Here is a 72,089-nt window from a genome sequence, read left to right as displayed (position 1 = left end):
TCAAAGATCTTGAGAGCAAGTGAAGTGTGGACAAGGCTAGAAGAAACATATGAAGGCACTACAACGGTAAAAAGTGCCAAATTGTATATGCTTAAGGACAAGCTATCCAACTTCAAGATGAAGGATGATGAGTCTATACCGGAAATGTTATATAGGCTCCAAGTCATCATCAATGATCTCAAGGGCCTTGGTGAGAAAGTGAAAGATGAGGTCTTCATTCACAAGTTCTTGATGTGCTTACCCAAGAGGTTCAAGACATTGAGAACAATCATCTTTAGAGGTGGATTGACGGGTGTATCTCCCAATGAGGTACTTGGAGATGTCTGTTGACGGTGGATATACCATAGAAATCCACATACAAAACGCCGTCAACATGCCTCGGTTGCAAGGGGAAACGACATGACACGAACATATTTTATCCATAACTAGTTCCACTTGTACTCTTAGCTTGTTTATGCAGGAACAACAAATTCAAGACATTATTTGACAAAGCCAACATCAGAATCATCAAGAGGAGATCGAGGGGACAACAGGTGACACCCTGGGCCCACAGGGAGGGGGTCGCCCGACCCCTCTTTGGTGGGACCCAGGTGTGCCACCTAGTCCACCGACATAAGGGACCCCTATGGACACTGCTGGTGGGCCCAGAGGCCCAGAAGTGGGGTCGCCCGACCCCACATCAAAGGCGGTTCCAGGGTCGGTGGCCTCCCACCGACCTTCCCCACATGTCCCACATGTTGATTTGCCCCTGCCGTTTATCAAATGGCGGTTGTGAGGTCGGTTTGATCCAAGGGTGGAGAGAAGATGTCACGCGGATCGATGACGTGGCGATGGAGTAACCCCTACTCCATCTCCCTCTATAAAAGGCAGCCTCCATCCTTCATTTCAAGTGTGCAATTCCAAGGCCAAGTGCATTACAAGTTCCAAGCATACAAGTAGAGTAGTAGTTAGTCTAGAGTGGGAGTTAGAGTCGAGTCGAGCGAAGCTCGGGGTCTCCGGAGTCGTCTTCTGGAGAGTCTGGTATAGCTCTTGTACGTTTCTACTTTTGTAAGACTTTCCTTTTATTAATATATTATTCTTACTTTACTTTACTGAGTTCTTACTTAGTGCAAGTCTTTTAGTCTTGTTGTGCATTTACTTTAGTAATATAGTTGTCTTAGTGAAGTTAGTGACCTGTAACCACTCCTGTGTGTGCATCATCGTCCTATCTTGTATAGGAGCTCTAGCTAGCTGCAACTAGTTAGCGTTGTAGGATTAAGTGTGAGCGTGGTGCTCATACTTAAGATTACCTTTGATTACCGCTGGCTTGAACGGAAAGTAGGAGCGCACTCCCTAGTAGGTGACAGATCGTGGGCGGCATTAGGTTCTCCTCACGTACAGGCTAGTTCTTAAAAGGTAAGGCGTCCATAAGCCCAATAGTCGCTTTCGGTAAGGGGTTAGGTGAAAAACCTTCTAAGCGTCTTACCAGCTCGGCTATCCCTCGCACACAGTTAGTAAGGCTCTATCGTAGTTAAGACAATTATCTATTAAAGTAAGTCACAGAAGTCAAGTTAGATACATAGGAGTCCTTTACTCACTCGTTGTCCTCCCACCTAGCTAACTCTACCATTTACCTTTAGCATAGGACCTTGGATTCACCACTACCCTTCCTATTCGTTATTTACCACCCTTATTCACTAGTTGATACTAGATAACTCAAGGAATCTCATTCCCCTTTTTGTTAAACACACTTAGCCGCTTTCCCTTGGGAAAATATAAATTACGATACCTTGGAATACTCCTTGGTGAAGTGCTACAGCGGTACATTCTGTGCGCTTGCGGAATTATCCAATAGTAAATAGAGTTACCCTACCAGGGCACTTCTGGCGCCGTCGCCGATATCCGGTGGTTGCGTTAAGAAGTGTCAACAATGTCATGACCGAAGATCAATACAATAACAATGATGATGATGAGGTCATGAAGAAGGATGATGATGATAAGAAGAAGAAGACTGTAGCATTCAAAGCTAGCTCTTCAGCCAAGAGCAAGAACAAGGGCAAGGCCAAGAAGGAAGAATCAAGTGATGAGGAGTGCTCTAATGATGATAGTTATGATGAAGCACTAGCAGTCTTCGTCCGCAAGTTTGTCAAGATGATGAAGAAGAAGGGCTACCACACAAGAAAGAGAAGGGACAACTCCAAAAATAAGGAATATGTGAGGCTATGCTACAAGTGCAAGAGCCCCAATCATATTGTGGCGGATTGTCTATACAATAGTGATCATGATGAGCATGAGAAGAAGAACAAGAAGGAGAAGAAAGAAAAGAAAGAGAAGAAGATGGTCTTCAAGAAGAATAAGAAGGGTGGATTCTATGTTGTGACATGGGATAGTGATGCTTCTTCGGATGATGATTCTAGTGATGATGACAAGGCATCCAAGAAGAAGGCGCTTGCAAGCATTGCTATCAACAAGCCATCGCTCTTCAACACTCCTTCATGCTTCATGGCCAAGGGACACAAGGTACAATATGATGAGAGTGAAAGTGAAAGTGAACGTGAACATGATAGTGATAGTGATGATGAAAATGAATTCACTAATGAACAACTCATGGATATGCTAGAACAAGCCGATTCTCTCATTCAATCTAAAAACAAGAAGTGCAAAGAATTGGCCAAGAAGTTAAAAGCTCTTGGGCAATCCTTTGATGAGCTCAATGCTAATCATGAGAGGCTAGTGGAAGCCCATGAGAAGCTTGGCAAGGCTCACACCAAGCTTGAGAAAGCTCACTCCTTGTTGTTAGAAGAGAACAAGGAAAAGGTTGTTGTATCATGTGATGTGGGCACAACATGTGACTTAATTAAAGAATCACCCAACCTACCTATTGTTGTTGCCACTAACTCTTCTTGTAGGTCTTCATCCACCACCACCAACTCTACCTCTACTTCTAGTGTTAGTGTCACTTGTGATACCTCACTAAAGGTTGAGAATGAGACTCTCAAGAGAGAGGTGGATGAGCTCACTCACGCCCTAGGCAAGGCCTATGGTGGTGAGGCCCGCTTGCTAAAGTGCTTGGGTAGCCAAAGGTTTTCTCTCAACAAAGAGGGATTAGGCTATACCCCCAAGAAAGGCAAGACAGCCTTTGCAACTCACAAGCCTAGCTTTGTGAAGAGCAATGGTCGGTTTTGCAACAAATGCAAGCAAGTTGGGCACCTAGAGCTTAATTGCAATAAAATGAACAAGAACAAGAAAAATGCTAATGTACCTTACATTCGTTTTGATTCTTGTTATGTGCTTACCAAGAGTGAGAAGGTTGTGCATGCTAAGTTTATTGGTACACCAATTGTGGGTCCAAAGAAGAAGGCCATTTGGGTACCAAAAAGCTTAGTCACTAACCTCCAAGGACCCAAACAAGTATGGGTACCTAAGAAACATTGATTTGTTTTGTAGGTAAATTATAAAGTCGGATTAAGGCATTGGGTGCTTGATAGTGGGTGCACACAACACATGACCGGTGATTCAAGAATGTTCAATTCAATCAATCCAAATGATGACAATGGTGTTGATAGTATCACATTTGGTGACAATGGCAAAGGCAAGGTCAAAGGGCTTGGTAAAATTGCTATATCCAATGACTTGAGCCTTTCCAATGTGCTACTAGTAGAGAGCTTGAACTTCAACTTGCTATCCGTGGCTCAACTTTGTGATCTTGGTTTCAAATGCATATTTGGAGTTGATGATGTAGAGATCATAAGTGTAGATGGCTCTAACTTGATATTCAAAGGCTTTAGATATGAGAATCTATACTTGGTTGATTTCAATGCTAGTGAAGCTCAATTATCAACATGCTTGCTCACTAAATCTAGCATGGGTTGGTTATGGCATAGAAGGCTTGGTCATGTTGGAATGAAACAATTAAACAAGTTAGTCAAGCATGATCTTGTTAGTGGCTTAAAAGATGTCACATTTGAGAAAGACAAGCTTTGTAGTGCATGTCAAGCCGGAAAACAAGTTGGCAACACTCATCCAAAGAAGAGCATCATGAGTACATGCAAGGCTTTTGAGTTGTTGCACATGGACTTATTTGGACCAACCACATACACAAGCATTGGTGGAAATAAATATGGATTTGTGATAGTGGATGATTTCACAAGATATACATGGTTATTCTTTCTTAGTGATAATAGTGATGCTTTTGCAACCTTCAAATCATTTTTCAAGAGAATACACAATGAGTTTGAAACAACCATCAAGAAAGTAAGAAGTGACAATGGAAGTGAATTCAAGAATACAAGAGTTGATGAGCTTTGTGATGAATTTGGCATTAGGCATCAATTCTCGGCCAAGTACACTCCACAATCAAATGGTCTTGTTGAGAGGAAGAAGAGAACCTTGATTGACATGGCAAGATCAATGTTGAGTGAGTACAACGTGAGTCATTCCTTTTGGGCCGAAGCAATCAACACGGCTTGCTACTATAGCAACCGACTCTATTGTCACCCAATGATGGAGAAGACACCATATGAGCTCTCGAATGGAAGAAAGCCCAACATTGCATACTTTTGGGTTTTTGGTTGCAAATGCTACATATTGAAGAAAGGCACTAGATTGAGTAAATTTGAAAAGAAATGTGATGAAGGATTCTTGCTTGGTTACTCCACTACTAGCAAAGCTTATAGAGTTTGGAATTTGGCTAGTGGTACTCTTGAGGAGGTGCATGATGTTGAGTTTGATGAAACCAATGGCTCTCAAGAGGAAGAAGAGAATCTAGATGATGTGAGAGGCACTAAATTGGCCGATGCAATGAAGAACATGGATATTGGTGATTTAAGGCCTAGAGAGGTGATTGACGTTGAAGATGACAAAGATCAAGTGCTTCCTACCTCTAATGTGCAAGCTAGTGGTTCTCATGATCAAAATCAAGCCAGTACAAGTGGTACTCAAGTACAAGATCAACAAGCTAGTACATCATCTCATGATCAACCAAGTGCAAGCAATCAAGTGCAAATACTCCAACCAACAAATATTGCAAGAGATCATCCATTGGACCATATCATAGGTGATATTCAAAGAGGAGTGCAAACTAGATCAAGATTAGCATCATTTTGTGAGCATTTCTCCATTGTGTCTCACATTGAGCCAAAGAAGATTGATGAAGCATTGAGAGATGTTGATTTGGTTAATGCTATGCATGAAGAGCTTAACAATTTCAAGAGAAATCAAGTATGGGAATTGGTTGAGAGGCCTAGTGATCATAATGTCATTTGTACTAGATGGGTCTTTCGCAACAAGCAAGATCAAGATGGGATAGTTGTAAGGAACAAAGCAAGATTGGTAGCACAAGGCTATACTCAAGTTGAAGGTCTTGACTTTGGGCGAAACATATGCCCCGCTTGCAAGATTGGAAGCAATTAGGATCTTGTTGTCCTATGCTTGTGCTCATAACATCAAGCTATACCAAATGGATGTCAAGAGTGCATTTCTAAATGGCTATATCAATGAAGAAGTTTATGTTGAGCAACCTCCCGGTTTTGAAGATGACAAGAAACCCAACCATGTTTACAAGCTAAGAAAGGCATTGTATGGTTTGAAGCAAGCACCAAGAGCATGGTATGAGAGATTGAGAGATTTCTTACTCTCTAAAGGTTTTAAGATGGGCAAGGTTGACACCACTCTCTTCACCAAGAAGATTGGCAAAGACTTGTTTGTATTGCAAATATATGTTGATGATATCATATTTGGGTCAACCAACCAAGAATTTTGTGAAGAGTTTGGCAACATGATGGCTAATGAGTTTGAGATGTCAATGATTGGAGAACTTAGCTACTTCCTTGGTCTTCAAATCAAGCAATTGAAGAATGGCACATTTGTAAGTCAAGGCAAGTACATAAAAGACATGCTCAAGAAGTTTGGTATGGATGATGCAAAGGCAATTAGCACTCTGATGGGAACAAATGGAATCCTAGATAATGATACAAGTGGAAATATGGTGGATCAAAAGATGTATCGGTCTATGATTGGAAGCCTACTCTATGTGACCGCATCAAGACCGGTTGTCATGTTTATTGTATGCATGTGTGCAAGATTTCAAGCCTCACCAAGAGAAAGTCATTTGAAAGCAACAAAGAGAATATTGAGGTACTTGAAGCATACACAAAATGTTGGTTTATGGTATGCCAAAGGTGCAAAGTTTGAACTTGTTGGATATTCCGATTCGGACTATGCAGGATGCAAAGTTGAAAGAAGAAGCACATCGGGCACATGTCAACTATTGGGAAGATCACTTGTCTCATGGTCATCCAAGAAGCAAAATATTGTTGCACTATCAACCGCCGAAGCAGAGTACATTGCGGCAGGTAGTTGTTGTGCACAAATCCTATGGATGAAGGCAACTTTGAAGGACTTTGGAATCAACTTCAAACAAGTGCCATTGCTATGTGACAATGAAAGTGCCGTGAAGCTCACCAACAATCTGGTTCAACACTCAAGAACAAAGCATATAGATGTCCGCCATCATTTCATTAGAGATCACCAACAAAAAGGGGACATTTGCATTGAGAGCATAGGCACCGATGATCAACTTGCTGATATATTCACCAAGCCACTTGATGAGAAGAGGTTTTACAAGCTAAGGAATGAATTGAACATACTTGACTTCTCAAATATGTGTTGATGCACCCCCACTTTATGACATGCCTCTCCTTCGAGCAAAGCAAGGTGAAATTGTTTGACATGTCATCCATCTTTGCTAAGGATTTGCTTAGTGCATCTAGTCATTCTTCCATGTCTTAGGCTCATTCATGAAAATCAAATGAATTTGATGCTTATATGGTACCACTATCGCTTCTATGCTTGACTTGATCTAGTGGTAGCATATGACATGTTTTTGGGCTTGCAATCCTAGTGTTTGATCTAGAATATTAGCTATAAGTGTTTAACTCAACATGGTACAAGATAACCCTTATTTGGAGGTGTGAAGAAGCTTGTCCTTGGATCAAACCGAGTTAAATATCTTAGGCAAGTAATCTAGATTGAACCAATTTGGTAAAATGATCTCACTTCACATGGTTTCACACTAACCTATCTAAAATTTGAGCTCACCTTTTGTGGTCTTTGATGACAAAGGGGGAGAGAATTTCCCAAGATTTAAGATAGGGGAGTAACATGATAAAAGAAGGGGATGAATTAAAATTTTGAAGCACACAAGTAGGGGGAGCAAGCTCATAAACTTGTATGTTGCATTTGAATGTGCATCACATATGTTTGCTTGCATTTGCATTAGCTTTAGAAGCTTTCTCTCCAATATCTTGCTTGTGTGGTGTATGCTAGTTATAGGTTTGATTGATGAAATGAAGAACTAGCATGCATAGGTAGTGTAACTAGACCTTTATTCGCTTCACAAGTGGTTCTAGAACATTGTTTATAATGTTGATCTCACGGGGTGTTCTAGTTTTTTTTGTGAATGTCTAGTTACTAATGGTGCTAAGGATGGTATATATTGGCAACTCCGATTGGTATCACGCTTCAAAGGTCCATTCTTTACACCTTATAATCATTTGGTAGAAATTGACTCCTATTTTTCCTATTCAAGCATATGTGCAAGCTTTCAAATCCAAACTCTTAGCACATATGTAGGGGGAGCAATTGCTACCAATTTGGGTTTATGAAACTTGTCCATAACCTTTGCACATGGTAAAATGCTTGGGCAAGCAACATTAATCCAAGAAAAAATTATTGAAAATCTTTGTAAAAAGGGTTGTCATCAATTACCAAAAAGGGGGAGATTGAAAGCCCTAGTTTGGTTTTGGATAATTGATGAAACCCTAGTACTAACCTCTATACTAAGTGTGTGTAGACTTAATGAGGTTGGTACATGCCAAGTGATGGAGCAAGTGATGATCATGGTGATGATGGTGATGACCACAAGATGATTAAGTGCTCAACTTGGAAAAGAAGAAAGAGAAAAACAAAACCCTATGGAGATCAAGGCAAAGGTATTGCTTAGGGTTTTGGTTTTGGTGATCAAGACACCATAGAGGGTGTGATCACATTTAGGATAGATAGCCGTACTATAAAGAGGGGAATTCTTTGGCTAAGCGGTTATCAAGTGTCACTAGGTGTCATTGTTCTTGTGCATGCATTTAGAACCTAGTGAGGTAACTTAACTCCTTCAAAGAAAATGTTTGTGAAAATACTAACACACGTGCACTTGTTGGTACACACCTTGTGGTGTTGGCACACTTTGAGAAGGAGGTGGAGTTTGAAGAGTAGAGAGAGGATGGGGTTCTCTCGTGCTTTTTGAGAAAATGAAGTGCATATTTTCTATTGCGCCGGGGGAAAACTGGAGAAGTCGCGGGAGCGTTTCTCGCTGAGGAACACTCACCGGACGCTGGCTCAGAGGCACCGGACGCTGTGTCTGAGCGTCCGGTATGCAGGCTGCCTGGCTCAGCTAGGGTTAGGCACTGGACGCCACGCACCGGACGCAAGCTGGAGCGTCCGGTGGTCTGAGTCTGGTGTCCGCGTGTTTTGCGACCCTCTCTGCGCATGGGTGCGGTGAGCACCGGACTCTACCGGTGCATAGCATCCGGTGACCCGCAGGTTTGCGGAACTCTCTACGCATGAGTCCGGTGGTGCTAACTTGCTCAGCGTCCGGTGCGCTGCAGGTGACCGTTAGACTCTGACACGAGCGTTTGAAAAGGCGACATGTGGCTGACGTTGGAGCACCGGACGCAGGTGCTGAGCGTCCGGTGCCCCTTTAAGAGCATCCGGTGACCCCGAGTTTTGCCCAGTGAAAGAGCCAACGGCTCTATTTGTTTGAGGGGCTATATATACGTGTTTGGCCGGCTTGGGGCTGACTCTCTTGGCATTCTTGACTACTAGACATCCTTGTGAGCCTAAGCAAACACCTCCCACTCATCTCCTTCATAGATTATACATCTTTGTGAGATTGGGAGTGATTCCAAGTGCATTTGCTTGAGTGATTGCATCTAGTGGCACTTGGGGATCGTTCTAGCTGCGGTTTTCTTGTTACTCTTGGTGGTTGCCGCCACCTAGACGGCTTGAAGCAGCGGAGGAGTATTGGCACGAGTTGGTGATTGTTCGTGGCCATCTCCCGATGATTGTGAGAGGTTTGTGCCTACCTCGGCGGAGAGCCAAAGGCAACTTTAGTGGATTGCTCGTGTCATTGAGCTACCTCACTTGTGGGTAGGTTCTTGTGGTGTCCTAGTGAGGACGAGGTTCGTGCTACACCTCTTAGCCACCGAACCACCAAGTGTTGGTCGACACAACGGGGACGTAGCGTGCCGGCAAGCATGTGAACCTCGAGAGAAAAATCGGTGTCTCAATTGTGTTTGATTGGCATTCTCCCGGTGCTTGATTGTTTATATTGGTGATTGGTTCATCCCCTACACGGCGGTATAAATATCTCATCCTATCCTTTACTTACCACAAACTAGTGTAATTAGTTTAGTTGCTTACTTTGCCTTGTGTAGCTTAGTTCTCTAGTGTAACTTGTAGAGACTTAGTTCTTGTGTGCATAGTGATCATAGCAACTATAATTGTTGGGTAGGTGGCTTGCAAACACCCCTTTAGAGCTAGAGCAAAAAGCTTCACTTTGTTATTTACTAACTCCTTGCTCTAGTGAGTTTGTAGAATTTTTAAATAGGCTATTCACCCCCCTCTAGCCATATTAGGACCTTTCACCTGCCAAAGCAGAGGTGCCTTGTTATGATTTCTCACTTAGTAGCTGTTTTTATGCAATTATTTCTCTATAGTCTAGTCTAATATTTTATATGAATAACCTTGACTGATTTCCTGACTTTCCTTACCGTTCCTATGTGTTACCCTTTTGTTCCTTATGACTTCCTTATGGGTCCCCGGCGACGGCGCCAGAAATGCTTGTTGACACTAACTAACACCACTTAGATACTAGGTTGTCATCCCCAGCATGGTGCCAGAGTGTACAAAGGTATTTATAAATGTAAAGGCTCTTTAGAAAATAATCTATTCTATCTGCAAGCACACAGATAAAACACCTCATTGTAGCATTTCACCAGGACAAGTATTCCAAGTATCGTTATTTATAATTGTGCTTAAGAGAACAAAAGGGATGAAATTAAAATAAGGGCAAAATTTATCAAGGCATAGACTAGAGATAAACTTGCAAGAACATGATTACTAATGAGAAACTCGTTACACAGTCACTTACTTTAGCAGGGGGTAAACCATAAAGATAATGATGATGAATTATAAGTTCATGGGTAAATAACACAGCGATTAGAAAATAGAGTACTCCTCATATATGTAAGGTGACGTCGGATTAGCTAGAGAATGGATTCTAAGTTATCTACTATCTACTAAGTCATAATCTACTCTAGTTATCTACAAGATCATGTATACCATAAAAGACTCTTCATTCATGTATAAGGAACATTGCTAAAGTAAATCAGAGCATCGCAAGACTTACTCCGCAATACAAGTTCTGCCTATCCTATCAACGGAGGGTGGACTATGTAAGAATCAACGAAGCTGTCACTATCGCGAACTACCACACGACCCGGCCAATAGGATACATTTGTAGATAAATAACATCTAAGCACCACGCCCACATGTGATCTACCACTTAACTCCCTCGCGTCAAGAGCTAAGCGCTTTGCAAACTTATACACAAACTCATTATCAATCATAACTATATCAAATATAGAACTGGAGCAAACTAAGAACATAATAATTAGAGACATAATGCAATTAGAACAAAGAATTAGAGAAAGATATGAATAATACCAATCTTTATTACCGAAGATCCAAATCCAGAGCGTAGTGCTCTACTTCTCTAATTGCTATCTAGTCAAACCTCTAAACTTGAAGGATTAGGGAGTAGCTAATTCTAATTCTCTGTGGGAGAGAAGCTCTAAACCCTAACTTTGATGGCTACCTCTGAATAATGATTTCTTCTCTTCTCCTCTCCTCCAGAGGCGGAGAGGCCTTGGTTTTATAGTCCTTTCAAGTGAATTTGGGCCGTTGGATCAAACCAACATTGATTGTATGCTTTAGATTCATCCTTTAGGTCGGTGTAGCGTAGTCCCGAAAGAGAGTCCTGATTGGATTCTAACCCTGTGCGGGCGCCCAAGGGGGGTGGGCGGGCGCCCTGCCCCTGAGCCCAATCGTCTTTTCGTTCGTTCCTGTGGCTTCTGGACTCTTCTAGATTGAGGAAAATTGCGCGGCACGTAATTATCTCGTTGTAAACATGAAATGTGGGCCTTCATTCCATATTCTCTGATAACCCCCTGTAGAAATAGATAAACACCAAAGCTCGTGGAATTCTGTCAGATAAAACCCTAATTCTAGATGTTTGTTTCATATTGATCCTTTTCCATGTTTATTTGATAGTTAATTTTAGTACTTAAGGACCGTCAACACCAGCAATGATTCTCTCAAGTCTCTCTATATGTGTTATTTGTGGATCCTTACCAAAATGTCACTTACCTATAACTAATGGAATATTTAAGTGGAGCTCATAGGTGTGAAAAACAGCTCATACATATGTTGTCTAATCGAGCCATGGATCCAAAGGAACTCAGCACATAATTAAATCAAGATGTGCATGTGTGGTGGAGTAAATGATAGTGATGGTAAAAAAATGTATAAGTGATAATAAAACTTACTTCTCATTGCTCCTCATATTGCTACCTCTCCTCTTCTTTGATCTTTGCTTTGGGAGAACATGGGCTATCTGTCTTTATTTTCTTTTCAGGTGGGTAGTAGATACCCCTAATTCTACTGTCGGACACTTGTCCATTTTTTCCGCTCAAGTGGGCATCTTTGTACCCCTAATTCTACTCCAAACACTTGTCCATTTCTACCACTCGTCTCACTCTTTTTTTTTCTTTCTTTTTCTTTTTCGAGGTTCTGGGCACTTGCCCCTTTTTATTTCCTCGCATATTTTTGCATAACCCATGTCTCTTCTGCATTGAATCTTTTTAGAGAGAGAGAATAACAATACTTGGGACAGTGGGTGATAATATTTTTAGTAATTTTAATGAGTGGTGGTGGAGGGTGTAGTAGATGTGTGCGAGTGAATATCTTAATTTAACCACATGAAAAGCTCCTAAGGGTCTACACAGCTCGATCAAATTCAATGTGAATATAAGTAAAAGATGTTATAGCAAGTATGGCTGTGGTAGGTAGTTTGTAGTGCTAGAAACTCATCATGTGATTTGCAAGTTTTGAAAATAAACCTCCAGAACTTAGTGTAGTAGGAACAAGATAAACAGTAGCTCAAACTTTATATCATGCCTTTCGCTTCCCTAGACTTTAGTTTTATGCTTCCCAAAGATAGTAATTTCAGTTTTAGTAATTCCTGGAAGAACCCTAATATAAAAGCTAGGTACTTGAAAGTAAGCAAACAGAGCAACTATTCATCATTTCCATCATGTATCTTTTTGGTCTTTTTATTTTTCTAGAGATTAAAACTTGGCAGATAAATAAAGCACACTTATCTACACACTCTTTTTATTTTGTTTTCATGTTTATAAAATGTAGTAAATTAAAGCAAGAACATATTTATTGGGTTTTCTAAGTTTTTCTTTTAAGATAAATAAAACACTAAAATAGAAAAGAATAAATAAGAAAAGAAAATAAAAACTTACTTGATAAAATTGGGAGGAACTCCCCCAAGCTGGATGTGGTCGTCGGTCTTACCCAATGTTCCAGAACCGCATCATGGTGGTGATGTTGTCGCTCATTGTCGTGGTGTCTTGTCTCAGTTCTTGTACTGCAGTGGCGTGGTCCTGGTTCCATTTTTGTTGCTGTTCCAGCAGTCGTCCATGTTCTGCTTGCGTATTCTGGATGTCGAGGAGAGTGTTGTCGGTACGGGTGAAGAAAGCACCGGCCACTTGGTAGTAGTCGTTCGTGAAAGCGTAGGAGGCGTCGGAGTATCGTTCAGCATCGAATTGGGGCGGAGGTCTGGATCCTGAAGCTCCATATGGATCAGTGGAGTACCTGCCCGTACGAAAAGGCGGGTTTGTCCACTGGTGATCTTGACTCTCCGGCCATGTCTCCTGTGTTGGCTCTTATGGTTGCGCATGTCGAACCCATGGGTCTCGAAGGACTCGGGGGTTGTAGTCGCAACAATGCAGGTGCGCTGCTTCTTCCGGCTCGGGATCAGCTCCATACTTGGTGCGTTCTTGATGGGTGGTCATCCTTTCAGATGCCACTCGTTGTGGAGCTCTCTAGTTTACTGGTGTCACTGCAATCTCAATCAAATAATTTTGAACAACGTAGAGGCCAAGGTTCGGGTTAGGTAACCGAATCTTGCCTTTATTATCATATAGCATATACATTATGTTCCCCTCTTTCTTTAACATCCGAGCTTGTCTAAATGTGTCATAGCCATGGTAAATCTGTAACTCGTCAATGAATTCCAATGATGAGTTTTCTAGTAATTGAAGACTAGAGGCTAGACGAGTGATAAGTGATGTACATCCTACTGGTCCCTGAAGACTAGGTATACTAAGCTAATGAGAAACTAAAAGTGTAATAGGTGAAGTGGGTACTTTATTAATAGCAGCATATAGAAGTTGTAAATCTCCTACTCTTACTTTCCTAATATCATCACGATAGAAAAGATTGTACCCAAGCCATTTGTGGAACATCCTAAGAGTGGGGTGTTCCATGTCACTAGTTCGGGCTTGACTATAAAAATTATCTCTAGATATCTCTCTCCAGAACTGGTGTCTCTCAAAATTGGGTAAGTCGGAGTCAATGGTCAGGATGCATCTTGAAGAGAAACCAAGATGGTCGCTCAATTCTCTCCAAGACAACATATCTCCTGTTTGAACATCCAAAAAACAATTCCCCCCTCATAATATTGTAAAGTGCAAAGAAATTCAAGGGTGAGAAGACGAGAACCCGGCTCAGTTATGTTCCAAAAATTTGTCCAACCTAACATCTGGAAAATTAAGTCGAATTCAGTATCCATACCTGTTTCTTGTAGCAGGATGGGATCAAGAGTAGGGGTGTGAATGAAATCTTTGTTCTTTAGCTGCAGGTAGACTTCCTTTTCCCTGCGGGTCTTCAGTCCAAGGTCTCCTATCTTGAGGAGGACTTGACTTGCTGATCAGATGAAGATGACGGAGCTTGTGTGGCCGTCGGGTCGACGTTCATCTCTGATGGGTGCGAGGAGTGTCGGGATGAACTCCTTGTACCTATGTTCTTGAGGACCTTCTCTGCGTTCTTCACCTTCTTGAACATCCTATAGACAAAAGTTGGCAAAGACACAACTAGTGGAAAATGTGAGAGAAAATGTTAGTGGTCAGCTGTCCGGAATGTGAGTAGTTTAGGGGTTAGTCGTTCATGACAAGTTTTTATTATGGCAGAACCTCCCCCTAAACAACTTTTACTTTCGCTTAGGACAGCGAGATCACTACTTACTAGGTGGATCTCACTCTCTCACTCAAAAACTACCAACTTCTTTCCCACTCTTCTCTTCCTCTCTACTCTCTTCTCACTTCACTACAACAGCTCCTTCTCTGGAAACTGAAACTTGCGTGGTTTTCTGGAATGCTTGTGTGAAGAAGATGGAGGCAGGAGGTGGCAATTTATAGGAGGAAGGAAGGGCAGGGCGGGCGCCCTCTATAGGTGGGCGGGCGCCCACTTGTGGTGCCCATCCTGGCTGCCCTTTCTCCACTCCCTCCTTTGCTTAACTCTTACGCAAAATAATATATCATGGGTGGTGGTTGGCCGGTGGAAAAGTGCTGCTGAGTGGAGTTATGTTGGTGGATCAAATAATATGATGGGATATATGTGAGGTGTGGTGTATGACATGTGGGACCCAAGGAGTGTGGGTCATGCTTCTAGAAGATTGCTATAATTAAATATAATGCAGGAAAATCTATGAGAAATGAAACTTATATGAAATGATAATGAAAAATATTTTTGTGCCTCCACTATAATTAATAAAATATGGGTTGTTACACACCATAAATATTATTTATATGGGCTTTTTATTATTATAATAATGCTATGAATAAATATGACTAATGCAAGAATTAATTATGCAAGAATTAATGATGCGGATAAATACCGATTTACTAGATCCCCCAAGCTAGACCTCCAAAACTTTTAATCTTCTGAATTACCTTCCTCCGGAGATGGTGTCTCTAGTGGTTCTTCATGAACTTTCTTCACTGTAGGGTCTCTCTCTGGTCTGGGCTTGAATGTGAAGTGTTCTTCTTTTCCGTTGATGTTGAACTTGATTTCTCCTTTCCTGACATCAATGTGGGCATTGGCAATGCTCAGAAATGGCCTTCCAAGGATAATGGACACTTTTGAGTCAGGACTCATGTCCAGTACCACGAAGTCTACTGGCACAAGGAAATCTCTGATCTTGACTGGAATGTTTTCAGCGATGCCCAACGGGTGTCGAACTGATTGATCCGCTAGTTGTAGGCACATTGATGTTGGTTCTAGGGTCGTATGCTCAAGTTTCTCGTAGACGGATGCTGGCATCACACTGACACTTGCTCCGAGATCACAAAGTGCATTGTTGAAGTGTTGGTTTCCGATTGAGCAATCAATAGTGGGACATCTGGGATCCTTCTTCTTTCTTGGTGGTTTATTGAGGATGGCCGCACTACATTCTTCTGTCAGCTTGATAACCTCAGTGGTGGGCAGTGGTCTCTTCTTGTTAATAATATCTTTGATGTACTTTGCATATGTAGGTACCTGTATGGCATCAAGCAGAGGTATGTTGACATATAATTTCTGAATGACCTCTACAAACATACCAAACTGGTCATCCGACTGCAGTCCTCTGTTTCTTCTGGGAAATGGCAAATAGTTGGTGTCGTAAAAATCTTTCCTCATTTCTCAAGTTCTTGGTGGTTGCAGCAGATCTTCTGCTTCAACTGGGCTTTCTTCTTCTATCACTGCTGGTTGCACTAGTGTTGATGTTCTTTGTTTTTCTTTTGGGTATGGGGGATCCCTGGTGGTTTTGCCTCCTCTAGTAGTTATATTCTTTACCTGCTCAATGTTAGTAGCAACAGGCAGCGCAGCAGCTAGCTTTATTAATTTAAGCTCTACCCTTTTATTAAGAGTGTTTTGCTCATCAAAGGCAGTTAATCGAAAATCCATTTTATTGTGTATATCTTTTAGAGTTGATTCATTTGTGTCTAGCCTTTGTTTAACTTCATCATTAATTTTGGTTTGTTGAGCAATTATCTTTTTTAATGAAAGTTGCTTGAAAGTATTACCTGAATTCATACCTTTGCTATTGGGTTGACTCGAGGTAGGCTGATATTTGTATGCTGTCTCAATGGCCCTTTGATCTTCTTTGAACATGGCCCTCTAGTCAATCCAATGGAGCAAATTTTCCATCTTAGTTGATAGTGCATTTACTTCTTCTGGTATTTTTTCAGTTTGATGACATTGTTGAGCTTCATCTTGGAACCAGCTTTGGTTTTCTGCTATCTTATCCAAAAGTATCTCTGCTTTTCCGATTGTAAGCTCCAAGAATGATCCTTTAGCAGATGCATCTAGGCACTCACGAGCCTTTTGGGTTAATCCATGGTAGAAGGTCTGCATAAGTAACCACGTGGCCATTCCATGGTGAGGACAATCTGATATGTATCCTTGGAAACGCTCCCATGCTTCTGAAATGGTTTCTGTCTTCTGCTGTTGGAAACTGACAATATTTCCTCTTAAGACAGTTGTTTTGCCTATAGAGAAAAACTTTGATACAAAGGCATCTGACAAGTTCGTCCAGTTGTTGATGTTATCTTGATGAGTATAGACCCACTTCCTTGCTTTCCCTTCTAGTGAGAATGGAAAAAGGTGAAGCAGTATGATGTCTTTGTGTAGCTTCATGTGCCTTTCCACTGAATTGTGTAGCTTGCACCAAATTGATGAGGCTTAACTTGAGCTCAAACTTGGGTACTCCTTCTACTGCAAATCTTGGACCAGTTGGAATGTTCTCAAGACATGGAGCAGAGAATTCTTGTAGGGTCTTCTGTGCCATAGCTTCAGCAATTGGTAGCTAGCTTCTTCTTTCTTTCTTGACTGCTTTGGTTCTGATGATGAAGAGTTGAATGTACCCAAAGTCAATCCTCATATACCCTGCATAAAAATATAAACATAGAAAAACAACAGGGTGAACCTGCCAAAGCAGAGGTGCCTTGTTATGATTTCTCACTTAGTAGCTGTTTTATGCAATTATTTGTCTATAGTCTAGTCTAATATTTTATGTGAATAACCTTGACTGATTTCCTCACTTTCCTTACCATTCCTATGTATTACCCTTTTGTTTCCCGGCAACGGCGCTAGAAATATTTGTTGACACTAGCTAACACCACTTAGATACTAGGTTGTCATCCCCAGCATGGTGCCAGAGTGTACAAAGGTATTTATAAATATGGAGGCTCTCTAGAAAATAATCTATTCTATCCGCAAGCGCACAGATAAAACACCTCATTGTAGCATTTCACCAGGATAAGTATTCTAGGTATCGTTATTTATAATTTTGCTTAAGAGAACAAGGGGTGAAGTTAAAATAAGGACTAAATCTATCAAGGCATAGACTAGAGATAAACTTGCAAGAACATGATTACTAATGAGAAACTCGTCACACAGTCACTTACTTTAGTAGGGGGTAAACCATAAAGATAATGATAATGAATTATAAGTTCATGGGTAAATAACACAGCGATTAGAAAATAGACTACTCATATATGTAGGTGACGTCGGATTAGCTAGAGAATGGATTCTAAATTATCTACTATCTACTAAGTCACAATCTACTCTAGTTATCTACAAGATCATGTATAGCATAAAAGACTCTTCATTCATGTATAAGGAACATTGCTAAAGTAAATCAGAGCATCGTAAGACTTACCCCGCAATACAAATTCTACCTGTCCTATCGACGGAGGGTGGACTATATAAAAATCAACGAAGCTGTCACTATCGCGAACTAGCACACGACCCGGTCAATAGGATACATTTGTAGGTAAATAACATCTAAGCACCACGCCCACATGTGATCTACCACTTAACTCCCTCGAGTCAAGAGCTAAGCGCTTTGCAAACTTATACATAAACTCATTATCAATCATAACTGTATCAAATATAGAACTAGAGCAAACTAAGAGCATAATAAATAAAGACATAATGCAATTAGAACAAAGTATTAGAGAAAGATATGAATAATACCAATCTTTATTACCGAAGATCCGAATCCAGAGCGTAGTGCTCTACTTCTCTAATTGCTATCTAATCAATCCTCTAAACTAGAAGGATTAGGGAGTAGCTAATTCTAATTTTCTGTGGGAGAGAAGCTCTAAACCCTAACTTTGATGGCTACCTTTGATAATGATTTCTCCTCTTCTCTTCTCTCCCCCAGGGGTGGAGAGGCCTTGGTTATATAGTCCTTTCAAGTGAATTTGGGCCGTCGGATCAAACCGACATTGATCGCATGGTTTTTCTTGATCCTTTAGGTCGGTGGAGCACGATCCAAGAGTTTGGTTCGGATTGGCCCCGAGACCAGGGCGGTCGTCCAAGGGTGGAGGGCGGGCGCCGTGCCCCCGAGCCTGTCCGGTCTCCCGTTCGTTCCCGTGGCTTCTGGACTCTTCTAGATTGAGGAAAATTGCGCGGCACGTAATTATCTCGTTGTAAACATGACATGTGGGCCTTCTCTCCATATTTTCTGATAACCCCCTGCAGAAATAGATAAACACCAAAGCTCGTGGAATTCTGTCAGATAAAACCCTAGTTCTAGATGTTTGGTGCATATTGATCCTTTTCCATGTTTATTTGATGGTTAAATTTAGTACTTAAGGACCGCCAACAGTTGGCTCCATTGTCACTAACAATTTGCACCACATGTTCCTTCCCAATCTTATCAATTTGCTTCTCCAACAAGTCAGCCAACATTGGTGCATTTGCTATCTCACTTGAAGCATCAACAGATCCTAGAAAAAAAGTTCCTGCTGGACTATTAGCAAGGAAATTGATGAGATGGCGGTGGCTTGTGTCAGTCCACCCATCAGACATTATGGTGCAACCATATTCTTTCGAAGCCTGCTCATGCTTCTTCCTCAACTCTGATGTTCTAGTTACAGCTCTTTCAAGCAGTGGATTCCTAATCTCATGATATGATGGTGAGCGGTACCCAGGAACATATTGTCCAATTGACTCACACAAAATTTCCCAGCTCCTTGAATTAATGGCATTCAATGGAATGCGATTCTCATAAAAGAAATCTGCAACATGATCATCAACAATTACTTTGGCCTCCTTACTTTTCTTTGTGCATTGTTCAAGTGTAGGCTGGCTGTGCTTGGACTTGTGCCTCTCTACAACTACTTCCTCTAGTGATTTGGACAACATGGAACTCACTGACCTGGACAGTTTTTGAGTTGCTGGTTTTGCTGCAGCAGTAACAATGAAACAAGTGATGGCAGCCTGAGAAGTCTTCTTCTTGACTTGCTTACCCTTTGTTCCAGAACTTGAGACTCGTACAGGTGCAACTTCTTCTGCAGCAGCAACACCCTGTTCCTCTTCATCTTCAACTTGTGTTGGTGCCTCTAGAATAGTCCTTGAACTCTTTTTTATGTAAACCAACATCTCCTTCTTAACTATTTCTAGAGAACTGGGAGAACCAACAGCATCTCCATACCCCCTAGCAAGGTGTTGTTTGAATCTATTTATGCTTGCAGGGACTGTCTTCCTGCAAAATATACATGTCACAAAGTCTTTCTTGGTTGGATCTTCCCACCACCCATACTTCCATCCTGGATCTTGTGACCTTGCCTTCCTCTTTTTGTCAACAGCTTGGGCAGCAAGATCTGGAGGTAGTTTTGCTATAGCCCTCTCAATTATGGAAGGGATATCTAGAGCAGATGAGGCAGCATCTGACCCAATAGATTCTGGAGGACCTCCTTCAAGGTCAGGCACAGGAATTATCACTTCCACGTTTGCACATCGTCGGTCCACATCTACAGAAGCAGAGGGACATCACAACAAGCACCAAGCAATGCAGCAAAAAGCTAGAGAGGCTACAGAAGTGCAGAGCAAGGGATGGGGAGGAGTGAAGAAGATGGAGAGGGGAAAGGCACATGCTATCGTCAGAGTAGCTCATCATGCAGATCGATGGCTTCACCTGGGACCTAATAGAGGGTGCCAAAGGCTCCCTGCTGCTCACCAGACTAGCAGAGAGGAGGTAGGAGACACAAAAGTGCGCGTGGGGTGGAGGAATCGCACGCGGACAAAGGAATCCCACGCGGGAAGAGAGAAATCCGTGCGGGGGAGACAGGGAGAGTGGAGTCAGGTGGAGGGGATGAAATTGCGGCTCTTGGGGAGACGAGAAGAGAGTCCTACCTCCTGCGTGCCTTCTTGCTCTATTCTAACCCTAACAGGCCAAGTTGTAAGCCCAATAGCCCACATATTTGCCCAGTCAAAAAGGCCCAAAAACAGAGCACAGCCTGTTCGTCCATGTCTCCTAATTGGACGATTAATCGTGATAAGTGGACGACTAATCGGACGACTAGGTTTCTGGTCGACCTGGTCGAGTCGGACCTCCTAATCGAGCACTCCTGACCGACCAGGACGATTAACCGCGATTAATCGGACGACCTGAAAACATTGCTCACATTTCTTATATTTTTTACCTTCCACTTTTTCTTATAAACAAAAAAAATAAAAAATAAAAAATATATTATGAGTCTCCTAAATTTCTTTTACTTTCCAAGACGCGCTCACACCCACCAAGCTCATACAAGTAACCACAACTCACATTTAGCAACCGACGAGCACGATTGCTAGCACTAAAAAAATTTGTTGATGGTCTATGTTGGATCAGTGAGACACGCAAAATCTACATAATGTTAAAGTAAGTGAGTAATTTATCTACACATTTTTAGATTTTATTATATTCTTTTCTCGAGTATAGTTTGATATGTATTTTATAGTTTTTGCATTTCTATTTTTCCTATCGAAAACTCAGGCATGTGATGGATCACACGTTTGTGTCTGGGCAAGAGAAAGAAGAACCACCTAGTATTGTGGGTTGCGGTTCTAGAAGAGAATTCACTTACAGACAGGTGTATAAGAGGGTTTGGGTTGGTGGTTGCAATGTGGCGATGATGGTTGCAATGTGCCGAGACAACATGGAAACCGCTCGTCGGAACGATAGGAGGTCTTGCTGTGGTTAGTGTAGGACGTCATGGGAGGATGGTGAGGTAGTGATCCCGTGTGAGGTGCCGACTGCGGGTACTAAAAGCCCAATGAAGAGGACGACATCTAAGGGGTGCATAAGGCAATGTACGCAAGCGAGAGCAGAAGTGGAGGCAGCGCTGGTAAGAAGGAAGAAGGATTATGCAGTTCCCAACTACACGACCCTTCTCCCATAGCGCCGGTAAGAAGGAAGAAGGATTATGCCGGTAAGAAGGAAGAAGGATTACGTAATATTTCTTAGTGTATATAATTTGGTAAGATTCGGGTGCATTTGGATGTCTTGCTGTGTTGCCTCACTTGGCCTGGCTCAGCAAAGGCAAGCCGGATTGGCCCTCTCCAACGAGCAAGGAGAAACTTTTAAAAGATCAAAAAATGGAGGTACTCTTCGTCATGTAATATAGTATATTATAGCATTTAAATTTTGTTTTCAAATATAATATATATATTCTGGAGGACAAAACCCAAATTTGTATTAAATATTTTTTATTTATCAATCAAACATCATTAATTATATTGATAATAGCGTTTGATTAGAAAATAAAAGAGAGTACATATATCTTTTATGCTCTCTCTTAATTTGGGTTAAATTTCCTAAAATGTGCTATATTACATAACAGGACGGAGCAGGTGGTAAAGGAACTAAACGGCCTAAACTTTGATCAGTCAAGCAAAGCGAGCACCAGAAAGGAATCCAAACGTGCCCTCAATTGATCTTGCTTCCAGATGTTAACTACTATAAAGGATAAATAAATCAAAATACATCTTTTGATGTATAAACTCAGCACAAATTAATCAAGAAGGTAAATCTAGTGCGACAACTGCAAGCTTATTTATGATAGACAATGCAAGAGCTCAGAAAATGGGGACATTTACATTTTTACCATTATAACGGATGTCGCTTACTCGAATCTCCCTCTTAGTTTGGCTCTTACAAAAATACCAGGCGCGTGCAAGTTTGAGTTTCATTTTTGCCACTTTAGCCGATGTGGCACGCCACGGCACGTTGACACGCTGGCACAAAGTCAGCAGGGCTAGGTAAAAAGACTCCGCTGCCCCTGTCCATTTGCTCAATACGCCGCATCGTCCTCTCTCCCTCACTCGGTTTCCTTCTTTCCCCACCCCCGCCGCCGACACCCTGTTCCCGCCACCCGCCACCGCAGCCACGACGTCCCGGCTCTCTGTCTGTATCGATCCCCATCTCCTTCCTCCCGATTCTAGGACGTGCCGCCTCCATCCTTCAACATTAGGGTTAGGCCATGGCCGGCGCCTCCAGTGCTAGGGTCTCGGATCCGTGACGTCCAGCAGCACTCCCGCTCATTCAATGCACGAAGTGCCACAAGGCGGTGGTGTTGAGGCTTGTTTCGAAGAAAGAGTGGAGCATAGGTCAAGTATTCTACTGCTGCCCGTACTACAAGGTCAGTGATTCAATTGAACCAATTTGGATGAGCAAAAGCAATTTGCTTTGCTGATTTTGGGTGTGTTTTGTAGCGCGATGGCACTGGCTGTCAATTCTGGTTCTGGGAAGACGACTACATGAAGGAGCTACGCAAGAATGGATACCTGCAAGAGCCCCTGCAAGGTGGTGGAGGCAATGATGTAGCAGCTCTTGGGCAAGGTGATGGAAGCAGCTCATCTGCAGCTCTGGTGCAAGGTTGTGAAATCAATGAAGCAGCAGCATTGCTAGAAGAAGAAGAAGATTGGAGGACTGTGTGCATGGTGAAGAAGGAAGTGGTGCCTGATGAGAGCCTGAAGGAGGTGGTGACTTTGATGAAGGCAATCTTGATAACTTGTGTTGTTGTGTTGGTGGTGGTCATCCGAGTTTTAGTGGCCATAGTAGCTAAGTATTTAGTGTAGTGTTGGCAAGGTGTGGTAGTGTCAAGTTGTACACTATGTTTTGTGTAATGGATGTGGTTTAAGTCAGTATGGTGAACTCTGAACAATGTGACTTGTTTCCATAATAATTCTTGCCCACACATAATAATTCTAAACTGGAAATAAAACAATGGAACAACTGAGTAGAAACTGATTAGGTGGCAAGTTGTGGCCATTACAGATAGAGTTTTTGAGGCCTTTGCCCAAATCCAAAACACATAGTTTTTGGTCATTATCCATTACATAATAAAAAGGGCATCCAAAAGACAGTTTGAGGCCTGTGGCCATACACATTACACAAAAGGACACCAACAAGTAGGCTCAGGCTCACTTGCCCTTCCCTCCTTTCTTCTTTGGTGTCATCTTCTTCACTTTATGAGCTAGCTGCTTCTTCCTCGGTGTGAAAGTCTTGACAGGTTCAATTTGATGTCCTTCATTGAATAGTGACCTGTGGTGCACAACAATAAAGTTTATAGCCATATTTGACAGTGTCTAGGAGATGATCATGATGGAAAAAATTAGTACCTTCTAGCTGTGATTGAAGTTTGTATGGCAGTGACCTGTAGGCCCTCTTGCTGGTTGACATGAGCTGCAAACTCATTTCTGGTAGCCTCAATCTCTGCCCTTGCTGCCAATTCTGCTGCTTCTCTTGCAGCTGCAGCCTTTAGTTCTACTTCTTCAGCCTCTCTCCTAGCCTTTGCTACTGCTTCCCTTGCTTGTGCACCTCTTGTTCTTGGAGTTAATACCTCAACAGGCTCTGTTCCTTTCTTCCCTTTCTTCCTTCCAGGCTTCACACTTGTCTTCTTTGTTCTCTTCCTGCAACAGAAATGATTAACATGCTGGCAAATATTGAGACAATATTGAATAGGTAAGAAGATGTCACCTTTTCTTAGTTCCAGTTAGATGGCATTTCCAACTGCCAGCCCTGTGCCCATATTCTTGGCAGTTTGGGCACTTCACTTGCCTAGTAGCCTTTCCTCCTGTCTCCCTAGAAGATTTGATTCTGTTCTTCCTAATCCTACCAGGTGCCCTCTTTTTCTGGCATGGAGGGTGAACTTTGAATCCTTTGTTGTCCTTAGGCCACTGATTCCTATCAGTAATGTTAGGAATAATCCCTACATAAGCTGCTTGAAACTTTGCCACTGAGTAGTAGTTGTCCACAAATGACCCCATATCAGGCTGCCTAATGCTGGTAATGACAGTCAAAGCATGAGCACAAGGTTTACCAGTTAGTTGCCACTGCCTGCAGGTGCATATTTTCTGAGGCAAATAGACAACATGCCTTCTCACTTCCTCATCCTTGTAAACCTCTGTGACTTCAGCTTGATTGGGATGGCCTTTAGAGAACTTTAGGTGTCCTAATCCCCTAGATGCTGCATTTAGCTGATGGATGACAGCAGGCAAAATACCAGGAGAGAAGGCTGTTGCAATTATTCTCCTTTTGGCAAACAAGATCATGATCTTCTCCCTAATTGCATCTGCCATGCAATGAACAGGGACATCCTTGTGTTCTTTAATCCAAGCATTCCAACTTTCTGCTAAGTTGTTGTTGATGTAGTCACAGTTGATGTCAGGAGAAAACTTGCTTCTTGCCCACAGAAAAGGGTGGTGTTGGTCCAGCCACACTTGCACTTCTGGACTTGCTTGTAGCACCTTATCAAAAAAATATTGGAACTTGTGTGGAGAATAAGCTCCAGCTGCTGGCCACATGTTCTTTGCAAACACATCACCAGTGAAATGCTTCTTCATATTCTCCATTAGATGTCTGAAATACTCTCTCCACTCTGCTTGTGGAAACACATCTTTAACAGCTGACTCTAGGCCCTTGCATGCATCTGTGCAGATGGCTAGATTGTTCATTGGACCAATTGCCTTCCTAAGCTGTGACATAAACCATACCCAATTTTCCTTGCTCTCAAATGCAAAAAAAACCAAAGGCAAGTGGGAACATCCAATTGTGACCATCAAGAGCTAAGGCTGCAGGCATATGACCATTCCACAATCCATTCAATGCTGTGGAATCTATACTAATATATGGCCTGCATCCATTCAAGAATCCATCTATACTAGCTTTGAATGCACAGAAAAAACTGCTAAACCTAATGGTGCCATCCTCATCAGTTGTAGTGTCTATCTCTACCACACTACCAGGTGACCTCAATTCAATTTCAGCCTTAAACCTATACAACCAATCAAATGAATCATCCCATTTACCAAACAACTTCTCAGAAGCTCTCACTGTACCATTGTAAACTGTCTGGTAGGGGATGTCAATGTTGTATTTGTAAAATAACTCATCATGTACCTCTTTGGGACCCATGGCTGGCTTCCTCCTTAGCATTGGGATTGCTCTCTCTGCCACCCAGCCAATGGATGCCATCTTGGCGACAACCCTTTGTTTAGAGGCACAGGTATGTTCCTTGTCATATATTTGAATTTGCATAAAGAAACACCTCACAATATCAGTATACATCAACAGGACCAAGAAAGAAACCCATACACACATCAGTACATACAGACAAACAAATAAGAAGGGAAAAAAAATCAGGAAATATACCCTCACACTGCCATCATGCTGGGTTCTAGCTCTAGTTTTCCATTGACAACCAGGAACTGCACAGCAACCTCTGTACCTTTCTTTGTCTGAATGCTCAACAGCTAACTCAAACTCACCCACTATTGCATGCTGCTTAATAGCTAGCCTGAACTCAGCCATACTGGGATAGCAAATTCCAACATTCATATCAGGGTTGTCTCTATCCCATTCAATCAAGGGCTCCTCATCAGCTGTGTCATCTACATTAACAGCTGCTTCAGCCATATTTTGCTGCATCTCTGCTGTGATTACTGGAACTGGAACCTCTTCCCTAGGAGCATCTGCTGCATCTGCTGTCTCAGCTTGGTTCAATCCCATTGCCTCGTATAGCTTGTCCTCAAGTATGGTTAAAGTATTCCAGTCAACTTCTGTTACAGGCAACTGAACATCAGAAGGTGCAGATGGGGTGCTACAAGTTTCACCAGTACCCTCAACATCATTAGGCATATGACTGGGTTCATTTGTCACTCCTGAAACACATCTAGCCTTAGAAGCAGCAGAAATGTCATTGACACTACTACCACCAGCACCTTTCCTCACAACATCTACTTAAAGAAAAGCTAGCCTGTCATTCCATCTGTCCTTTATCATTTGGTGAACATGCTCATCCCTTCTTAGCTTCCACTCAGACCCTGTATCTTGGTCAAGAACCCAGATATCTAGTGTTTGAGATAAGCCCCATATAATCTTGGTGGATAAATCATCATGCAAATGGGACAGAGAGTAGTTCTATCAAACCAAACATCATGTTGCTGTTCTGCCATTTCCACTAGCCCATACTCAACCTCAGCAGTGTACTTAGAAACCTTAACAACTAGTCTAAATGCAGAGCCAGGATCGATCCTGACATCATAAACAGTTATACATATGAGGACCTAATCCGTTCACACATTCCCTAATACAGAGGTAGGTTTGTTAGGGACTTACCAAATAGGGCATTCACCGCTTCCCATTGCCATAGATCACCCCGCGACTTACAGCATCAGTTGCCTACGAATGAATAAATGAATCAAGATGATGCCAGCTGCCCTAACCCTAATCGACGCGAGGTGGCTGCTTAACCAAGGAAGTAAGAGCGGCTACCTTCAATCCCTGGTCGAGGGGGCAAGGAGGGTCAACCACCTTCACCAGATCTTGATGCCGGTGCTGGACGCCATGGCTGCGGCGGCGGGCGGGAACAGGGGCGTCGGCGGCGGGGGAGGGGAAAGAAGAGACCGAGTGAGAGAGAGAGGAGGATGGGGCAGGCGGGCGCGGCATATAGAGCAAATGGACAGGGGCAGTAGAGTCTTTTTACGTAGCCCTACTGACTGTGTGCCAGCGTGTCAACATGCCGTGGCGTGCCACATCGGCTAAAGTGGTCAAAATGAAACTCAAATTTGTACGCGCCTGGTATTTTTGTAAGAGCCAAACTAAGAGTGAGATTCGAGTAAGCGACATCAGAAAATGTCTTCGAGTCTTCGGTATAATGATGCTTCCATTTCCTTATTATCTCCCGCATCATTAACACTGGTGCACCCAATCAACCATTAGAATGTGAGGTTATTGTAGTTGAAAACATTTGAACCCAAAACACGATAAGTTCCAGATTTAAGGGTGCTATGTGGTACTCAATCTCGGGTGAGTTTGCATTGGATGGCAAACACTGATTAAGTTCAGATACTATGCACTCAGGTGGCAAAGTTGTACATGTACTGCTTCAGAAAAGATTATTTTAGCACTTAGGCCTTGTTTAGTTTTCAAAAATTTTCAAAATTCTCCATCACATCGAATCTTTAAATACATGCACGAAGCATTAAATATAAATAAAAAACTAATTGCACAGTTTGCTTGTAATTTGCAAAATGAATCTTTTGAGCCTAGTTAGTCCATGGTTGGATAATAATTACCAAATACAAACGAAAGTGCTACAGTGTCAAAATCCAAAAAATTTTACCAACTAAGGCCTTGTTTACTTTCTTCCAAAAACCTAAATTTTTTCAAGATTTCCTGTCACATCGAATCTTTGGACACATACATGAAGTATTAAATATATATGGAAATAAAAACTAATTACACAGTTTATCTTTAATTTGCGAGACGAATCTTTTAAGCCTAGTTAGTCTATAATTGCACAATATTTGTCACATGCAAACGAAAGTGCTACAGTGGCTGTTTCCCAAAAAATTTTGAAACTAAACAAAGACCTTAATTTGACATAGTTTGCAATTGCTGTCCCAAACCTAGGATCTGAAAAGTAGTCGGGAAAAATAAGGTGTTGCAACCCTCTAGACTTCGGGACGTGGTAATTCAAGAATAGCATCGCTTAGCGAAACAAGCAAATTGTTTGTCCATGCCAAAACAGGAAAAGTACGAAACATAATTCTCCATATAAAACAAATCTAACAAAATCCCAGAATCATATGGTTGTCAGTCTAACCATCCAGCCAGCCTTTGAGATCCTAAAACACAGCAGCAGCAGGCCACAGGTGGACAGCACGTGAAGTAGGCAGCTTTCCGACATGGATCCATGGAGAAGTGGAGCAACACTGAACAGCCTCCCCCCCAGTGCGTTTCGTTCGTTGTCTCACCCAAACCGGAATTCAAAATGCTCCGAAATGTTCCTGTTCCAAATAATGCCCGAACGCAAGAGGACACGCCGTCGGCCACGCTGACCTCATAATTGACGCTCTGGGCACATGGTCTGCCTGCAACGCATGCACCTGCCTGGTATGCAGTACAATGCATAACAACAATGCTGGGAGCAGTTAACCATCCTCTTAAAATTAAGCAGAGGCTTAACAGAAAGTTCTACCAGCACATACCAACCCCCACTCAACAACTCTTTTGGATTGCAAGACCAAACAAAAGTGGTGGCACCCTAACGGAAAAAAAGTCAACACTCAGTGACAGCCCCATGCCTCATCAAGCAAGGTTGGATTGAAGAGGTTTGCTGAAAAAACTTTGCACATCCACAATTGTGCTGAACAATGTCTGTTTACCGCAGTTAAGACAATTGGGTTACAGTCGCCTGACAAAGGCCAAGCATGTGCTAGCAGCAGAAGCTCCAGATCCATTCACGTGATGCCTGTAGCGAATTTAAAGAATAAGGCCTTGTTTAGTTTCTAAAAAATTTTGCAAAATTTTTCTGATTCCTCGTCACATCGAATCTTTAGACACATGTATGAAGTGTTAAATATAGACAAAAATAAAAACTAATTACACAGTTTGGTCGAAATTGACAAGACGAATCTTTTGAGCCTAGTTAATCCATAATTGGACAATATTTGTCAAATACAAACGAAAGTGCTACTATTCCTATTTTGCAAAATTTTTTGGAAGTAAACAAGGCCTAAGAGGCAGGGTAATGAAGCCCCAGAACAGAGTGTTAATTACTAGTCATTACCAATGGCAAATATGCAGAGCATCGCATCCCTCGTTTCTATTCGTTAGGCAGCCTGATGAGGGACAGCTATGCAACGCAATCAGTGATCGCCATCATCCATCTGCTCCCACCAAACCACTGAGAATTCTCCCCTCGTATCAAAGGCTCAAAGCGATGCTCAACTTTGTAACCACTTCGTTCGTCCTCAGTCCAGCTTCCCACTACAACTTCAACCACTTCACCACCTCCCAGCAATGGAGCTAGCATGGTTCATCAGATCCTCAATAATCTCCCTTGCTGGATTCTTGTCAGTGGTTTCCGCATCGACATCGCAGCAGCAATGCGGCGGCATTGGAGGACCTGCTGGAGTGAGAGCTGGCTACTGGTCGCCGTCCTCAAGCCGCTACTCCCCGGTCAGTAGCATCGACGCCTCCTTGTACACTCACCTCTACTACAGCTCAGTGTCCATCGACGAGGCAAGCTATGCTGTCGCGCCACAGCCGACCGAAGAGGAGGGCTCGCTGCTCGCTGCCTTCTCCGGTACCGTCAAGTCCGGGAGCCCGTCTACCAAGACCATGCTGTCCATCGGCACAAATGAGTACAGGGTGGATGCGTCGAATGCCGCCTTCTCCACAATGGCTTCGGACAAGGACCTCCGGGGAGTGTTCATCAACTCCTCCGTGGAACTGGCTCGAGCCAACCGCTTCGACGGCCTGGATTTGTCGTGGATTTTCCCAGTCACACAGATGGACATGGAGAACCTTGGAGCCCTGCTTGCAGAGTGGCGAGCAAGGATCATGGAGGAATCCGCCACCAACTCCTTGTCTGGTCCTCTTCTCCTGACGGCAACACTCTACTTCTCCAACCACATGTTTGACATGCCTGACGGCAACCTCGACTACCCAATAGATGACATCTCAGACAACCTGGACTGGGCGAATATCCTCACCTTCGGCTTCCACGGGGACAGCAGCGTCACCACAGCTGACGCACCTCTCTACGACAAGTCGTCGCACTTCTCAGTGAGCTACGGGGTGATCTCATGGCTGGATGCAGGAGTTCCTCCATGTAAGCTGGTGATGGGGATACCTCTGTTTGGAAGATCATGGTTCCTCAGGAACAAGGCCAAGAATGGGCTAGGATCGCCGACTGCCGCTGCCGGAACAAAGCAGAGCAAAAGCAACCAGACTGGGATAATTGCATATGCAGAGACTGAAGAGTACCTGAACTCTGAAAGCACCGTTGTTGCCTATGACAACCAATCAGTGGCAGAGTATTTCTACAACGGTGACCTCTGGGTCAGTTTCGATGGCGCACAGGTAGTGCAGCAGAAGCTAGAGTTCGCGGCGAGATCTCAGTTGCTTGGCTACTTCCTCTGGACCGTCGGCTTCGATGATTCAAACAGCACAATATCCAAGAAAGGTCAGTAGCTACTCGATTATGATGACATATGTAAATTAACGTAATCTGTTAAATGCTCATCTTGATATAACATTGTCTGATGCAGCATCGGAATCATGGCACCAATATACTCAAGGTGGATTTGGAATCATGCACGCAGGAGGTTCAAACCAATATGTTGCATTTAATTCATCTTCAGTATCACTTGGTAGCTGGTATTCAAAATCTCTCAGCTGTTTGCTGTCTTCAGTACTTCTGTTGGTGATTCTGTTTCATTAAGAATATCAGTAAACAGGCCAGAAATGTAAAAGTAGTTCAGATGATATATTCATCAAAGCGAATGTCTAATATATGTTCTGTTGTATTTATTAAGTTTTCTCACAGTCGTTCTTTGCCAAAAACAAGTGTCGCATCATGTTCAATGACTAATAGCCACATTGTGTTCCATTACATTCAAAAAGAATGGATTGTTTCTTTTTCCTAAGAGGATCTCCAAAAGACATATTTTCATTTGGCTATCCACTCCGTGAGGATTCCCTCACCATGATTGTGATTCCCCGCACTCCCACAAATTAGCCATAAACTGTTATAACAGGACTTCAGTAAGCAAGGAGGAGGCCTACCCGTGGCTAGCAGGCGCATGCAGGAGATGGCCTCACGGCCCATCAAGTCTGCTATTTATAGTATTAGAGGATTATTTATAGTTGTAAAGATAATTTTTAGCAATTTAAGTAGAAACATAATTGTTTCCGACTTGACTTGCCAAACCCTAGCCACCACCTCCCTTTTCCCCCTCTCACGCACAGCAGCACCGCGTCTACGTGCCGCCCTGACGAGTATCATCCCTGTCCTCCGTTATTCCATCCCTACAACCTCCGCAACAACTCCAGTAGGTCTCAGCGTCCTCTCAACCTGGTATCAGAGATCTCAGTTTTGATGTTGGCCTCGCTTCCCTTCGCCGCCCGTGCCGAACCCTTCAGTGCCGCTAGCCGATCCACCAGCGTCCCTGCCCGCGGGAACACTTCTGCTAGTGCTTGGGGTGTCGCTGCCGCTGGCCAGTGGGGCGTTGTCCTTCGCCGTGGGGGTCATGACGAACGAGCAGCTGACGGCGGCTGTCCTTGACCTCAACAAGATGGTGGCCGGTATCCGCATGTTCCTTCTCGGGCTGCAGCCGCCACCGCCGACACCACCGCCACAGCAGCAACTACCACTGCTACCCCCACCAGCCTCCCTGTACCCCTACGGGATGCCCTACGACATGATGGCAACCGCGACGTAGCCGGGTTCATCGGCACCCATTAGCAGCGTGTGGGGGTATAAACTCCTATACCCTTACGGCTAGACTTGGGCCAGGAGGCTTGGCCCATTACGAGACGAGTTCAAGTCTTGATCCGACAGCCTGGAGTTTCGCGCAAGGAAACAGGATGTGGAGATCAAGCAGGATTCTAGTCGGTTAGAATAGGAATTGATATCGAATTATCCATGGCAATTGTAACCGACTAGGATTAGTTTCAGATCTGTAACCCTGCCCTCCAGACTATATAAGGAGGGCAAGGGACCCCCCTAGGATACATCATATTCTCTCAACACAAATCAATACAACCAGACGCAGGACGTAGGTATTACGCCAACTCGGCGGCCGAACCTGGATAAAAAGCTTGTCCGTGTCTTGCGTCACCATCGAGTTCGTAGTTTGCGCACCGTCTACCGATAAACTACTACCGTGGGTATACCCCAAGGTAGACTGCCGACCAGCTTTCGTCGACAGTGGCGCACCAGGTAGGGGGTGTGCGTGCAACTTTTCCGGCGAACAAGATGGTCACGATCCCAGCTTCCGCGACCGTGCCTGAAGGCCTCACGTTCACCGTCGGCCAGATCACGTGGACGACATGCAGCGGCGGCCTCACGACCACGGTTTCGAAAGAGATCCAGATCCAATCTGAGATCACGCCGTCTCCGACCACACGCGTGACGGCACCGAGCGCCCGACCACCGTTCCCGCTCTACAAGGGAAAGAAGATCGACTGCTCGGACCTTCTCCAAGCGCTTGATCGCGCTGACTCCAAGCTACTCGAAGTTTCCCAACTAGTAGACGGAGTTCTGCGTCGGCCCGACCAAGCTGCTCCAGCGGATTTTTTCAAATCCCGCCGGCCAACTCGTGTCGCCACACACGAACGGCTGGGAACGTCTCTGACGATAACCTCAACACCCTCAGGACGATCCGTCAAGCTCAAGAAGGAAGATTATCCTTGCGGCCTGAACAACTCGGCCTCTGTTTACTCACAGCACACCCAATCTGTTTTCAGCAAGGCGGGTTGGTCGCCGAAAAGGAACGATCGTCACTACGTCAACATGGTGACGATCCGAGAACTACGGGACGGCCAGATTTCCAGCACCAACTCAAGTACCGGTTCCGTCCCCACCGAGGTTATAAACACCGAAGACGAGGACTACGACCTGGATTTTCCTTCACACCCTCCGGGTTTCCCCCGTTTCCCGATATTCCCCCCCGACGAGGAGATATTGTGTTCAATGTCAGCGCCGACGAACCGGTCGTTGATGGAGAAACAGATGAGCAGAGGCAACTCCGCGAACAACGCAACGCCGATCGCGCCCGACGACGCGCAGACGAGCAACAACAAATGCCACCAAATAATCTCAACGATGCCTTTGACATGGTCGGGGACCAGCCAGTCTACAAAATGCCAAGCGCCAACGTGGCTGTCGCCATGGCTAACCTAGATCGGCTTCCTGATACCCCCGAGTGCCAGGGAGTCTGGACCAGCATCCGAGCACACCTGATCGCTGCAATGGGACAGACAGCCACTCTGCTCAAGAGAGTCCAGGACGTCTCTTATACGGAAGCCGCCTCCGACCACTCTAATCGTAGCCGGGCCTCACCGTCTCCCAGCAGGCGTCGCCGCAGTCGCTCTCCCGACAACCGTCGAAAGGACTCACGGCGTGACGATGGTGGTCGGGACGCCGACGGTCGCCGCGAGCAGAACCGCGTACGCGGCCAAGAAGTAAACCAGCACAGGGATCTCCGCCACAACATCCCTCCCAAAGATGCCCGGGACCGCATCAACAGGCGCGCCACAGAGAGAGCAGTCCACGAAAACCTGCGCCGCATCGAGTACGATGCAACGCACGGTCCCCCGGGTCTAAGACAGTTCTCCTCACACCTCCACCAGGTCGTGTGGCCCCGCAATTTCAAGCTCGAAAAACTTAAAAAATACGACGGCAAGGAAAATCCAGAGAACTGGATCACCCTCTACGAAATCGCCGTCCGATCAGCCGCAGGAGATGAGCACGTCATGGCTAACTACTTCCCCGTAGTCCTCGACCAGGCTGGTCATCAGTGTCTTCTTGGCTTGCCCGAGGACTCCTTCGACTCTTGGGAAGAGCTGCGCCAGGCTTTCATCGACAACTTCATCGCCACATGCGAGCATCCTGGAAACAAATATGACCTTGAAAGGATAAGGGACAGGAAGAACGAACCTCTGCGCGATTACATCCGACGATTCTCGGATATGCGCCTCAAAATCCCGAAGATTTCCCACGACGAGGCCATCTCTGCCTTCATCAAGGGCTTGCGCTTCCACGAAGCGCTGAGGAACAAGCTGTTACGTAAACGACCAGCAACGGTGGCGGAACTCCTCGCCACGGCCAAAAATTACGCCGACGCCGACGACGCAGAAAAACTAATCCGAGACGACGCTAGAGGTCCCGACCAGCCTTCCCGGCGAGATGACGGTCGCGGTCGTTACGACAACAGGAACCACTGTCGCCCCGACAACCGCGACCACAGAGACGGTTGGGATCGGCGGCGCGACAGCCGCGACGACTTCAGAGGAAAGCGCCCTCGCGACTACGACCACGAAGTAAATACGGTCAAACGTCTCAATGGACGACGGGACTACCAAGAAGACTACAACAAAACGTTGAAGGGACCATGCCAACTGCATCCAAAGTCCAATCATACCATGGAAGAGTGCCGCGTCCTCAAAAGCATCTATACACGGCGGGCCGCCCAAGACGACTCCGCCAAGAAAAATAACAAGCGCGACGGGCACGACCACGAAGATGAGGATGAGGACCAAGATAGGGACCCCCGACACCAATACGTCAGCCCCACTGACGTGGTCCACTCCATCTTCGGGGGCAAGGTCTCCACTGAGTCCAAGCGAGAAAGAAAGCTGTTAAAGAGAGCCTGCCTCAACATAGACAGCACGGACGGGCTGATCGCAGACCCGAAATTTCCCACGTGGTCCCACAGGGAAATCTCGTTCAGCAGGAAGGACCAGTGGGCCGCTATCCCAGAGCCGGGTCGTTTCCCCCTGATTCTTGACCCCTGCATCAACAGCATCAGATTCGAGCGCGTGCTCGTGGACGGGGGAAGCTCCATCGACATCCTCTTCCGCAACAGCCTGCCCGCCCTCAAGATATCCCCTACACAACTAAAACCTTACGACGCCCAATTCTGGGGGGTTTTGCCAGGTCAAAGTTCAGTGCCTCTCGGACAGATAACATTTTCTGTCCAATTCGGCACACCCGACCACTTCCGGACGGAGTTCATCAACTTCGTAGTCGCGGATTTCGACGGGACCTATCACGCCATACTGGGCCGACCATCGCTGACAAAGTTCATGGCAGTCCCGCACTACTCATACCTAGTCCTTAAGATGCCCACGGAGAAGGGTGTCCTAACCGTCAGAGGCAACGTCTACACTGCGTACACCTACGAAGAAGAAAGCTTCAAGATCACCGAGGCAATCGACCTCTCAATCCACATGGCAGAAACAGCAAACCAAGCCGCACAGCTGCCTCCCGACCAGCTCCGACTACCTGAACAGGAGACAGCCAGGAAGAACTCAAAATCCAAGGAGTACAAAGAAGTGCAGCTGGTCGAAGGCAGCCCCGAGAAGACAGCCCTCATCGGGGCCAACCTGGATCCAAAATAGGAAGACGCGCTCGTCAGGTTTCTAAGGGACAACGTGAGCGTTTTCGCATGGAAACCCGCAGACATGCCCGGTGTCCCACGAAACCTGATCGAGCACTCCTTAAATGTCTCGAAGACCGCAAGACCAATCAAGCAAAAACTGCGACGGTTCGCTCGTGACAAAAAGAGGCTATTAGGACAGAAATAACACGGCTTCTAGCAGCCGGATTCATAAAAGAAGTGTATCACCCCGATTGGCTCGCCAATCCGGTTCTTGTACGCAAAAAGAATAATGAATGGAGAATGTGCGTTGATTACACTGATCTCAATAAACACTGTCCTAAAGATCCTTTTGGTCTCCCTCGCATCGACGAGGTGGTCGACTCAACGGCCGGATGCGAACTCCTCTCTTTTCTAGACTGCTACTCTGGTTATCACCAGATTTCGCTAAAGGAAGAAGATCAGATCAAAATGTCTTTTATTACACCTTACGGCGCATACTGCTACACGACCATGTCTTTCGGACTCAAAAATGCCGGAGCCACTTATCAACGGGCCATCCAGCAATGCCTCCACGACGAGATTCGCGATGACCTCGTCGAGGCCTATGTAGACGACGTGGTCGTAAAAACAAGGGACGCGAGCACCCTAATCGACAACTTAGACCGAACTTTCAAGGCGCTCAATAGGTACAAGTGGAAGCTCAACCCCAAGAAGTGCATTTTCGGCGTTCCTTCCGGTCTACTGCTCGGCAACGTCGTCAGTCGCGACGGCATACGACCAAACCCTTCAAAAGTCAAAGCCGTACTCGACATGCGACCACCGAAGAACGTCAAGGATATTCAGAAGCTAACCGGATGTATGGCCGCCCTCAGTCGTTTCATCTCAAGGCTGGGAGAAAAAGGCCTCCCTTTCTTCAAACTATTGAAAGCGTCAGAAAAATTTTCTTGGACAGAGGAAGCCGACGCTGCGTTCACTCAGCTTAAGACCTTCCTCACTTCACCACCTGTCCTCACAGCGCCTCAGCCCAATGAAGACCTACTTCTTTACATTGCTGCAACCGACAGGGTTGTTTCCACGGCAATAGTGGTCGAGTGAGATGAACCAGGTCACGCCTACAAGGTCCAGAGACCCGTTTACTTCATAAGTGAAGTCTTAAACGAGTCCAAGGCCAGGTATCCACAAATACAAAAGCTCATATACGCCATTCTAATAACGTCAAGAAAGCTGAAGCACTACTTCGACGGCCATCGAGTCCTGGTGACAACCAGTTTCCCTCTCGGGGACATCCTGCGCAATAAAGACGCCAATGGTAGAATCGTGAAATGGGCGATGGAATTATGCCCATTTTCCCTGGAGTTCCAGAGCCGAACCACGGTCAAGTCTCAGGCCCTGGTCGATTTCATTGCTGAATGGACGGATCTCAATGAGCCTCCCGTTCCCGATGTCTCAGACCACTGGTCAATGTTCTTTGATGGGTCCTTGAACATCAACGGTGCCGGCACTGGGATACTGTTCGTATCACCCAACAAGGACAAACTGCGTTACGTCCTTCGGATCCTTTTTCCGGCGTCAAACAACGTCGCCGAATACGAAGCATGCTTGCATGGCATAAGACTAGCTGTTGAGCTGGGAATCAAGCGCCTCTATGTCTATGGCGACTCCGCTTTGGTCATCAACCAGCTCAACAAGGAGAGGGACGCAACCCACGAGAAGATGGATCTCTACTGCAAAGAAATTCGCAAATGGGAAACCAACTTCTACGGCATAGAGTACATCCACGTGGTCCGGGATAAGAACCAAGCAGTAGATGCGTTGTCGAAGTTAGCCTCATCTCGGGCCCAGATCCCGCGGGGTATTTTCGTCCAGGACATCCACGAGCCAAGCGTAGGCTCCCCCTGGTCGACAAGCAACCCACCAAGGCAATGATCATAGACGACGCCACTCCGACAACCGGTGGGCGTGACTGGCGTACCCTGTTCATCAAGTACATATCGGACGGGACAGGCCTTCAGGACAAAGCAGAGAATGAACGCCTCATTCGACGATCAAAGAACTACATCCTGGTCGACGGCAAACTCATGCGAAAAAACGCAAGCTCCGAAGTACTGCTCAAGTGCATACCCCAAGATGATGGTATCAAGCTCCTAGAAGACATACACGCTGGATCCTGCGGCAATCATGCTGCATCCAGAACGTTGGTTGGAAAAGCCTTCCGAGCAGGTTTTTATTGGCCAACCGCGGTGAACGATGCGGAAAAACTGGTCCGACACTGCGAAGGATGTCAGTTTTTCGCCAAGAGGACACACGTACCTGCTCACGAAATTCAAACCATCCCGTCGTCTTGGCCTTTTGCTTGCTGGGGACTTGACATGATCGGGCCATTTAAACCAGCCCCGGGCAATTTCAAGTTTGTTTTCGTGTTAATCGACAAGTTCTCTAAGTGGATCGAATACATGCCCCTGGTCAAGGCAACCTCCGAAAAGGCTGTGGAGTTCCTTAATCAAATCATACACAGATTCGGCATCCCGAACAGCATAATCACCGACCTGGGCACTCAGTTTACTGGCACCACTTTTTGGGACTTCTGCGATGACAGAGGCATAGTCATAAAATACGTGTCAGTGGCACATCCACCTGCCAACGGTCAAGTTGAACGTGCTAACGGAATGATCGTTGACGCCCTAAAGAAAAGGTTGTACACCGAAAACGACAGAGCACCGGGTCGATGGATGAAAGAATTGCCGGCAGTGGTCTGGGGCGTCCGAACTCAGACCAGTCGAAACACAGGGGTGTCTCCCTACTTCATGGTGTACGGTTCAGAGGCGGTCCTGCAGTCTGACATACACTTCGGATCTCCTAGAATCGAACACTTCAACCACGCGACCGCCGACAATGCCAGAGAACTCAAAATCAATTGCATGGAGGAAAAGCGTTTAGATTCTTGTCTCCGAACAGCAAAATATCTCGCGGCAGTCAGGCGATACTACAACAGGAACGTCAAGGACCGTTCCTTCGTGGTCGGCGACCTGGTACTTAGGTGGAAAACAAGTCAGGAGGGAATGCACAAGCTATCCACTCCCTGGGAAGGACCCTTCGTGGTCACCGAAGTCACACAACCCACGTCCTACAGATTGGCATACCCAGATGGAACACGCGTGCCTAACTCTTGGCACATAGACAAACTGCGACGATTTTATCCATAAAGTTTTAATAACTTTCCTTTGTAAGTATCTTATAATTGTCAGTAATAAGATTTTCTGTTTTTTGGCCTATACCTTGCTGCACGCAGAACTCGGCAAAACTTCTGCAATGGATGCTCTTAGCGACTACCAAGTCGAATACGGTGACACGTCACTCAGACAATCATAAAGCGCTCAAAACAACAGTCATGACAAAAAGCAAACTTTATTACAAACTTTACATACAAAGTTTACAATAAATACCCTGACGGGCAGACACTAGTCTATTCCTACAGACTACTCTATTGGCCTAGCTGCTCGGGCTGATCACCCGCCTGGCCCTGCTGCCCGGACGAAGGGGTCGGGGCCACCGGCGCCTGGCTGGTCGAGACCGCAGGCGTCGACCGCCCATCTCCCGCAACGGACGCGCCCGACAACTCCCTGGCCGACCTATCTGAACTCGGCTGGTCTGGGGGAGTGGCCGTTCCGCACAGATTAATGTCGCTGATCACTGTCGACGACAATTCCAGCAGACTACCCCAAAGCTCGTCCGCCTCCTGTGGGCCGACCTCCTTGGGGTACCCCTTCTCCAGCCTGCCCATGTCGACCAGGGGGTAGTGGGCGCGCACCATGCTGAGGACGTGCGCGCCGGCAAACTCCCCGGCGTCCTTCACGAACTGTTGGAGCCAGTCCCACGCCCGTTGCGCCTTCTCGACCGGGGTCAACTATGGCGCGCGGGGCTGGCTCTCCGGGAGCTCGGGACTGATCAGGTCTAGGACCGGGGACACTCCTTTCTAGATCCTACAACAGTTGACCTTCCAGGAGTCCCGGTCCTTGACCAGATCATCCCGGTGCCTCTTGGCGTTCACCTTGAGCACTGCAAGCGAAATAGGACATTATTATCGGCATATTAAAAACAAAGGGGTGCCAAGCGACAGATAGCAAGGTGGGGAGTATTACCAGATAACTTCCGGTCCTTTCGACCCAGCTCCTCTCCTGCTCGGCGCCCGGACTCCAGCGCATCAGCGAGCTCTTGGCTGAGCTGCTCCTTCTCCTGTCGGAGGCGCGCCACCTCCTCCTCCAGGTCTAAGTGAATGACAACCTGGTCAGCAAAGCAAACTGCATAGCTACACGAAGCCGCTCGGAGCGCGTGACTAACCTTCTCGTTGCTGGTACTGGTTGGCCAAGCGACGGGTAAGCTCGAGACGATGCTCCTCTTGGGCATTCATCTCGGCCACCTTCTCCCCAGCCTCCGACTGCAACCGGTCCACCTCTGCGGCCAGGGCCTTGTTCTCGGCCACGACGCCTTCTATCTGGTCAAAGCACCGTTTCCGGTACTTCGCCGTTTTCATCGCGCCCTGCAAAACAGACATATGACGTTCAAGCAAGACAATGCACAGAATGTCCATCAGTATAAAAAGTCGCTTACCTTGACTTCGTCGACAAGGCGCTTGGCCGCGCGCTCCACCCTGGCGGCCTCCTCGGTCTCGGCGAGCTCCTCATGCCCGATAAAGTGATCCCCGCGTTGGCGCCACACATACACGTGTTGGCGGCCATCACGGGGACGACCCTCAATCTCTTCCACCTCGTCATCGGAGGCCGCCCGGGTTTCCTCCTCCTACGCTGCGTCACCCCCGGTGGTGGTCCCAGGCATTACTGGCCCCCGGACCAGACCTGGGGAGCCTGCAGCCGAAGAGGTTCCTGCTCGGGGCGGCGTGGGGACTCCACTCCCCCCGGCAGGAGGAGGGGTCGGGGCTCTTCCCTCCTCTTCCATGGAGCCAGCTGGGGGAGCCTCTTCAGCCCTGGTCGGGCTGCCTGTCGTAGTCGGTGCCGCGGTCGGGAGCCCCTCGGTGCTCCCAGGCGCGGCTGCAGCTGTAGGCTGCTCTGTGGTCTGGGGGGCCGTATCTTCAGCAGCGCGGACAGGCTCGCCCATCCCCTGGCTGGCAGCCTGGCCGGGGTCGACATCCGACGCCGCACTAACAGGAACAAAAGTGTAATTTTAAAAAAAAAGCAAAGAGGAGTCCAAAATACGTAAGTCGAACACTTACAGGTCTGATCGACGGTGGGTCGCGGTGAACCTCCTCCCGCGGTGAACCTCCTCCTCGCCCGGCCGGTCGGCACCTGCGCCCCCATCTCGACAACTTGCGGTGCAGGGGGGTCGCTGGCCACTCGATCAGTAGCGGCCGGCGCATTATCTGGGCGGCTCCGAGGCCGTCGGACTAACGACGTTGCAGCCTCCTCGTCGTCGTCGTCGTCGTCAACGATCCGCACGAGCCTACGACGCTTCGGCGCTTGGCTGCTCTCCGCCGGTGGATCTGCCGGCAACATCGGTGTCGGCAAGGGATCTGCCAGCAATGGCCTTTTCCCCGCTACCCTCTCCTCGGTGGTCGGGACGGGGCGGGCTTGTTCCTCCGCACTGCTGGTGTAATGAGTACACCTAGCAGCATCGTCTTCTGGCAGGTCTTCTCCCGCATGATTCTCCATCCCCGGTGCCAGTGATACATACACTGTGCACCGGTCGACATCGTCGATCTGCAAAAGCAACAAAGATGAGTTAGCTACAGACGATATACGAATGCTAAAACAAAATACTCTGCAACATACCTTTGGTGCTGGTCGGCCTAACTTGAAGGCTTGCACCCGATCACTGCCGCGGATGAAGCCTCCGTCTGCAAAGTTGAACAGCTCGTTCAACAGCCGTTGTACCTCCGCCTTCTCCAAGATCTCCGGTCGCATCCTGGTCGGGTCCACGCTTCCGGCATACTCGTACGCCGAGTGCACCCTCTTCTGGCAGGGCATCACCCGACGACAAATGAAGTTGCCGACCACGCCAAGCCCATCCAAGCGCGACCAGTCGATCAGCTTCATCAGATCTGCCACTTGACCGTCGAACTCCGGGCGGTCGGTCCAGCTCACCCTCTTCTCGGGAATGTACCCCACGTCACAGAACGTGGAGCTGCCCGGTTCCTCCCTGACGTAGAACCACTTCCTATACCATTCGGTCAAGGAAGTGTTCCATGGACAGTGCAGGTAGTGATTCTTCATTCCATCACGAAGGTTGAGGTACACTCCACCTGCAACCTTGGAGCCTCCAACTGCTCCCTTCTTCCTCAAGCAGAAAAGGTAACGAAAAAGATCGAAGTGCGGCTCTATGCCAACATAGGCCTCGCACAGATGAATAAACGTGGAAATAAGGAGAATTGAGTTCGGGTGCAGATTGCAAATCCCGATCTCATAATACAGAAGAAGACCTTGGAGAAAAGGATGAACCGGAACCCCAAAGCCCCTCTTAACGAAATCTTCGAACACGACGATCTCACCGGCACGAGGGTCGGGGAAGCTTTCTCCTTCCGGTGCTCTCCAGCCGCCGAGCTCCGAGCTGTGCAGGAGTCCCATGTCGACGAGGTCACCGAGGGATTTGGTGGTGCTGCGGGACTTCTTCCACTCCTTGGTCATCAGTTCGGCCCTCTTCTTGGCGTCGCTCTTCGCCATTGGAGGTGAGAAGTGGATTTGGGTTACGAAGATGCAGGTGATTGAAGGAGGCAAAAATGGAAGGCTTGAGGGCAATGGCAGGGTAAGGAGTACAGGCGGAACTGTCAGGCTTTTATAACCCGCAACTCCACCTCTCCCACTTCCCGTATTCTTGGGAAGTGGGCGGGCCATGCGGCGGATGCGGCGTTTCAGTTTATAATGATTATAGAAAATTAATGCGGCGGAGTTTTCGTACCAATTGATGGTTCCCTTTTTCTCAAACCACGCAAAGGGCGGCTGTACAGTTGCCAGGCGCAACTTTTCATGCGTCCATCTGACAACCCATTAGGAGGTCTCGTCATGTCAACTTTAACTGAAAAGGTCGTTTCAATAAAAAGAAGACAAATATGCCAGAGAGTCAACAATCCGGGGACTGCACCGACCACCGAGCACTTGATGCTCGGGGACTGGTCGCCCAGTCCATCAGCTCGGAACTTCAAAGACTGCACCAACCACCGAGCACTTGATGCTCGGGGACTGGTCGCTCAGTCCATCAGCTCGGAACTTCAAAGACTGCACCGACCACCGAGCACTTGATGCTCGGGGACTGGTCGGCCAGTCCATCAGCTCGGAACTTCAAAGACTGCACCGACCACCGAGCACTCGATGCTCGGGGACTGGTCGTACAGTATAGCAACGCAGAATACTAAGCAGCGCACTTGGCGCCTGGGTACTGGTCGTCATACTATTATTTATGTTCCCAATCATGCTTGGGGACTTGTCCAACGGACCCTACGCTGTGCTCGGGGACTGTGCCGACTACCGAGCACTACATGCCCGGGGACTGGTCGACCAGCCCACCAATTTGATAATTCGGGGACTGTACCGACCACCGAGCGTTATATGCTCGGGGACTGGTCGATTAGTCTATTTCAATTGTAGACGGACTGGTAGATTCAATTTTTTAGACCTTGCTACAAGGCTCATACTTCGCCTTCCAGCAAGCTCGGGGACTACATCGGTACGATGCATCTGGCGATGCATCTCAGTTTCAGAATTTCTTTGCAGACTTTTCTTTTGACCCTGGCACCACGTGCCTACGTCACCTACTACCAGGCTCGGGGACTAAGTGGGCACACTTCACCTTGCGGTGAATATGCTTGCTTTTTTGAAAGACTATACTTTTCATAAAAGTAAAGTGGGCACACTTCACCAGGAAAGAAATCTTTTTTAATTTAGAGCACCATGCATTCTTCGAACAACCTGCTTCTTCGATGTCAATGTTGATCAACTGTCTTTTGAGTCGGTCAAAATTCCGTTGCAACTGTTTGGGCGATTTTCCTGCTTATTGAAGACGTCAAGCTTCACTGATCGAAGAAGCTCAAGATGGCGTGTTACATCACAATACATGGTGCTCGGGGACTAGCTGTGGGGGTATAAACTCCTATACCCTTACGGCTAGACTTGGGCCAGGAGGCTTGGCCCATTACGAGACGAGTTCAAGTCTTGATCCGACAGCCTGGAGTTTCGCGCAAGGAAACAGGATGTGGAGATCAAGCAGGATTCTAGTCGGTTAGAATAGGAATTGATATCGAATTATCCATGGCAATTGTAACCGACTAGGATTAGTCAGAACTGTAACCCTGCCCTCCAGACTATATAAGGAGGGGCAAGGGACCCCCCTAGGATACATCATATTCTCTCAACACAAATCAATACAACCAGACGCAGGACGTAGGTATTACGCCAACTCGGCGGCCGAACCTGGATAAAAAGCTTGTCCGTGTCTTGCGTCACCATCGAGTTCGTAGTTTGCGCACCGTCTACCGATAAACTACTACCGTGGGTGTACCCCAAGGTAGACTGCTGACCAGCTTTCGTCGACACAGCGTGCCGATCCAGGAGATCCAGTTTCCACACTCGTCGTCCCCACTGTCGGCGTGGCTCATGGCTCCCTTGAACTCGGTCTACTCCACCACGCTAGCGCGTACGACAGTCACCACCACGCTCCACATCACCGTGGGGTTCGGCCATGGGGGCGTTCTCGTGGTGGGCACCCTCTACGACGGCGTTGATGGGACCCTCATCTAGGGCCACATCCTCTGGCCGCCTCCGGCGTCTGGCGGGGCTCTAGCGGCGGCCGCCCCCGCGGCGTCTGGCATCCTTGCCACCCTAGCCACGTTCGGTGCGACTGAATTCCAACCAAAGGGGTTCAATTTGGACTTCACCACATACGACGACTCTGTTGATCCGCTAAATTGGCTTACTCACTATGAGCAATTCTTCTGGGGCAAGCACACCCCGGAGGCTCAGCGGACGTGGATGGCATCATACAACCTCACAGGCGTCGCCCAAATGTGGTACTACGGCCTCATGATGGATGAGGGCATGCCCTCCTAGGAATGCTTCAAGGGGTTGTGCCACCTGCGCTTTGGGCCACCCATCTATGGCTCGCGGTTTGCCGAGTTGGGCACCTACCGTTTCACTCCATGGTCCAGGAATTTGCGGACCGCTTCCGGACGATCTTCATGCACTCTCGTGACATCTCTATGCACTAGAAGGTGGAGCTCTTCGTCGATGGCCTCCCGGAGCACATTCGGATGGACGTCGCGATGCGCATCTCGCCCGACCTCGAGTCGATGATGTTCCTGGCCCATGCCTTTGATAGCCATGCCATAGCCACACCAGTGTTGCCTCAGCCGCAGCAGCAGCATGGCACGTGCCCACCATCGTGGCCGGCCCTTCCGCCACACCATCAAGGGGCGGCCGCAGTTCCTACCGGCGTGCACAGCACTCCAGCTCTGGCTGCAGCAGTTGTGGCTTTGCTTTAACTGCGACGACCAGTATGTGCATGGGCATGTGTGCCCCCGCTTGTTCTACCTGGAGGCGGATGACTTCATCAAGGATGACAAAGCACTAGTAGAGGGAGCTATGGATGCGGCCTTGGCTGAGGAGCAGCACGTTGACGGCGCCGCTCACGCTCACACTCTTGTGGTTTCTGTGCACGCTCTTGCAGGGATCACCACACGTTGTTGCTTCTGGTGATGATCAAGGGCGAGCGACTCCTCGCCCTATTGGACACTAGCTCCACCCACACCTTCCTCCAGGCCGTGGCCATGCACTGCCTTGGGCTTACCCCCTAGGGGGGTGATCAGCTCTGAATCATGGTGGCTAGTGGCGAGCGCATGCCGTGTGGAGGGATTGCCCACGACGTTCCCATCATCATTGGCGGGGTGCCTTTCTCCATAACTTGTGTGGGCCTCGTGCTTTGCTGCTTCGACTTCATCCTAGGCGTGGACTTCATGGTGCAGTAGAACACCTCACCTAGGACTTTGAGGGGCTCATCGTGTACTTCCAGAGGAGTGGCCGCCGCATCATGTGGTAGTGTGAGGCTCCTTCGGGTGCCCCTCCCCAGCAGCGTTCGCTATCCATGGTCACGGCGGACTCTCCACAATCACTGCTAGACAAGCTTCTTCTCTAGCACAGCGCCGTCTTCAACACGCCATGCGGGCTCCCTCCGGGCCACCCCTATAACCACCACATTCACTTGTTGCCGGGGAACGCTTTGGTAGCTGTGCACCCCTACCGGTACCCACAGTTGTAGAAGGACGAGCTTGAGCGGGGGTGCGCCGCTATGTTGGAGCATGGCATCATCTGCCCTAGTATTTCTCAGTTTTCTGCACCAGTGCTACTAGTCAAGAAGGCAGATAGGGGTCATGGAGCTTCTGCACCGACTACCGGGCGCTCAACGACCGCATTTCTAAGGGCAAGTTTCTGATCTTGGTGGTTGACGAGCTCCTCGACGAGCTCCACAGGGCGAGGTTCTTCACCAAGCTCAACCTCCGCTCTAGTCACCACCAAGTGTGGATGCACCCAGTGGACATCGAAAAGACTACCTTTTGCACACACCACGGCCACTTCGAGTTCCTGGTGATGCCGTTTGAGCTATCCAATGCCCTGACAACCTTCCAGGCATTGATGAACGATGTGCTTCACCCCTTTCTATGCAGGTTTGTGCTAGTTTTCTTTGATGACATTCTTATTTACGGCTCATCATGGTCCGAGCACCTTTAGCACATGGGACTTGTCTTCTCTACAATGCAAGCACATAGCCTCTTCCTCAAGAGGTCGAAGTGCTCCTTCGGGGCCCTCTCCATCACCTACCTCGGCCCTGTCATCTCCACCAATGGCGTCGCCATGGATAGTGACAAGGTGGCCATGGTCACCTCGTGGCTGATGCCATCCGTGGGGTGTGCTCGGCTTCCTAGGGCTCACGGGCTACTACCGCAAGTTTATCCACGACATTGGCTCCATCACAACACCCCTCACGCGCCTCCTGTGGAAGGAGGCGTTCGTCTAAACAGCGGAGGCAGACAAGGCCTTCACTACCCTCAAGCGGGCACTCTCGTCGGAGCCGGTCCTGCAGATGCCTGACTTCGAGCGCCCAATTGTCGTTGACTGCGACGCATCTGGTGCCAGGTTTAGCACCATCCTGCACTAGGGGGTAGGTCCCCAGGCCTTCTTCAGTCGACCATTCACCGCCCACCATGTCAAGTTGGTAGTGTACAAGCATGACCTCATTGGGCTAGTGCAAGCAGTCCGCCATTGGCGCCAAAACTTGTGGAGGCGCCGGTTCCTCGTCTGCACCAACTACTATAGCCAGAAGTTCCTCCTGGACCAGCGGCTATCCACTATGCTCTAGCACCAGTGGATTGACAAAGTTATTCAGGTTTGACTTCACCATTGAGTACCGTCCTAGGCGGCTCAACTTGGTGGCCAATGCGCTTTCCTACCGAGATGAGGAGGTTGTAGCGCTGTGTGCCCTATTTGGGCCGTCCTTTGACCTCTACACCGACATCTGACGGGCCAGCACGGCCAAAGTGATCGCATGCGACCTGCTGTAGCAGCTGGCAGCTACCACACTCGACACCCCATGGGCAACGGAGGACGACTTCCTCCTCCACAGCATGCGTATGTACGTGTCAGTTGTCGATGACCTACGCCACCAGCTGTTGGCTCTAGCACACTCGGCGGGGCACGAGGGGGTCTAGAAAACCCTTGTGCGCCTCCGAGGTGACTTCTACATACCCAGTGATCGCAAACTGGTGCACTACTTCATCCGCTCTTATGATATGGGCCAGCGTAACAAGACGCTGATGACCCAGTCGGCTGGCCTGCTGCAACCCCTAGACATTTTGTCCTAGGTGTGGGCGGACATATACATGGACTTCATTGAGGGCCAGCCTAAGGTACATGACATGTCGGTGATTCTGACGGTGGTGGATCGTTTCTTGAAGTACGCCCACTTCATCACCCTCAGCCACCCCTACAACGCCGCCTCGGTCGCCCACACCTTCTTCAAGGGGATTCTACGCCTACACTGCTTTCCCACCTCAATCGTCAGCGAGCGTGACCTAGTCTTCACCAGCAACCTGTAGCGTGATCAATTTAAATGTGCAGGTGTCAAACAGCGGTTGAGCACAGCATTCCACCCCCAGATGGATGGCCAGTCAGAGGTCGTCAAAAAGGTGATTGCGTATGTACCTGCATTGTGCGACCGGTGATCGTTCACGCTCGTGCGTTGACTGGCTCTCCTAGGTGGAGTACTGCTACAACACCTCGTACCACTCTGTGCTTCGGGCAACGCCATTAGAGGTGGTGTATGGCCATCCCTAACCTCCTCTTCTTCTACACCAGGAGGGGGCGGCCTAGACAGAGGCGGTGGACGCCATGCTGCAGGATCATGACGTGTTCCTAGAAGAGCTTTGCGAGCATCTTCTTCAAGCACAACAGTATGCCAACCGGTACTAGGATAACCATCACCGCGAAGTGGAGTTTGACGTGGACGCATGGGTGCTCCTTCGCATGCTGCACCGACCAACCCATGCCCTCGCCTCGCCGTCGAAGGGCAAGCTGCGTCCACACTGCGCCGAGCCGTTCCAGATTGTCGAGCGCATTGGCTCGGTGGCTTACCGCCTTCGACTTCCTGCAGAGGTGCGCCTGCACAACGTCTTCCATGTGAGGCTATTGAAGCCCTACAACTACATCGGCACCCCTCCCTCCGGTCCTACCGTGCTGCCACCGGTCTAGGACGTTCGGTTGCTGCCAGCGCCAAAGCGGGTCCTGCGTGCCCAGCAGCCTGTGGTGTCTGCTGATCAAGTGGCAAGGTCTTCTGGAAGATGATGTGATGTGGCAGCCACTCAAGGACATCAAGACTCTCTACCCCGATGTAGAGCTCGAGGACGAGCTGTTTGTCGAGGTGGGGAGAGATGTTATGGCGGGACTTCAGTATGAAAGGAGGAGGCCTGCTCGTGGCTAGCAGGCGCATGCAGGAGATGGCCTCACGGCCCATCAAGTCTGCTATTTATAGATTAGAGGATTATTATTATTATTATTATTATTATTATTATTATTAGAAAATTATTTCTATTTTTAGATGGAGAATAAGCTATATATAGTTGTAAAGACAATTTGCACCAATTAAACAGAAACGTAATTGTTCCTGGCTTCCTAGAGGGAGCCAGGAGACTTGCCCAGCAACCCTAGCCGCCACCTCCCTTTTCCCTCTCTCACGCAAAGCAGCACGGCGCTCACGCGCCGCCGTCGCAGGTATCGTCCCCAACCTCTGGTATTCCATCCCTACAAACTCCGCAGCAACTCCGGTAGGGCTCATCGAACACTCTCCATATCCTATTGATCTATATTTTGTTAGTATTCAAATTAACATGAATTGATATATTTTTTCTTAACTTTTGAGAAATAAATTGATACTCTTAAGTTCAAATATTGTACAAAAACAGCCAGCTTGAAAAAAAATAATTTAAATCTATACCACATTTGGATGATGATATTAGAGGCTAGAATTGGAAATTGGAATCAGGTTTCCTGAATGCGTTTGGCGTGGAATTTAGATTTTGGATTAGAGAGTCGAGACCCATTTCCTTAGTATTGGACTCTAACTAGAAGCAGTATCTGCCAATATGGAGCCTGACCCCATGGTATTGAAAGAAATTAGACCTTAATACTCACCTCCTATCTAAGGCGCACAACCCTCGTTGCCAGACATCACTGCTGTCATGACACAAATCACTCACTAACTCCTTTGCCAGCCTCGCCACTAAGGACATCCCCAATGATGAGCTATTTGGCTAGCTAGATCTTGTTGGAAATAAAAGCAACTTAGCGATGCATATATTAATTCCGATAACAAGAAAAAAACTAACGACATGTATCACAGATATATGAATCAAAACTAGCACTACGATTTGAATCAAATTCACGGGATCTAGTGCTAGCAACAGAAATGATATGAGATCGAACCACAGAGAGAGGATAGACATCCTTACAGTGGGGTTGTCAGCGCGAAGGAAAAAGAGAAAGAAGACGAAGACCGTCGATGGAGATCGGCGAACACTGGACGTAGAGGGAAGAAGACGTCCAGCGAGTAGTTGCGACGGTGGTTCCCAAAAACCTGATATGCCTCCTACCCCGTGCAGGGACGCGAGGAGACGTGGGCTTCGAAGCCCGCTCTCCCGACACCGATGGCATGTCGGCGACGGGATGGGGAAGACGGCGGCAACGCAGTAATGTGGCGAGGAAGAGATGAATCTCTTGGTCCAAAGGATGATGTCTCGCTCCATATTTATACACACGTCGCACGCAGCAAATAGGAAAGCAATCAATCACAGTATTATGGAAACATTACCTGTCGTTTACGCACTTACCATAATACGAGAATAATTTCTTACCAAATAGGCCAGCACAATCTCCTCCATGCATGCAAAATTTCCAAGTAGCAAAAGGACGCCGCGCACCCGCAAGGGTCGAAGCGGTAAATTGCCGGTTCATTCACGCGCATGTCGTACATGCGTGCCCATTGGCTCCGCCCCGCCCGGCCGGGCCAGGCCGAGCCCGGCGAGGCAAGGCGAGCGAGCGCGCGCGTGTGGTTCTTCCTTTTCCTCTCTCTAATAGCTTCAACAAGATGGAGATGGCTCAACTATTTAAATTGGCCTCACTCCACTCGAAGTAGCAAAGTGAGACTAAAGTCCCCCACCTTTCCATATATACATGCATGTGTGAGTGGTCCTTTGGAATTTATTTAGAATTGTTTGGCCCATGGCCCAAAACATCTAACAATCCCCCACCACATCCCAAGGGCACGCGAGTCATACTCCCAGTACCATAGTACTGTTAATATACCAGCTATTCAGTGGAGACCGGTTAAGGTTGAACATCCACCTAGAACAATAAGATAGGCCCATCCGCAACTACACAACAGACTAGGCTGTCAGAGCCAACCCCGCGAGTGGAGCGTATAAGTCATACTCCTAACTCACTTCATGAGCCTATTAAAGAACACCCAATTCTTATAAACTGTGACTAACAGTTGGGCTCACATAGGTGTGTTCTTACAAGAATACTTTGTAGGACAGTATCTTGCTATAAAGCCACATAACACATTAAGACAAAGTCAACCTGCCTTACACAAATGAGAACACTGCATCTCCAATGGAGTGGGTCAAATGAAAACGGATGTACTCTCCAATTAACCAACAACTTGTTCTTCCCAGGTCCTAATTCACGGGATCTCCGATCACATAGGTTAGGTTACTGCTGAGGTTAACTCACATGGGTCTCAATGCCATCTCCTTCGATGCATTGTCAATGACGGTGCGTGATAGTCCCTTTGTAAAGGGATCTTCTAGGTTTTTAGCTGTCTGGATGTAGTCAACAGCTATTACTCCAGAGATCTTTAATTTCCTGACAGACTTCAGTCTATGCTTTATATGTTTGCTGGACTTTTTCCCATTATCCTGACCATTCGTCACCTTTGTGATCATTGTTTGATTATCACAGTTTATGAGAATAGCAGGAATTGGTTTCTCAACCAAAGGCAAGTCCATCAACATATCTCTTAACCACTCAGCCTCAGTAGAGGCTGTATCCAGAGCTGTAAGCTCTGCCTCCATTGTGGACTTTGTAAGTATTGTCTGCTTACATGACCTCCAAGAGACAGCACCACCAGCCAAAGTGAATATGTATCCACTAGTGGCGCTTATCAGCTTTTGAAATCCAGTTTGAATCACTATATCCTTCAAGTACCCTTGGGTACCCTAAATAGTGAATTGCATAACTCATTGTACCTTTTAGGTAACGCATTACTCGATTAATACCACGCGAATGATCACATCCTGGATTAGAGGAAAATCTACTCAACTTACTTATAGCAAATGAGATATCAGGGCGGGTTGCGCTAGCTAGGTACATCAATGAGCCAATAATTCGAGAGTATCTTAGATGATCCTTTCCTAGCCTTTTATTCTTTCGAAGTATTAGGCTAGGATCATAGGGTGTTGGAGAAGGTTTGCAATCCATATAACTGAAGTGGTTCAAAACCTTTTCCACATAATGAGACTGTAAAAGGGTAATCCCATTCTCACCTTTATTAAGTTTAATATTGAGGATCACATCGGCTTCTCCCAAATCTTTCATGTCAAAATTTTGGGATAAGAATGATTTAACATCATTGATCTCATCGATGCTCATCCCAAAGATTAGTATGTCATCAACATACAAACACAAGATTACTTCTCTGCCCCCACCATAATGGTAATACACACAAGTGTCAGCTTCATTTATTGCAAACCCAGCAGAGGTCAATGTCTTTTCAAACTTCTCATGCAACTGCTTTGGTGCTTGCTTTAAGCCGTACAAGGATTTGAGTAACCTGCACACCTTGCCCTCTTGTCCTTGTGCTATAAATCCATCTGGCTGATTCATATAAATTTCTTTCTCTAACTCTCCATTAAGGAAAGCCGTCTTCACGTCCATCTAATGGACAAGAAGCTTATGGGAAGCAGCCAAGGATAATAGCACTCGGGTTGTAGTTAATCTGGCAACAAGTGAGTAGGTATCAAAGAAATCCTCATCTTCTTTCTATGTAAAACCTTTAGCAACAAGCCTTGCCTTGTACTTTTCAATAGTACCATCAGGCCTAAGATTCTTCTTAAATACCCATTTACAGCCAATTGGTCCACAACCCACTGGTTTATCTACTACTTCCCATGTTCCATTTGCAGTGACGGAGTCCATCTCACTACGGACTGCATCCTTCCAATAATCTGCATCTGGTGATGCATATGCCTCTGCAATGGTCGTGGGAGTACCATCTATGAGATAGACAATGAAGTCATCACCAAAGGATTTATCAACCCTTTGTCTCTTACTCCTTCTAGGAGCTACAACCTTCTTATCCTCTTCAATACCAAGTGGGTCTATAATTGGCTCTATCGAGGGTGTGGGCTCAGTAATAAATTCATTAGACGAACTCGGTAAAGAATAAGCAACATTCATTGGGAAAATATTCTCAAAGAAAGTAACATCCCATGACTCCAAAAGTGTATCAACTAAACATCAGGCGCTTTAGATTTTATCACTAAGTACTTCTAAGCCATTCTATGGTGCGCATAACCCAAAAAGATACAATCAACTGTCTTTGGTCCAAGCTTGCATTTTTTATTAATTTGTACGCTGACCATGGCCAAACAGCCCCACGTACACAAATAATTGAGTGATGGTTTCCTTCCTTTCCATCCTTCATACGGAGTAACTTCACTATTCTTTGTTGGAACTCTATTTAGAACATGACATGTTGTTAAAACAGCCTACCCCCACCATGCTTTAGCCATACCGGATGTTCCTAACATGGCATTCACCAAGTCCATTAACGTCCGGTTCTTTCTTTCGGCAACCCCATTAGATTGGGGTGAATATTGTGGTGTCCATTCATCAATTATTCCATCCTCCACACAGAAAAGATCGAAATCATTGGAAAAATACTCTCCACCACGATCAGACCTAACACGCTTGTTTTTCTTTTCTAATTGGTTCTCCACCTCAGCCTTATATGTCTTAAACATTCAAACGCCTCATCTTTAGTTTTAAAAAGAAACACATAGCAACATTCAGTTGCATCATCAATTAAAGTCATGAAGTATCTTTTTCCTCCTTTTATCAACACACCATTCATTTCATAAATACCAGACTGTATGAGCTCTAGTAATGTCGTGCACCTCTCATCTATAGCTTTGTCAGGCTTACGAGGTTGCTTCGCTTGCACACATGCTTGACATTTAGAGCCATTGACAATAGAAAAGTTCAGAATTAAACTCATACTGGATAAACGTGTCATACAACCAAAATTAATGTGACACAAACATGAATGCCATATATCAGCCACTAAATTGTTTGAATCACACACATGGTTCACAACTTTATTACAGAAATCGGAGAGTGAAAAGTGGAACAAGCCTTCGCTCTCGTTGCCTTTGCCAGTGAATTGGCCATATCTCGAGATGACTAATTTATTTGACTCAAACACCAGCTTGAACCCATCTCGACACAAGAGAGATCCACTAACAAGGTTCTTCTTTATTGAGGGCGCATGCTGCATGTTCTTGAGCCACACGATCTTTCCCGAAGTGAACTTTAGATCGACCGAACCAACACCAAGAATAGAAGCATGCAAGCCGTTCCCCATCATGATGGTTGAACCTCGTGCGATCTGGTAAGATGAAAACATAGAGATATCAGTACAAACATGAATATTGGCTCCTGTATTAATCCACCAATCATTAGATTGAAATATATAAAATACACTAGGTAAATAATTATTGTACCTAGATCCGCTAGGATCGCCAATAGTCACATTGGCAAATTTCTGCCCCTGTTGATTCTTTTTGCCTTTGTGGTGCTTGCACTTCTTGGCAAACTGTCCATTCTCACTGCAAACGAAGCACACAACTTCATCCATGTTCATCTTCTTCTTCTTGAACTGAGTAGTCTAAATAGCCTTTTGCTTGGTCTTGCCAGCATGCTACATCACATTAGCACTAGACTGTTTTGGGGCTTTTGGTGGAGCATCCTTTGCCCATGCCTTCTCTTCAACATCAAGACCAGCCAATAGATCCTCAACTGAGATCTTCTATCTTTTATGTTTCAGAGCTGTGGCAAAGTTTCTCCATGATGGAGGCAACTTGGTAATGATACTACCAGCGACAAACTTGTCGGGCAAGATGTGTCTGAGTTGTTCAAGTTCTCTCAAAATAAGTTGGAACTCATGAGCCTGTTCCACGATTGAACGGTTTTTAACCATTTTGAAGTTGTGGTACTTCTCCATCACATACAACTCGTGACCAACGTCTATAGCACCAAACTTATGTTCAAGTGCCTCCCACAGTTCAGTAGCACTTTTGATGTTCATGTAAACATCACACAAGTGGTCAGAGAGAATGCTAAGAACGTATTCGATGAAAATCATCGTAGCCGCATTAAACTCTTGTCTTTCTCAGATCTGAGAGGTAGTGCGGGAGGATTACCCACGACCCAAAACACGCCCCATCCATGAGCCACAACTGGGCCCTCGTTTGCCATCTCTTGAAATTCACACCAGTGAACTTCTCTGGTTTCATCGCATCAGTATATCCCTTAGTCATTGCTAAATGCCTATCAGGTTTTTGGATTGTTGGAAATAAAAGCAATTTAGCGATGCATAGATTAATTCTGACAACAAGAAACAGACTAACGACATGTATCACAGATATATGAATCAAAACTAGCACTACGATTTGAATCAAATTTACGGGGTCTAGTGCTAGCAACAAAAATGATATGAGACCGAACAACAGAGAGAGGATAGACATCCTTATAGTGGGGTTGTCGACGCGAAGGAAGAAGAGGAAGAAGACGAAGACCATCGATGGAGATCGGCGAACACCGGGCGTAGAGGGAAGAAGACGTCCAGTGAGCAGCCGCAACGGTGCTTCCCAAAAACCTGATACGCCCCCTACCCCGTGTAGGGACGCGAGGAGACGTAGGCTTTGAAGCCTGCTCTCCTGACACCGATGCCACATCGGCGACGAGATGGGGAAGATGGTGGCAGCGTAGTAATGTGGTGAGGAAGAGATGAATCTCTTGGTCCAAAGAATGGTGTCTCGCCCCATATTTATACACACGTCGCACGCAGCAAATTGGAAAGCAATCAATCACAGTATTATGGAAACATTACCTGTCGTTTACGCACTTACCATAATACGAGAATAATTTCTTACCAAATAGGCCAGCACAATCTCCTCCATGCATGCAAAAGTTCCAAGTAGCAAAAGGATGCCACGCACCCACAAGGGTCGAAGCGGGAACTTGTCGGACCATTCACGCGCATGTCGTGCATGCGCACCCATTGGCCCCGCCCCGCCTTGCTCGGCCCGGCGAGGCGAGGCGAGCGGGTGCGCGCGCGTGTGGTTCTTCCTTTTCCTCTCCCCAATAGTTTCAACAATATGGAGATAGCTCAACTATTTAAGTTGACCTCACTCCACTTGATGTAGCAAGGTGGGACTAATGTACCCCATCTTTTCCATATATACATGCATGTGTGAGTGGGCCTTTGGAATTTATTTGGAATTGTTTGGCCCATGGCCGAAAACATCTAACAGATCTAACGTGGCAAGAAAAAGTTAGAAGGGAGAGTAGTCACTAACGTCGAATAAATATCTAATCTATTTCACATAGCCCAAGAACATGTGAGACGAGTATGTGGGTCTAATAATATAAGAATATATAAAATAGTCTTTCCTTATGTCTCTTACCTCCACGTCAGCTACCTACGTAGCTAGTACCATTGTGGACGCCCTAACGGATCCATAGTCTACCACACGCGAAACCTATCGGAAGAATATATCAAATAGTCTTTGCTTATGTCTCTCACCTCCACGTCAGCTAACTACATAGCTAGTACCATTCTGGACGCCCTAATTGATCCATAGTCTGCCACCCACGAAACCTATCGGTGTTAGCATAACTTTTTTGAAACTCCATTGAGGATGAGCACTCGGCACTAGTGTCCTTCGGCATGTGCAACTGAGGAGCCAGAGATCCCCTCCATCGATGTCCTTTAGCAAGGGATCCAGGATCCCCTTCCTTAAGTCTGGCCCCATACTCGCCCGCTTCTTCAACTCTAGCAACTTCCTTCATTCCTCCCTCACCATTGAATCTTTGAGTGTACCCACCTTTTGATGAGAACATCACTCCATCAGATACAAATGTCGGTACTCTCATAATTATGCAAGGAGCCATTATTAGAGCTCAAGTGTCACAATTAAATTTACAGGTGAGCTTGTTCCTGAGTGATATTTTTCACGATTTTGAGAATAGATTACTACTTAATGATGTTTTTATTCATAGAAATATTGAAGAGAATCACGAAGGACATGGATGAGCGTTTGAGGTGGAGAGGACCAGCCTAGGAGTCTAATTCACGATGAAGGCACAACCCACCTTGGACTTTAGTAGTAGCCCTTCTAAAAAATGTTGCCCAGGACACATAGGGACTCTAATTTCAGTATTCCACGTATCCACAGAAAGTAATAAGGATATAAATTCTATATATCCATGGAAAGCTAAGGATATAAATTTTGCAATGCAACAAGAAGTAAGTCAAAACTCCTTCTAAGTCAAAGGGAATCACTAAAACATGTTACTAAGTTGTATTTTGTGTCGTTGGCCTCTATATCATGTCGGAGCCAAAGGGGTGCGTCCAACTTATGGTAATTATTTGATACAAAGATAATCCAATAATAGAAAAGCTGACTGGATATGGACAAGAAGAGGAGTTTTGCTTGAAAAAACAATCAAATTTACTATGTCCTACTCTTACGAGGACATGACACCTTCTACATTTGCATAGTGATTTTTGGTATAATTCACTTGATTCCATATGTACATATCATTATTTGTTTATAGGTATAAATATGGCTCAAAGTGCAAGTTCATCAAAGTTGAACTTTTGGTTCATTGGCAGCCCAACAGTGCTTCATTGAAATGGCCTATCATCCATTTGAAGTGCGATCGAGGTCAATGAGCCCTTGACAGAAAACTTAATTGGTAAGATTTCAAGTAGATCTAGTCCCACCTCATTATCACGTCGGCAGTCCTCCAAATCATCAAGATATTTTGTCATTCTTTCTACCGAAAACTACATCATCATCGTGGCCTTTTTCATCCTTGGTACCCTGGCCCAAGTGGGAGCGTTAGGGTTTGAGTTTTGCTTAGATTATTCTATTTACAATTGTTTCACTATTGTCAATTTGTAAGACCCCAACTTTATGAGATTAATCATTCATCTACAAATTTGGTTGCATTCTTTCTTGTTCTTGCTTGTGTTCTTTGATTTGTAGACAAGGATTAGCCTTTTTGGCGAGGTCGATCTTACAGTGTTGGTCAATAACCTAATGAGACATGGTGCTATGATTAAGCAGTTTAGGACATGTTGTTTGGAACCCAAATTGTTTTATGACTTGACTCCACCAAATCGATAGTTACTAGAACCTCTTAGAAGATCGAGAACCCTAGTTCACATCATGCTCCACCACTATTTTTGAATTTTTTATAAACCATGACACATTATTGTGGTCACTTTTGATCCGAATCATAGCTCCCAAGTCCCAAACATTGTTAGAAAAAGGGGTCTGTTGACAAAAGAGGTTTGGCCTACTCATTGACAGTGAGGCATGTGTATTTCAAATCAAAGGTTCCTAGCATGTATGATGTAGAGCCATGAAGTTTCATCCTCCTCCATGAAATATATGAAATTCCCTAGCTTTGAGAATGATTATTGTTGGGTGTTGATGGTCGTTAAGTACTAAAATTAACCATCAAATAAACATGGAAAAGGATCAATATGCACCAAGCATCTAGAATTAGGGTTTAAACTGACAGAATTCCACGAGCTTTGGTGTTTATCTATTTCTGCAGGGGTTATCAAAAAATACGGAGAGAAGGCCCACATGTCATGTTTACAATGAGATAATTACGTGCCACACAATTTTCCTCAATCTAGAAGAGTCCAGAAGCCACGGGAACGAACGGGAGACCGGACGGGCTCGGGGGCAGGGCGCCCGCCCACCCCCCTTGGGCGCCCGCCCAGGTCTCGGGGCCAATCCGAACCAAACTCTTGGATCGTGTTCCACTGCCTTTGAGGATAAATCTAAACCATGCAATCAAGGTCGGTTTGATCCGACGGCCCAAATTCACTTGAAAGGACTATATAACCAAGGCCTCTCCACCCCTGGGGGAGAGAAGAGAGGAGGAGAAGTCATTATCGGAGGTAGCCATCAAAGTTAGGGTTTAGAGCTTCTCTCCCACAGAGAATTAGAATTAGCTACTCCCTAATCCTTCAAGTTTAGAGGATTGATTAGATAGCAATTAGAGAAGTAGAGCACTACGCTCTGGATTCGGATCTTCGGAAATAAAGACTGGTATTATTCATATCTTTCTCAAATACTTTGTTCTAATTGCATTATGTCTCTATTTATTATGCTCTTAGTCTGCTCTAGTTCTATATTTGATATAGTTATGATTGATAATGAGTTTATGTATAAGTTTGCAAAGCGCTTAGCTCTTGACGCGAGGGAGTTAAGTGGTAGATCACATGTGGGCGTGGTGCTTAGATGTGATTTACCTACAAATGTATCCTATTGGTCGGGTTGTGTGGTAGTTCGCGATAGTGACAGCTTCATTGATTCTTATATAGTCCACCCTCCGTTGATAGGGCAGACAGAATTTGTATTGCGGAGTAAGTCTTGCGATGTTCTGATTTACTTTAGCAATATTCCTTCTACATGAATGAAGAGTCTTTTATGCTATACATGATCTTGTAGATAACTAGAGTAGATTGTGACTTAATAGATAGTAGATAACTTAGAATCCATTCTCTAGCTAATCCGACGTCACCTACATATATGAGGAGTAGTCTATTTTCTAATCGCTGTGTTATTTACCCATGAACTTATACTTCATTATCATTATCTTTATGGTTTACCCCCTGCCAAAGTAAGTGACTGTGTGACGAGTTTCTCATAGTAATCATGTTCTTGCAAGTTTATCTCTAGTCTATGCCTTGATAGATTTTGTCCTTATTTTAAATTCATCCCTTTTGTTCTCTTAAGCAAAATTATAAATAACGATACTTGGAATACTTATCCTGGTGAAATGCTACAATGAGGTGTTTTATCTGTGCGCTTACGGATAGAATAGATTATTTTCTAGAGAGCCTCCATATTTATAAATACCTTTGTACACTCTGGCATCATGATGGGGATGACAACCTAGTATTCAAGTGGTGTTAGCTAGTGTCAACAAGCATTTCTGGCGCCGTTGCTGGGGACAAAAAGGGTAACACATAGGAACGGTAAGGAAAGTCAGGAAATCAGTCAAGGTTATTCACATAAAATATTAGACTAGACTATAGAGAAATAATTGCATAAAACAGCTACTAAGTGAGAAATCATAACAAGGCACCTTTGCTTTGGCAGGTTCACCCTGTTGTTTTTCTATGTTTATATTTTTATACAGGGTATATCAGGATTGACTTTGGGTACATTAAACTCTTCATCATCAGAACCAAAGCAATCAAGAAAGAAAGAAGAAGCTAGCCACCAATTGCTGAAGCTATGGCACAAAAGACCTTGCAAGAATTCTCTACTTCAAGTCTTGAGAACATTCCAACTGGTCTAAGATTTGCAGTAGAAGAAGGAGCACCCAAGTTCGAGCTCAAGTCAAGCCTCATCAATTTGGTACAAGCTACACAATTCAGTGGAAAGGCACATGAAGATGCTAGTGCACACTTGCAGAATTTCTTAGAGATTGGAAGCACAATCCACATCAACGGAGTTGACAAAGACGTCATACTGCTTTGCCTTTTTCCATTCTCACTAGAAGGGAAAGCGAGGAAGTGGTTCTACACTTATCAAGATAACATCAACAACTGGACGAACTTGTCAGATGCCTTTCTATCAAAGTTTTTCCCTATAGGCAAAACAACTGCCTTAAGAGGAAATATTGTCAGTTTCCAACAGCGGAAGACAGAAACCATTTCAGAAGCATGGGAGCGTTTTCAAGGATACATATCAGGTTGTCCTCACCATGGAATGGCCACATGGTTACTTATGCAGACCTTCTACCATGGATTAACCCAGAAGGCTTGTGAGTGCCTAGATGCATCTGCTAAAGGATCATTCTTGGAGCTAACAATTGGAAAAGCAGAGATACTTTTGGATAAGATAGCAGAAAACCAAAGTTGTTTCCAAGATGAAGCTCAACAATGTCATCAAACTGAAGAAATACCAGAAGAAGTAAATGCATTATCAACCAAGATGGAAATTTGCTCCATTGGATTGACCAGAGGGCCAAGTTCAAAGAAGATCAAAGGGCCATTGAGACAGCATACAAATATCATCCTACTTCGAGTCAACCCAATAGCAAAGGAATGAATTCAGGTAATACTTTCAAGCAACTTTCATTAAAAGAGATAATTGCTCAACAAACCAAAACTAATGATGAAGTTAAACAAAGGCTAGACACAAATGAATCATCTCTAAAAGATATACACAATAAAATGGATTTTCTATTAACTACCTTTGATGAGCAAAACACTCTTAATAAAAGGGTAGAGCTTAAATTAATAAAGCTAGCTGCTGCACTGCCTGTTGCTACTAACATTGAGCAGGTAAAGAACATACCTACAAGAGGAGGCAAAGCCACTAGGGATCCCCCATACCCAAATGAGAAACAAAGAACATCAGAACCAGTGCAACCAGCAGTGATAGAAGAAGAAAGCCCAGTTGAAGCAGAAGGTCTGCTGCAACCACCAAGAACTGGAGAAATGAGGAAAGATTTTCACGACACCAACTATTTGCCATTTCCCAGAAGAAACAGAGGACTGCAGTCGGATGAGCAGTTTGGTAAGTTTGTAGAGGTTATTCAGAAATTATATGTCAACATACCTCTGCTTGATGCCGTACAGGTACCTACATATGCAAAGTACATCAGAGATATTCTTAACAAGAAGAGACCACTGCCCACCACTGAGGTTATCAAGCTGACAGAAGAATGTAGTGCGGCCATCCTCAATAAACCACCAAAGAAGAAGGAAGATCCCGGATGTCCCACTATTGATTGCTCAATCGGAAACCAACACTTCAACAATGCATATTGTGATCTCGGAGCAAGTGTCAGTGTGATGCCAGCATCAGTCTACAAAAAGCTTGAGCATGCGACCCTAGAACCAACATCAATGTGCCTCCAACTAGCAGATCAATCAGTTCGACACCCGTTGGGCATCGCTGAAAACATTCTAGTCAAGATCAGAGATTTCCTTGTGCTAGTAGACTTCGTGGTACTGGACATGAGTCCTGACTCAAAAGTGTCCATTATCCTTGGAAGGCCATTTCTGAGCACTGCCAATGCCCACATTGATGTCGGGAAAGGAGAAATCAAGTTCAACATCAACGGAAAAGAAGAACACTTCACATTCAAGCCCAGACCAGAGAGAGACCCTACAGTGAAGGAAGTTCATGAAGAACCACTGGAGACACCATCTCTGAAGGAAAGTAATTCAGAAGATTAAAAGATTTGGAGGTCCAGCTTCGGGGACCTAAAAATCCCAAACCCTCATCGGGAGGTAAATCGGTATTTATCCGCATCATTAATTCTTGCATAATTAATTCTTGCATTAGTCATATATATTCATAGCATAATTATAATAATCAAAAGCCCCATATAAATAATATTTATGGTGTGTAACAACCCATATTTATTAATTATTGTGGAGGCACAAAAATAATTTTCCATTATCATTTCAAAAAGTTTTAATTCTCATAGTGTCGAGGATATCAGTAAGGGGTATCCCAACTGATGTACATAACAAGATCGTCCGTACGAAAGTCGAGATCCCCAACTCGACGCTCTACACAATCACGCATATAGTCATCGACGACCTCAGCCTCGAAGACGGAAAGGGCGTCGAGCGAATCAAGCAGGGCTCGAGCACCAACTACCGTCGAATACGGAAACGAGCTCGAGCGAAACGGCGGGCATCAAGCGCAAGGGCGCCGCCCGCCGCCTGACACGCGCACGGGAGCCAGAGCATTTAATGCGCCTGTCACATTCCCACCTAACACGCCAGTCACGGGAAGCGTGATAGGGAACAGGCATCCGTCTCGTCATTCTTTTTGCAGCCTTCCCCACCAAACGACCCAGAGCATGTCAGGATGCAGGAAGTAGGGATGGAACGTCTAGTCAGGACCCCCTCGAGACGCCAAAAGTCAATACTCTGGATAGCAAGGTGCTATAGGGCGCCCGACCCTCGACCGGACATGTTTCCTTCCTGGAGAAGGGTTGGACGCCGACGGACGACACTGCCACCACTCTGACGTATCAGCCGTCATGACATACAGGCGTGCAATGGACTAGCAGGCCCAAGACGGTATACGGCATGGGATATAAGGGCACGCGTAATCATCATCAAGCTACTAGGACGGGATGGCTCGAGACCACGCCGGTACGAAAGCCTCGAGTAGGTCAGCGCGCCATGCCTCTATCGACCCCTAGTCTGATGCCTATATATGTACCCTAGGTCTCTTCTTGGAACTATAAAAGGGGAGACCCGGGAAAAAACACGGGACATCACAAAAAACACAACACCACACTCATACGCAGCAGAATTCCCACACTCCATATCACGCTTGTATCCGCCCCTGTACAAGCACTTAGGTGCAAAATAATACAAACTCTCCCCCCCCCGCTGGACGTAGGGCCTTCTCTTGCCCGAACCAGGATAAATCCTTGTGTCTTTTTGCATCACCATCTAGGAAAGGGAAGCACGCATACAAATTCACTCGTTGGTGTGACCCCCGTGGGGAAAACACCGACAGTTGGCGCGCCAGGTAGGGGTCCTGCGTGTTTTCTCATCGATTTCCCATTCCATTCCCAGATGGCCACTCCTTCTTCACCGATTTCGCGCTCCACGGTGATTTGGTTTGGGAGTCTCGAGTTCATGTCTACTGGCTCCAGCTATCACATGATCTTGCTCTCAGTCAAAGGACCGGGAGGAGCCCGCGTTGCACCAGCACGAACGAGGGCCCCGAGACGCCCTCGCCACCACGCCTCCCCGCCCAAGAATAGGCGTGGACGGCACCACCATCGCCCTTCCACCTCGCCACGACCAGCAGTCCGTGCCAGGCAGGAAACGGCACGAGAGCCGATAGCCCCGCGCACCGTGGGCACGACGGCTCAATGCCGCGAGGACCGCACGACGACAGGAGAAGACGCGCCCCGCGTACTCTCCCCCACCGCCCGGCTACTTCCACACGGGCTGTTCGCCGCAAGAGGAGCCTTGCCGTTCGGCCTGGAGAATGCCGCAACGTCACACGCTAGGGCAATGTGCCCAAATGCCCAGACATACGTGGAGCGACCAATGGTCCTCCCACGCGACCCTGAAGCATGACCACGGGCATCCGAGCAACCAGACTTCTCACAGGTACGAGGCCTCCACCGCCTGGGCCCAGGACGGTACACGATCACCTCCCTCAGGCAGAGGCTGTTGGAGGAAGGGCGCGGATGTTTCTACGCCACCGAGCCGGACTCCAGCTTAGAATCTGACAGTTACGACCCTACTAGGGAGTGTTTCCACGTCGACGGAGCGGTGGAAACCATCGACGAGACACAAGACGCCGTTGCGGGCGGGCGAGCCCCTGCAGCAAGGGAAGACCCCAGGACACCTAGGAATGATGGTCAGATCGACCCACCTCCGCAAGAAGACAGAGCCGCGCAAATTGCGCAACTACAAGAGCTCAAGGCAAAGCTTGACGAGGACCGCGAGCGCATTATCCTGCTTGAACAGATCCTCGAGCAGGACCTGCCTTACCCGCCCGGCAGAAGTCTCCACAGACGAGCTCGAGAGGTGCACCGACAAATCGTCGGAGATGCAGAGCCAGAGCAACCTATCAGCCGTTTCCCTCGAGCAGGCTAGAACGTTGTGGCGGCAACAATGTTGTTACGCAACATGCCCGAGCCCTCGAACTCCTAGGCGTGGCGCATCCGAGACAAGGTACAAACCTTGCTCCAGGTGGCAGCGGTTCAACAAGCAGAAAGCTCGGCCTCTCGACGTCGAGGGGCGGCCACTGAAAAGCGCGATGAGCCAGCCCAAAACGAAAAGGAGGTGTCAGTTCATCAACAGCCACCCCCCCGAGGAAGAAAGACCACGCTCGTTCTCCCCATCGACAATCAGCGTCGACACGACGCGCGACGCGACATTGAAGAGAATCGACGCCGTCGGTACGGGGACGCGGGAGAGCGCGGTTACAGCGCACATCGCGGTGGGAGGTATGACAGCGATGAGGACCGGATGGACCTCGAGCCACCAGGCCCACAGGTGTTCAGTAGGGCAATCCGCAGCACGCCCCTGCCCAGTCCGTTCCGACCCCCGGCCAGCATCGCAAAGTACAATGGTGAAACTAAACCAGAGTTGTGGCTGGCCGATTTCAGGCTGGCCTGTCAGCTAGGAGGCGCTCGAGGAGAAGATCGAGCCATCATCAGACAGCTACCACTTTTCCTCTCTGACACCGCCCGTCGGTGGCTCGAGGAACTTCCAGCCGATCAGATTCACGACTGGGTCAATTTGGTTAGAGTTTTCGAGGGTAATTTCAAAGGGACCTACATACGGCCAGGGAACTCGTGGGACCTCAGCAAGTGCAAGCAGAAGTCAGGAGAAACACTTCGAGAGTATGCTCGACGCTTCTCAAAGCAACACACCGAGCTGCCGCACATCCCCGATCATGACGTCATCCTAGCTTTCGTCTCTGGAACCACCAGTCGAGACTTGGTACGGGAATTAGGCCGAAATCATCCTCAGACCGTCGACGAACTAATGGATGTGGTGGCAAACTACGCCGCAAGTGAAGAAGCGGTCGGTGCGTTCTTCAGCTGTGAAGGAAGGAAAGGCAAGCAGCCCGCCGATGAAGATGGGACCCCTAGTCGAGGGCCCAAGAAGAACAAGAAGAAGCAGAAAACGCGGCAATTCCAGCGGGAAGACTTCGACGACGATCTTGTCGCCGCCGTGGAACGCAAAAGGCCTCGAGGCCCTCCAGATGGAGGCATCTTCGATAAGATGCTAGAGGAGCCGTGCCCTTACCATAAGGGAGGAGCCAACCACAAGCTCAAAGACTGCCGTATGCTGAAAGCATTTTGACGGTCTGGAGATCAAGAAGGACGCACGCGACGACTCGAAGAAGGAGAAGGGCGGCGATAAGGAGGACAACAAGGCCGACGACGGTTTCCCTGCCGTCCACGACTGTTACATGATCTACAGTGGACCCTTTACGCAGTTGACCACAAGACAGCGCAAGAGGGGACGTCGTGAGGTCTTCGCGGCAAGAATGGCGGTGCCCCAATACCTCAGCTGGTCGAGCACCCCCATCACCTTCGATCGAGAGGGCCATCCAGACAAGGTAGTTGCCCCAGGCGTCTTCCCGCTCGTTGTTGACGGTCCTTAATGCTCACATTTAACCATCAACTAATCATGGAAAAGGATCAAAATGCAACCAACACCTAGACTTAGGGTTTTATCTGACAGAATTCCACGAGTTTTGGTGTTTGTCTATTTCTGCAGGGGGTTATCAGGAAATACGGAAGAAAGGCCCACACGTCGGGTTTACATAGAGATATTAACGTGCCGCACAATTATCTACCTTCTAGAAGAGTCCAGAAGCCACGGGAGCGAACGGGAGACGTAACGGAGCCGGGCACTGGGCGCCCGCCCTCCCCCCTGGACCAATCAGGGTGAAGTTCGGGGATCATGCTCCATCGACCTAATACTTCAAGGAAAACCACACGATCAATGTCGGTTTGATCCGACGGCCCAGATTCACTTGAAGGGACTATAAAACCAGACCCCCCTGGCCCCTGGAGATCATACCTCTTCTACAGAATCAAAGCTAGGGTTTCAATTCTTCATCCAAGTAGAGAGGATCCCTCTAGTTCTTCTAGTTCTACCTCTAGTTCATCTAGATCTAGTTCTAGTTCATCTAGTTCTAGTTCTAGTTCCTCTAGTTCTAGTTCTAGTTAGTTCTAGTTGTAATCTAGAAAATAGGGAGAGAGAAGAGGAGAGCGGAGGAGGAGGAGCCAGATCTGTCAGATCTTGCTCAACATTGTACTTTTGCAGCTACTGGTTCATTCTTCATCGTTCTCCAGGTTCTTCAATTCATAATCCTGAGTTCTTTAATTACTTTTATTTACATTCAAGTTATTTATTGGATTCCCGCTTGCATCAAGTGCTCTAATCTTTGCAACATTAGAGTAGTAATTAATAGATTAGATGTGGTGTTTAGTCTTGCAATTACCTAGAATTGCACCCAATCCTGCGGATTGTTGTGGTAGCCTTAGGGTAGTGACAGCCCTAACGGTCGACGTATTCCACCACGTTCGGATCGGTGTTTGTAGGACCGTAGTCGGAGCTTCCTAGCCCCTTCTCATCTCTTTCTGTGGTTAGTGTTCTGATGTCCCGATATAGATAATCTTGAAGTAATTCTTGATTCTTAGATCAACTAGAGAACTCTCAGGAAACTTCCTCTCTTCCCACCAAAAATAATTATATAGTTATCCTTAGGCGATCTTGGATCTTAATTAGTACACTCACGTTCTCTGTGGAAAATCGATACTCTGGAATACTCCCGGGTGAAAGCTACATCGGTATCCGTGCGCTTGCGGATTTTTCTGTTTGTGTTTAAAATACCCAACAAGCTTTCTGGCGCTGTTGCCGGGGAACGGTAGCTGTGCTAGTTTCGAACCAAGTCGTCCGTGTATCCTTTTTCCTTTCCTTTTTACCACACTCACCTTACCATTTTCACCATACCACATGGATTTCACTCCTATCTATAAATTCTTTGCTCCAAAGGGCGAGTTATTAGAGCCACCACCACCATCACATCCAATTATTACAGATGGCTACGACCTCGGCCCTGATCTAATAGCCATGATTCAGGAGCAACCCTTCTCTGGGCAAGTAGATGAAGATCCATACACCCACCTTAGAGAATTCGAGCAGTTGTGCTCTTGCCGATCTATTTCTGGCATGACACAAGAAACCCTTAAATGGAAATTATTTCCGTTCTCCCTTTTGCGAAGAGCAAAAAAGTGGTATGCTCATTCTGTAGGGAGCGTTAATGGAAATTGGGATGAACTTCGAGACAACTTTTGTCTCGCTTTCTTCCCACTTTTTCGAATTGCTGACCTTAGAATTGAAATTCTTACATTCAAACAAAGAGAGAAGGAAACTTTAGGAGCAGCTTGGGCTAGGTTCACAAGCCTTACCAATTCCGGTCCAAACCTTTCCCTACCTGACCACGTACTGTACTACCACTTTTATCGTGGTCTAAGCAAGGAAGCTGCTCTTCACCTCGACATTGCTTCAGGAGGCTCATTCACACACAAACTCACAGATGAGGGGAGAGCTATCCTATAGAGAATCCTTGAAAATACCCCTTACACAGGCATTTATGATGAGTTTCCTGAAGAAGAAGAAGAAGAAGAAGAAGTCGAGCCTGATCCTAAACCAAAAGATGAGGAACTTGCAACCGAGTTAGAAATTCCACCTGACCCACCTATTAATTTGGTTGTAGAGAAACCTCCTGATAAGGGAATGCAAAACCAACTAAAGGATGATGAACCACCACCTTTAGAGCATCTCTTTGAATTCGAGGAAGATCTTTTTGAAGATTATGGAAACACCTCGAATTTTCCTATCCAAACACGACCTCTAGTAAGGACCACTCAATCTGTTCTAAGAGTAGAATCTGTTGACATAGAACACATCAAAAGCCATTCGGCTATTCTGAGTTATGAATGGCTAACAGAAGCAGAGCTGTCTCCTGAGGTAGCTCGAATCATCACTCCTTCAACCATTCTTCTGTGCCAAATTAGAAGGTCCCCTAGGAAGGTCCACTACAGTCCATATGTTGGGATAAATGTTATTTCCAAGGAGTTAGCTGACACTCTTTATCCCAACGAGTCCATAACCCCATCTCAAAAACTTTTACAAAGTCCATCTAGATTAATTCTAGAGAGCCATGGGGTATTAAGGGCAGTTCCTATTAGAATCAAGGACTCTGGAATATGTCTAGATTTTCACATTTATGACATACCGGAGATTCCTCTCTTGATTGGTAGACCAATCATGAAACTTCTACAAGAACAACCACAACGAGGTCATTTAGACTTCAAACTTGGGAATTCCACTATTGTTGTTCCTCTAGCTAGATCAATTAACACGATAGTGGAACCCAAACTTGACCCAGATCCTATTGAGGAGGTCTTAATGGTGACTCAAGAGGAGATGACCCAACCATTATTTAATCATGAACACTTTGTTCAAGAAGAAGAAGAGTTGGTAGAACCCGTTGAGCTAGACAAAAATGAACTACCTTCACCTCCTTCGATAGAATTAAAACCTCTTCCTTGTGGCCTTAGATATGTCTTTTTGCACAACAACTCAAAAACTCCAGTAATTATCAGTGACAAGCTTTCCGATTATGAAACACAACAACTTGTTACTGTTCTTGAAAGACATAGATCAGCATTTGGCTACTCTCTTGAGGATCTCACGGGCATTAGTCCCATTCCCTGCACTCATCGTATCCCTATTGATCCCAATTCTACACCTTCAAGGGAACCACAACGGAGACTTAACAATGCTATGCGATAGGTTGTTAAGAAAGAGGTCCTCAAACTCTATCGTGCTGGGATTATTTATCCTGTGCCACATAGTGAGTGGGTTAGCCCTGTCCAAGTAGTGCCAAAGAAAGGAGGAATGACGGTCGTTAGGAATGAGAAGAATGAACTTATCCCTCAACGAATTGTCACTGGGTGGCGTATGTGTATTGACTACCGAAAACTCAATAAGGCTACAAAGAAAGATCATTTTCCGTTACCCTTCATTGATGAAATGTTGGAACGGCTTGCAAACCACTCTTTCTTTTGCTTCCTTGATGGTTATTCTGGATATCACCAAATCCCAATCCACCCAGATGACCAAGAAAAGACTACCTTTACATGCCCATATGGAACTTATGCATACCGACGAATGTCGTTCGGATTGTGCAATGCTCCAGCTTCTTTCCAACGGTGCATGATGTCTATTTTCTCGGACATGATTGAGAAGATCATGGAGGTTTTCATGTATGATTTTACCGTCTATGGCAAAACCTTCGATCATTGTTTGGAGAATTTAGATAGAGTCTTGCAGCGATGTGAAGAAAAGCACTTAATCCTGAACTGGGAGAAATGCCATTTTATGGTTCAGGAAGGAATAGTGCTAGGACATAAAGTGTCCGAACGTGGTATAGAGGTGGACAAAGCAAAGATTGAAGTTATTGAAAAACTTCCACCTCCCACGAATGTGAAAGGAATCCGTAGCTTTTTGGGACATGCAGGGTTCTATAGACACTTTATCAAGAACTTCTCTCAAATTGCTAGACCCCTAACTAATCTCCTAGCTAAGGATGCACCTTTCATCTTTAGTGATGAGTGTCATGAATCTTTTCAAACTCTTAAGAAAGCACTCATCTCAGCCCCGATTATCCAACCACCTGATTGGAATCTTCCTTTTGAGATCATGTGTGATGCTAGCGATTTTGCGGTTGGTGCCGTTTTAGGACAAACCAAGGATAAAAAGCATTATGCCATATCCTACGCTAGCAAAACCTTGTCTGGACCACAGCTCAATTACACTACAACTGAAAAAGAGCTTTTGGCTGTTGTCTTTGCTATAGACAAGTTTAGATCTTACTTAGTGGGGGCAAAGATAATCATCTATTCAGACCATGCTGCTCTCAAGTACCTCCTCACTAAGAAAGATGCTAAGCCTCGTCTAATTCGATGGATTCTTCTTCTCCAAGACTTTGACATAGAAATCCGAGATAGGAAGGGAGTTGAGAATTCCGTAGCCGACCACTTGTCTAGGCTAGAATATAAGGAAACACATGATGAGCTTCCCATAAATGACTACCTAAGGGATGACACCCTGCTTAAGATAACACATGCAGATCCATGGTATGCAGACATCGTAAACTTTATAGTAAAAGGCTATGTCCCACCTGGTGCAAACAAAAGGAAGTTGCTTCACGATAGCCGTTTCCACCTTTGGGATGAGCCATATCTTTTCCGAGTCTGCGCTGATGGACTCTTGAGAAGGTGTGTTCCTATAGCTGAGGCTACTCAAATTATGGAAAGATGTCATGCCTCGCCATATGGAGGGCACTATGGAGCATTCCGAACACATGCTAAAATTTGGCAAAGTGGCTTTTTCTGGCCAACAATGTACGAAGATACAAAGGACTTTGTCAGGAGATGCCACCGATATCAAAAACATGGGAATATTAACTCACGAAATGAAATGCCTCTCACAAATAATCTTCAAGTAGAACTTTTCGATGTTTGGGGCATTGATTTCATGGGACCATTCCCTATGTCCGGGAATTGCGAGTATATCTTAGTAGCTGTGGACTACGTGTCCAAATGGGTAGAAGCCTTACCTTGTCGATCAGCTGATTCAAAACATGCCAAGAGAATGTTCCATGAAGTAATCTTTCCTCGCTTTGGTATACCCCGGATAGTTATAAGCGATGGAGGTTCCCACTTCATCGACAAAATCTTCCGGAAATACCTAGCCGATCATGGAGTTCGACACAACGTCGCAACACCATACCATCCTCAGACTAGCGGTCAAGCCGAAACATCTAACAAACAAATCAAAAATATTTTACAAAAGACCGTAGATGAGATGGGTAAGGGGTGGAAGGACAAACTTCCTGATGCACTTTGGGCATATAGAACTGCATTCAAAACACCCATAGGCATGTCACCTTATCAACTTGTATATGGAAAAACTTGTCACTTGCCTGTGGAAGTAGAGTTTAAGGCTCATTGGGCACTCAAGAAATGGAACATGGATCTCCACCTCGCTAGCGAGAATCTAGCTATTTGGGTTCTACTATTCAATTCAAGAGTTAAGCTCTTTGGGCATGGTAAGCTACGAAGTAAGTGGGATGGACCATACAAGGTTATTGACACTTCAACTCATGGAGCTATTACCATCCAAGATGACATAGGTAACACTTTTAAGGTAAATGGTCAACGCTTGAAAATCTATCTTGAGCCACAAAACAACCTGGTAGAGGAACTTGATGTGATTGAGTTCATAGAAATCTCACATTAAGCTCTCATAAGCTCTAGACAATTACCTAACCCTTAACACGCTCCACGAGTTTTGTTGTCTATTTGGGTTGTGCAGGATTTTGAGGCTTAAGAAGAGTGATACCGAACATGCAGGCCATAAGAATGAACGATTATGTCAACATCCAGCTTGGGCGAGGCACCCCCACGTGTATCTAGATAAGTATTACTTTTCTTTCTTGGTTTTATTTACTAGTATTCAGAAATAAAAAAAATGCATAACCATGAAACCAAACAAAGTTTTTCTTTTGAGTAATATACAATAGTTTTGTGTAATTCTAAGTTTTAAATAAAATAAAAAGAAAGTTTGATTCAAGTCTAGGTAATTGACAAACATGATATGAGAAGGTCTGAGCTACTATTTAACTTGTTCCAAGTTTTGCTAGAGTTCTGGAGATTTTATCTTTTGAAAATCTAAAAATTCATAAAAAAAATATATGAGATCATAATACCTAGAGTCTTATAAGATATAAATATTAAAACTGTGGGCACTTGCTTTGTTCAAGCCATTGTTAATTCTTGAAGTTTTGGTTGAGAGAATTATCATGCTCCCAAGATCAAGATCTTTTTTGTTTTAAAAATATAAAAGATTCACTCTTCCGAAGTATTGTTGCGTTAGAGGCATGGGACTATGCAAAAATTTGATTCGAAAAAAAAAGAGTGAGACGAGAGGTAAAAATGGACAAGTGTCCGAAGTAGAATTAGGGGTACAAAGATACCCACCTGAGTGGAAAAAATGGACATGTGTCCGATAGTAGAATTAGGGGTACTTGCTGCTCACTTGAAAAAAAAGAGACTGAAAAAAAAGGAAAAAAATGATAGCCCATGGTCCCTCTAATAAGCAATATGCGAGTAAGAGATGACAAACTTTTCAAAATGGTCAAGGGTCTTGATCTAGGAGTATGACATTCCTCTCCCTTGCTGGAGCATTGACATAGCAAAATGCAA

The 72,089-nt window shown here is 46.0% G+C and overlaps 2 protein-coding genes and 2 long non-coding RNA genes across 4 annotated transcripts; 3 read left to right on the top strand and 1 right to left on the bottom strand.

The window, feature by feature from the left end:
• Positions 23,322–25,489, bottom strand: LOC110436041. Its single transcript, XM_021462210.1, has 3 exons — positions 23,957–25,489; positions 23,599–23,889; positions 23,322–23,521 (listed from the first exon to the last, which is right to left on the bottom strand). Exons 1-3 carry the CDS (start codon positions 25,036–25,038, stop codon positions 23,401–23,403), a joined length of 1,494 nt encoding a protein of 497 aa, XP_021317885.1. The 5' UTR covers positions 25,039–25,489; the 3' UTR covers positions 23,322–23,400.
• LOC8064408 (chitinase-3-like protein 1) lies at positions 29,067–30,876 on the top strand. Its single transcript, XM_002450659.2, has 2 exons — positions 29,067–30,452; positions 30,538–30,876. Exons 1-2 carry the CDS (start codon positions 29,285–29,287, stop codon positions 30,708–30,710), a joined length of 1,341 nt encoding a protein of 446 aa, XP_002450704.1. The 5' UTR covers positions 29,067–29,284; the 3' UTR covers positions 30,711–30,876.
• Positions 48,544–49,775, top strand: LOC110435552. The gene is made up of 2 exons (XR_002453289.1): positions 48,544–48,632; positions 49,520–49,775. It is a non-coding gene; the product is annotated as an uncharacterized LOC110435552 (long non-coding RNA).
• Positions 53,455–55,136, top strand: LOC110435553. Its single transcript, XR_002453290.1, has 2 exons — positions 53,455–53,589; positions 54,025–55,136. It is a non-coding gene; the product is annotated as an uncharacterized LOC110435553 (long non-coding RNA).

The sequence above is a fragment of the Sorghum bicolor genome, chromosome 5, assembly GCF_000003195.3.
Source record: "Sorghum bicolor cultivar BTx623 chromosome 5, Sorghum_bicolor_NCBIv3, whole genome shotgun sequence".
Classification (NCBI taxonomy): Eukaryota; Viridiplantae; Streptophyta; class Magnoliopsida; order Poales; family Poaceae; genus Sorghum; species Sorghum bicolor.
The sequence above is the reverse complement of the archived record's forward strand: the minus strand, read 5'-3'. Positions and strand labels throughout refer to the sequence as shown.

What these genes read in the sequence shown, in the direction of transcription:
- LOC8064408 (XM_002450659.2), top strand. Translation starts at nt 29,285, where the DNA reads ATGGAGCTAGCATGGTTCATCAGATCCTCAATAATCTCCCTTGCTGGA. An exon ending in CAGCACAATATCCAAGAAAG is followed by an intron (nt 30,453 to 30,537) that starts GTCAGTAGCTAC and finishes TGTCTGATGCAG; the next exon opens with CATCGGAATCATGGCACCAA.
- LOC110436041 (XM_021462210.1), bottom strand. Translation starts at nt 25,038, where the DNA reads ATGGTCACAATTGGATGTTCCCACTTGCCTTTGGTTTTTTTTGCATTT. An exon ending in CTAACTGGAACTAAGAAAAG is followed by an intron (nt 23,890 to 23,956) that starts GTGACATCTTCT and finishes TTTCTGTTGCAG; the next exon opens with GAAGAGAACAAAGAAGACAA. An exon ending in ACTTCAATCACAGCTAGAAG is followed by an intron (nt 23,522 to 23,598) that starts GTACTAATTTTT and finishes TGTGCACCACAG; the next exon opens with GTCACTATTCAATGAAGGAC.